This window comes from Electrona antarctica (genome assembly GCF_951216825.1).
Source record: "Electrona antarctica genome assembly, chromosome: 15".
Taxonomy (NCBI): domain Eukaryota; kingdom Metazoa; phylum Chordata; class Actinopteri; order Myctophiformes; family Myctophidae; genus Electrona; species Electrona antarctica.
The window spans coordinates 49,590,626-49,662,714 of NC_136796.1; the positions used below are offsets into that span (position 1 = coordinate 49,590,626).

A 72,089-nucleotide genomic window follows, 5' to 3' on the forward strand; every position below is an offset into this window, starting at 1 on the left:
GGCATATTAGGAGTCCAACAGTACAGGTTATCAAATGTTTTATTTGGGACCCCACATTTAAGGACCCCTTTAACTTTGAGGGTAAATTGGTTCCATTTGTAAAATCTCATTGTTAACATACCTATGGTCATCATCATCATCATCTTTATGATTCTGATTATAATGTATTGTCCACTCATTTTGTATTGCATGTCCGTGGCAAAAATTTTATTTTGACAAAATGTCCACCACAAGCCAGCCACTGCAGCCAGCATACCAGACCGCATATCAACAGTAGATAGATCTATACAATAGAACACGGCAACACGCTGTGCAGCGGTTTCGTATGTTATCAGACTATTTCTGATGAACATGCAATGAAACGTGCAGGTTGTGGATACCATGGTTTACTGGCTGTACTGTAGGAATGTTAGAAAAGCCCATACTGCTCCACTGCATGTTCTGATAAGAAACATATTCATTATAGTTTGGCAACATTTGAAGCGGGTGCTTTTATATTTATTTTATTTAAGTGTAAATAATAAAATGAACCACGTGCTACATACATAGGTCTAAAGCGGCCTGCACCCATCTTAACGCATGATGAAACAGCCGACAGCGTGCACACATCATGGAAGAAAACATTTCGGACAATGAAGCAAAAAGCACACAGGAGTGAAAGACACATTTACCTCCACACATCGTCACGCGTTGCAGTGGTGTTTAGCACCGGTCGGACAGGCGTCTGTCGCTGGGACTGGGTAGACTGGGAAGAACGGGCTCCCCACTCTTCCTGGTCGCTACGGTCTCTCCGGGCGCCCGCTGATGGAGGAGAAACGAGGCTGCTTCTTGAGCTCGACCGGCTGCGGCTCGTAGACCGACTCCGAGACCGATACTAGAGTTCTCATCGGGCCTGAAAATTAAGGCCCGGCCCTACCCTACCCTAACTGGGTCGGCCCGAGGCCCGGCCCGACCCTAACAATTACCATAATGTCAGGCCCGAAAACCCGAAAAAGCCAGAGTGAAAAAAAAGAGAAAAAAAGGAAAAATAAAAATGCCACTATATGGCCGCGGCGCCGTGGATTATTGAGACGACCGTGTCAGAGAACGCACTACTAGTCTAGTCGCCGAAATAAAGGATTTATGTAACTCACGTTAATTGGCTGATAATGTTCCATTTTCAACATTCTAATGCTTTCCAGCAATTTCCAGGGGTGAGTAAACATCTTCTGAATCAAAGTAGCAGCGATCCTCTGAAGTGACGCAGTTAAATGAGTTAATTATGTCCAATAGGCTACTGGCAATATTATGACAATTCAAGTCAACTTGGCTATAATCTACTAGGTTACTGTATAGCCTACATTAATCATTGCCTCTCAAACCCACATACATACCACGCGTAATGTGCGTTGCCTAACCAAAAGAACAGACATACAAACCATCAACATGCCGCTTGATGGCGTGTCGAGTCTGTCGACAGCTTGCAGATCTTTTATTTTGGGCAGTGGGCACACAACGAGGCGCGCTGCGCTACGATATTAAATAGCTGTAGGCTACAGCGCGCTGCGATACGATTTGTAAACCAAATAGCTGTAGCCTACAGTGTGACTGTAACATTGCTTGGTCATCATGTAACTATATTGCAGGCGCTTTCATAGTTATATGGAGCATTTACCGTTGATTAGGTAGCCTAATTTAGCTTATTCACCCAGCTGGGTTCAACGAGACAGCAGTGTCTCGTTAAGCCCCGACGTTTCCAAAACGAGTTATTGCGGATAAATCGATGGTCTTATAAAACATTTAAGCATATGGCAAGTTGACTTAAGTTATATAGTTGATGCTGAGCAGTAAGCAGCTCATTTGGTTGGCAAACCAGAGCAGAGGCCAGCCAGCGGTAGCAAGTTCAACAACCACCGTTCTATTCTGTCACTTTGGTGCGCTGCTGCCTGCTGCTGATCATCGCCTCCTCCTCCTTCAGTCACATATAGTATAATAGCCTAAACTGTAAAAGTTAATCGCCAACATTCACCAGCTCAGCCCTCTTCATATTAAATAAATACATTACACAAACAACAGAATTGTTATTTTTGTTATAATAAAATTATTAAAAAAAAAAAAAAAAATCCCGGAAAATCACAGAGCCCGAGGCTCGGCCCGGCCCGACTAATTATCGTGCATTTTGGGCCCGGCCCTACCCAAAAATGTCGGGCCGGGCCGGGTTCGGGCAGAGATTGAGAACTCTAGTTAGCGCTCTTGTATGCCACAATTGATTGATTCTCTCCCAGGCGTTGCCTTTTCTTTTGAAAGGAAAGTGCATGTGGTATCCGAGGCTACTCCATATGGTAGCCTACCACATCAATACAGCATGGAATTGTGCACAAAATCTTATCAAAATTAAATAAATTCTTTAGTTTTGGGTCTGAGAGGCTAAATGTCATCAAATGGTGGTCTGTGGCTCAAAAGCTGAATAAATTCTATAACTTTTTTCAACAACCCCCATAACTCTGAGAGTGCACAAATTGTACCAAATGGATCAGAGTTACAGACCTGTAAAGGTAATTTAAGGCTACAGCTCTTAAATGTGTTTCTGGTCATTGTCTGCTCATTTGTATGTCCATGGCAAAAACAAATATATATGAATGTCCAACACAAGCCAGCATGGCAAAGAACCCTGATAATTCATGCAAATAAGGCTCACAACACAAGCTATACATCCCGTGGACATATGACCCTAGCTAGTACGACACAAACTATCAAGGGCTACCTCTCCCGACCTGACCTTGAGAAATTCACACCTTTATCTCATCAAGGCTCGATTATTGTAATGCAATTTATGTAGGCATGGACCAGTCTGCCCTCAGACGTTTGCAGCTCGTGCAAAATGCCGCCGCTTGCCTCTGAGTCCTCACTGGTACGAGCCCTTTTAAAGCCCTAAATGGATTGCCCCCCCTGTATTTATCGGTCCTCATGGACCCATACACCCCAGCCAGGGCCCTGAGGTCAGCTGACCAGCTGCTCCTGACTGTGCCCAACACCAATTTCAGGTCCAGCCCCAACCTCCAGCCCCAACCTCTGGATCTGTCTGCCCCTACATAAAGTCTGCCTGCTCCTTAGAGGCCTTTACATATTTATTTAAAACTCATCTCTTCTCCCTGGCTTTCGATGTTGTTTGACCAAATTAACTTGTATAATATTTGTCTTGTTCTGATGTTGTTTTACAATGCTATTTGTGTTGCTTTTATCTTTGTATGCTTGGCTTTATGATATTGTACAGCATTTTGGTTGTGTCTTTGTAAATGCGCTAGAAATAAAGTTTGATTTGATTTTGATTTTATCAAAGCCCCTTTTCACTGTTTGGCAATGGGTGATTACCATGCAAGCTTTAGAAAAAAGGCTAAACATATGCATGTGCTTGCAAAGGTTGCCTGCTCTCCTAATCTATCGAAACACGCACGCACGCACGCACGCACGCACGCACGCACGCACGCACGCACACACACACACACACACACACACACACACACACACACACACACACAGTCAGACTTGCCTGATCAACAAAAGGTCCTAGGACTCTAAAAAATTGAGCAGCAGCTGCTTACTGTTCCAGTGGCTACAATAACACCAAGCATATCAGATTCAGCGTCAAAAAGTAAGTCAGAACAAGTGTCTTTTACCTGAAACAAAAAATAATTGAATCGACTGTCCGGATTTCGTGTCTATTCCTGGATCGTGGACACTTAGAAGTTTCGGAGAGACACGAGACCCATTTCATCGGATTTGGCATCCTTCAAATATGAAAAAGGTGTCCTGCCTGGAAAAAAAGGATTTTTTTTAAATATTGAAATGATTTATAATGCCCAAAGGTCGCTTCAAAGCCTGTTGACCTTTAGGAGTGTCCGTTTGGGAGGAGACCTATATGTTTTCTCGTTCGTCTCGGCGAGCCAAATTGCATGCGCATAGCCTACTGTCCAGATTAGGCAAGCAGGGCTCAGAGCATTATTGGTTCCCAGTCCCTGATGGTTGAAGTCAGTCAGAAGGAGATATTTTAAAATATGTCCTCTGCATGCTCATGAATGACTAAGACCCCTACACATTCTGTATCCGGCCGGTTGACAGGTCACTAAAGTCATGCCTGTGTGCCGTAAACCCCTTCAAACTGTTGAAGAGCTTCTACAGTTGGTGAAGAAGCCTGCATGTATGGGGGGCTGAGGTGGACTCGGGAAACCTTGATGTTTCAATCCTCAGGCCTCTGAGCATTATGGGCTCCCATGAGTCCCCGATTATATATTGCTCATTCAAGTCAGGCTTGATCTATTTTCTATTGTTTTCTATTTTCTATCCCTTCATGATTGTTGCAGGTCACGTACTGGCCTTATGCAGACTTTAAAACCCCAGCATAATGTAATTATCAAACAAATAGGTTCTATGTTGTCCCTTTCGCACTGTACAATGTTTCAGAGTGTGTGTGTGTGTGTGTGTGTGTGTGTGTGTGTGTGTGTGTGTGTGTGTGTGTGACTTCAGTTAATAATATCTCCATATGTAGGCTATAACCATTCTAGTCAATTACTGTTTAAACAAAGCTGGTGAGAAATGATGACCAAAAGCTGACTAGAGTTGCTATATAGACAAATTTCAGAAAGGTCAGCTGGTGCACTGCCACAAAGTGTGCAGCATTTAAGGGTTTCTATTAAAAATAATAAAGAATGGCAAGTGAAAGGGTATTAGGAGGACTGCAACAAGTACTGGTCAAATGACATGAACTGCACAGTTCCCTCGCCGTTTGTGGAGGGCAAAGCGGGAGGTCACTCATGACACCATGACCCAAATGTATCTATCTGTCTGTCTGTCTGTCTGTCTGTCTGTCTGTCTGTCTGTCTGTCTGTCTGTCTGTCTGTCTGAATCAAAGTTATCACCTCCTAAGATAAGCAAAATGCAAGAAAACTGAATGTAGGCATATGTATGTGTGTGTGTGTGTGTGTGTGGGGGGGGGGGGGATAGGATACAAGCTAACAGTAGAATAACAACATAATTTTGAGATAAAAGTGTAAATATAACTACAACTGCGTCAATGGTTATAGAGAGTATGCGCATGCTTAAAGTGAATGGCACATCGAGTGGCAAATCGAGTGGCAAAGCAACAGGAAAAGTGAGTTTAACATTGTTTAATGTTGTTTAATGCAATCAGATGGATGTATGGGCTGTCAAGGCCAGAAAGTAGTTTTTTGCCACTCATTAGGCATTCCTGCATAACTTCCGGGTTTGATGATGATGTCACGCGCAGGGAAATCTGCCGATCTACAAGCTCACAAAGCGTCGCAATGAAATAGGTTGAGAGTTTGTAAATCAACTGTTTCCGGTGGGCGTTACTTTACCAGGGGCCGCGCGCGGCGGCGCGCAACTCGCAAGTGCACTGACTGCACACACAGACACAAACAGCAAACACAGACACACATGGAGCCTTGAGCGTTTTACCGTTTATTTTACAAATTAGTATTAGCACTCTCTCTCGTCTCTCTCCGACGAACACTCCTTTCGTCCGTTTTACCCTACGTGGCACGTGCAGTATGGACCAAAGGAGGTGTAAAAGAATGCGGGGTTTGAGGTTTTGTCATCATTGTGACGAATCTGTCTCCAAATCTACATATTACCGCCATGGGAAATACCGACGAGAAATGGTAAGTGTTGTGATTTTTCGGGGACCTCTAGAAGTGCATTACACTGTGTGTACCATTAGGAGAGATAACCACTGCTATAGTGTACCAGTGTTGCGAGCGACGTCGAGCCGTACAGTAGTGGTTTTCCCCCGCCCAGCGATTGGCCAACGCCCTCCGCTCGGTCTCCGTTGTCCAGATTAGCATACGGGAGTGGCCAAGGTGTCCAGATTAGCATATGGGAGTGTCCAAGGTCGCCAGAGGTGCATACCTGTGTTCCAATTTACATCTCATTTAATCTGACATCCACGAGAGGTCCATGGTTCGCGCCTGGGATTGTGCAAAGCCTACTGTGAAAGAGAACGCCGTGAACCAAGTGTTACATGTTGCAATTACAATTAGTTTTGTCCATTCGGGTACTATTCTGACTTGTGATAACATTTCATGTAATAAACACACAAGCAGGACACATGTAAAACATTAAGCCTTCCATCACTGCAGGGACTTGAACCCCATTTCAGAAACCTGAAAGTACCTTCTACCGGTGATTGTTTAGGCCATGCTAACACGTCCTTACTTGCATGATAAAGTAAAACATCTGCTGATGCACAAACCTGGAATCATTGGATGTTTCTGCGTCTCGCAACAGACACCGTTCTCCAGGCGACCCGTCCAGGCGTCCACGGCCGATGAGACCCTTGCTTGTGTCCAAGTGGATGCTCCAGGCGCTGCGGGTGAAAAGGTATAAAATATGATAAGAATAGCGTGCTTTGATTAAGCACCAACACAGCTTTCCTTCATTGTTAACTGATTATTATTAATTAATAGCATATTGTAGATCTTATATTTCTGAATTCACATGCAAGTACAGACATGGTGTTGCAAAGCAAAATAAAGCGCTGGTAGTGTACTATCCGAGCTTCTGCCTGGATATAGGGTTCGAAGCCCTACAGTGCTGTAACCTGCTGACTGCCTCACCTTAGTCCTTAGTATGTTTGTTTACATTAAATATGAAATGCACTATTTCAACAGTGTTAAGATGCTGAGTTTAGATTACCCCACCTGAAACCCACTTTTAATGTTTTCCATCATATACACATGTCCATCTCATTTAAAAACTATCTCTGCCGTTTCTCTGAACATAGTTGGTTGGATGTAGCTTTTTCTGAATGGCTGTGTATTAATTGCAGCTTCAATGCAATACTTAACTGAGGGTAATGTTATATTAATGTCAATTTGAGTTGCTATACAAATACTCATTTAACCCATTCTGAACCCCTTTTGGTTTTTTTAAGCATTATGTTATACTTCAGCTATTGCAAAATAGCAGATCTACAAGCTCATAGCATGGCACCGAGTGCCACACTACGAGCTTGTAGATCTGCTATTTTTGAAAACTGGGGGGTGCCTGGAACAACATATTTTCAGATGGGGGTCCACGGCCAAATAGAGATAATTCTGGGGGTCCTGGACATAAAGGGTTTAGCACCACTGACATAGAAACATGGGTTTGATGATGATTTAGAAGAATTTTTTTTATAATCGGCCTCAGGTCTAAATGGGTAAAAAATGATATCAGCTGTTTGTGTCAGAGTTACAGAAATCAAATGAGTGATTGACTGTTTCAGAAACAAAAAACAGCTATTACTGTATCCGAGATGTGAATTAATACCTAGTCCTCTGGGTTCCTCGGGTGTTTAGTTGAGGTATTTAATTAGTTTTTTTATATATATTTATATAAAATATAAAAATATACGTAGTGAAAACAGCAGATCTACAAGCTCACATTTGCGAGGCGTTGTGAGCTTGTAGATCAGCTGTTTTCACTACTTCAGAGTTGAGGGGGTACAAAGAAAACATTTGAGAACCACTAGTACCAGGGACGGATTAACCCCCACAAGGGCCCCTGGGCCGGTACGTTTTGCAGGGCCCCCATAGCACGCGTTTTTGACCTAAATTTAACTAAATCAATGGCCAAGCAAGGGCCCCAGGAGCCCTTTTCAGGGCGTCAAATCTATTACCGCGCAGTCCAGTTTCTCTGAAGGGCCCCTGAGAGCGAAGGGCCCCTGGGTGGGGCCGTGTACTACTAGTAGACTAGTACTACTTGGACTCCTAATGAGCTTATTTCTTAGCTTTTTCTTTTATGTATTCATGAAGTTACTGCCAAAAAAAAATCACTGCATTTTGGTTTAATTCATTTTTTGGAAAATGTTTTGAAATAATAAAAGCTAATTTAGGAAACAACCATAACAGACGCAGTGTTTGGGAACCAGTGCTTTAGGGGATATGAGAATTATGTCATACAGTGCAGATCATCTCTTTTGGGATAACCCTAATGTTATATTAATGTCAATTTGTGTTGCTATACAAATGCTCATTTAACCCATTCTGGACCCCTTTTGGTGTTTTAAGCATTATATTATACTTTAGCTATTGAAAAATAGCAGATCTACAAGCTCATAGTCCCGCGCTACGAGCTTGTAGATCTGCTGTTTTTGAAAACTGGGGGGTGCCTGGAACAACATATTTTCAGATGGGGGCCCAAGGCCAAATAGAGGTAATTCTGGTCCTGGACATGAAAAGGGTTGAGCACCACTGACATAGAAACATGGGTGTAAAGCGACTACATGAAAAGATAACCTTGAAGTCGCTGAGAGGCGATGGGATGGGCCAGGTTGTCAGACGCGCTCCGCTCCACAAACATAAGGAATTCACTTGGTCCAAAACAATGCGTTTAAGGGGTTTTATTAAATAAATATAAACAACTCATAACGGTGCTCAAACGTAAAGCAAAATGACCACAGCTATAAAGTATATGAAATAAAGTAAAATAAAGCGGTCAACAAAAGGTATGGCGTCCCACACACCCCCTCTCTCTCACTGTGTCACCAAACACGTGAACAGGTGACGTTTATGAATTAATCAGGTCCGCCCCTATGCCCGTCAATCAATCATCCATAGCACCAGTGACAGCGCATTCATTTCATTGACCAAACATATAATCAACATAACCACACATTGCAACAATCCCATTCATGGCTCCTACAATGGTTTTTTCAGAAAACTGTCAGGATTTAGAAGACATTTTTTTAGAATCGGCCTCAGGTCTAAATGTGTCAAAAATGATATCAGCTGTTTGTGTCAGAGTTACAGAAATGTTGACCCCCAGAAATCAAATGAGTGATTGACTGTTTCAAAAAACAGCTATTAATGTATCTGAGATGTTAATTAATACCTAGTCCTCTGGGTTCCTCAGGCATTGACACTAAGGGGTGCCCACCTGCCCCTGGCAGCTAAATAAAACACCAAGGGGTGCCCACTTGCCCCTGGCAGCTAAATAACACTTTGGGGCAGGTGGAGTCTGCTTTCAGGTTGCCTGACCGGGCGAGTGCTCTTTTGAGAGGGGACGCAACCATATATGAACAACACAAAATATAAAACACCTGAATGTGGGAGAAATTGAGGTACATTTTTTTATCGTACAGCCTAGTGCAGTGGTTCTCAACCTTTTCAGGCTTGGACCCCCAAAATAATCACATTTAAACTTGGGACGGTGGGGACCCCCACCCTGAGAAGCACTTGGAATTGTAGGAGTTAAGTTGAGGTATTTCATTTAGTTTTTTATATATATTTACATAGTGAAAACAGCAGATCTACAAGCTCACATTTGCGAGGCGTTGTGAGCTTGTAGATCGGCCATCTTATATTATGGTCACTTCAGTCACCATCACCTGGGCCCCCCCCAAAATATGTTCAAATGTGACCTATCATTTTACAATGGACATTTTATTTTTTTATTTTACTTTGTTTGCAAGTGCCCCTGAGACCTTAGTAGGACAGTGGTTCCCAAAAGTTTTAGCTTGTGACCCAAAATATAAATTAGACATTCTCCTGGGACCAGGGGTCATCAACATGTTGGCTTGTGGTGGACATTGTTTCAATTTTTGCCACAGGCACACACACACACACACACACACACACACACACACACACACACACACACACACACACACACACACACACACACACACACACACACACACACACACACACACAATGAGTGGACAACAACAATAACAATATTAGCTGAGGGTGTTCAAATGAAACTAAATGGACCCATAAGCGTCCATGTGGTTCCATGTGTAAACATTTGAGAACCACTAGTACTAGCTTGGACTCCTATGAGCTTATTTCTTAGCTTTTTCTTTCAGTGTATTCAAGTTATTGCAAAAAAAAGCACTGCATTTTGGTTTAATTCATGAAAGGTTTAGCTATTTTTTGAAAAACGTTTTTCAGCATAAAGAATATAAAATCCATGTTACACTGAGCACTTTACACAACTCAGACACCCAGATGGACCCAACATGTATTGACAGCATCAAATGTTTTGCCACATTAAAGCCTTCCTTCTTCATCTGGTCAGAAAAAGGCAACCTACAAGCTTGCAGATCGGCTATTTTCAACAAATCAAACCCTTTCATGTTTAACAACTGTAGTTATGATGATGATGTTGATAAAGTTGACAAAAACGGAGCTAACAGCTCATGCCCTCCCTCAATCTGCTACATAATAAACCAAGCTAAATATATTTAAAATAATGTCGAGTCATTTGGGGGTTCTAATGAGTATAATGATCAGTGATCTCATCTATGGAACATTATATTTGGCTTGACATACTGTTGTATTAGTCCAGCTGCTTAGCTCCAATATATAAAGGAATCGTTCAGTTTGTGATAAAAGCATGACATTTGGTACACATATAGCCAAAGGCATCCCAAACATAATTGGATGTGGAGGCATCCTGGATTTTCAACATGGCACCCATGGCAGCCATTTTTCAAAATGCCACCATTGACATCCTATTATAAGGCAATATTTTCTAAATTTCCTTATGCTTTAAGTAGCATGTGACATATCAAACTAGGGGGTTTTCATGATGCTGAATCTATTCCAAGCATTAGTTTTGCATAAAAACACTCATTGGGCTAAACTTGGCGATAGCAACTTGCCCAACTGTGCTGATGTCAGCACATTTGGGCAAGTTGCTATGGCCAAATCTAGCCCAATTTGGCCAATTCGCCCAAACTAATGCTTGGAATGGATTTAGCATCATGAAAACCCCCTAGTTTGATATGTCACATGCTACTTAAAGCATAAGGAAATTTAGAAAATATTGCCTTATAATAGGATGTCAATGGTGGCATTTTGAAAAATGGCTGCCATGGGTGCCATGTTGAAAATTCAGGATGCCTCCACATCCAATTATGTTTGGGATGCCTTTGGCTATATGTGTACCAAATTTCATGCTTTTATCACAAACTGAACGATTGTTATGGACCATGCTGCACTATATGGTCTACTCTGTCTGTGTTGTTGTGACCATGCTAAAGCGCTAATTCCGTTAGCATCAGTCCCTTGGTCAAAGATAAGCAAATAAAAAAATATGGCAGTTTAAACACGCAATGTTACATGTTTTTAGAGGCGTTTTGTTGCTTTTCTGTGGTCATTAAATACCTGTTGTTGTTACTGTCCGGACCGACGGTAGACAGACTCCACACTGGTGTGTTGTGACAAGGGGTTAAGCACCGCCATTCCGAACCACCGCCATTCCGAAGGTTCACTTCCATATATCGGAATGGCGATGTTTCCCCATGGAAGAATTCGCCCCGCCATTCCGAAAGTTAAATCTCCGGAGCGCACAGAGCTCACCTGGTGAGCCTCACCATGTGCATGTGCGCAAGTTAAATCTCTCTCTCTCGCTCGCGCGCGCTCTCTCTCTCTCTCTCTCTCTCTCTCTCATATTCCCCTGAGTGACCTACTGCCGCCACCGCGCAATCAATCAATCAATCACTCCGCACCGATTTCAGTAACAACCCCCTCTCACGCCTCTCTCTCCCCCTCCCTCCGTATCTCTCTCTCTCTCCCTCCGTGTATCTCTCTCTCTCTCTCTCTCCCTCTAATAATAATAATAATAATAATAATAATAATAATAATAATAATAATAATAATAATAATAATAATAATAATAATAATAATAATAATATAGTCCTCACCTTGGACATTGGCCTATAGCAGCCGTGCGTCATTTCTTGAAAGCGAACAGCACTGCTTTCTTTTTTGTCTCCAATTAATTCTGGGCCTTTGGAGAGAGCTATAGTTTTAACCCAGAATTTACCCAAATCTCAAGCGCAATAGTTCAAAGTTCTCTCTAATTTCACAACGCATCACAGCACGACAATTTGTGAACTAGGAGATTAGATATATTCGAAGAAACTAGCATTTAGGAACCACTGGAAAAAATAACAAGCATCCGTGCGCAACTTGGAGCTCTCCAAATAGCCACATTCAGAAGGCTGTCTGTGATTCTAATTACTCCGTAACCACCAGAAGTATGATGAAACTTTCATCTCATTAATCATTGGCATGCAGGAATTGACATAGCGTTATTTAGGCTATAATGATCAACTTGTGCATGATAATTTTATGTATCAAATATTATATTAACTCAAGGAAAAGGTAATGTTACAGCTTTGAATAGAAATGTCGGAACTGGTGTAGAATGGAAAATAAGAGTGTGCCTGTTGCTCACTGCGCAATTGGAAAGAAAACCAGCATGAGCATGGGGTGTTTATGCTAATCTGTCCATAATAGTCCACATATGCCCATAATTGAAGTCTTCAGAAGGAATCCATGAGATGAGATCGCACAGCTGTCCAGTCTGGTCTGGACTAATATCAAACCAAAACGAGGCTATGTGCGTAAATACTGCACTTAATAATAACAGCGCAGCAGCAATAAATAAATGATTAACGTGCATGAGAACGCACTATATGCCATTGGTAGCACAATGCAAATCCTCAAAGAAAATGCGTCTTCCTAATGGATACATTTGGAATGGATATTTCACAATATGATAACGGAAGCAATATGCGGGGGTTTCGCCGTTCACCGAGGAACAAGAGGCGTGCATAAGAGGGTGCTTTAAACATAGTCATGGCAGATGCAGCCAAACCAGAGTCTGTGCGCTTCTTTGGGGCGCTACAGCTACACAATAGCCTATTCAGCTCTTAAGTTCAGTACAAAAGTAGCCTACTCTCAGTCCCATTCAAAGGGTGGACACATATCCAAATTAACCCATGGCCTATACCTTCAGAACGATTTGCACAGTGGTGGAAAAGTTTTGCTTATGTTAAAGTATCAATATTGCAATGAATAAATAAGTCCGGTAATCAACATTTGAGAAAGGCCTTTACTGTTCCTTGCATGTTCCTTGCAATGACATGACATCAGCAGTTACACATCGGTATAAAAAAACAAAACAAAAACAGTTTGCAAATGTAAAAAATGCAAAATAGGCATTAAATAGGCCTAAATGTACTGCAGTAAAGTGGACATGTAGTGGAGTAGAAATAAAAGTAGGCCCATATTAAAACAGAAAATTATCCACTAGAGAAAAAAAAACTCAAAATCAAAGCACGTGAGGTCGGCGGAAAAAAGCTGGGGCGAGATGGAATTAGCTTACAGTAGGTTATGACTAGTTATGAATTAAATAAAACCTGAGTGAGTGAGTGAGTGAGTGTTGCGGGACTGTGCGCTCCGGCCAGGTGGAGCTCTACGGATTGGGCATACAGCCAGCTGGTGATGCTGTGCGTCTCTCGTCGTTCTGCTGGTTCGTTCTATACTATAGGGTTATTTGTTCAAGGCCCATTCCCGAGTCAATGGGCGCTCATCAGACACGTTGGGTTTATGGACCCACGCGTATTGGGCTCCGAATGAGCGGCCATTGATAGGGCTCATTAAATAACAGCTCCGTGGGGCCGAATGAGCGGCCATTGATTGACATGAAAATAGACAATTCACCGTGGGGCAGAATGAGCGGCCATTCACAGACTAGCGTATACCACCCTTTCGGAATGGCGGTGTTTCGGAATGGCGGGGTTTATGCCCCCCTTTCGGAATGGCGGTGTTTCGGAATGGCGGTGTTTCGGAATGGGGGGCTGTCCCCCCTTAGATGACGGTATAGAAATTAGTTGATGTTGAGGGCATACATAGAAATACATGCCTTAATGCAGCTATTGCTCGCCTTGCATGTTGTCAACCAATAGGAGAACCGAAACCACAGCATAGATGGTGAATCTGAAGACAATGTACAGGTAACTGAAGTGTTGGAATTGTTGACTACTATATCACTATTAGCCCACAGTGGTGTGATTGAGATCACATTATTGCGACCGAAGGTTGCATATAACTATGAAACCTTGCGTTGTTGTCCCGTCACTCTATCTGTCACTGACAATCGTTACTCACTATTGTGCCCAGGTCTAGTGACATCACTATGACATCATCAGGGATATTAAGGCCATATACGGGAATGTGATCCTTCCCCATCCATCCTTCATCTTCGATGTCTCCCTTTCGACTGAGGTCTGTCCATTTAAACTCTAGACGGGCCTGTTGACTGATACCTGTCCATTTAAACTCTAGACTGGCCTGTTGACTGATACCTGTCCATTTAAACTCTAGACGGGCCTGTTGACTGATACCTGTTCATTTAAACTCTAGACGGGCCTGCCCCAAAGTTATTAGTGCAGCCGCGCCTGGCAGCCAGCGAAAACTAGAGTTCTCAACAGGCCCGAAAATTAAGGCCCAGCCCTACCTGGGCCCTCATCAAACCCTGTACATCAAGACACTTCCCCCGCTGCCACCCTTAGATCTCCATATATGGAGCTGACCTGTTCTGACATTCCATATGTTGATCTGACCTCATCACACCCTGTACACTCAAGACATGCTCCATATATGGCCAGTGCACGCTTCTCACCCTCAGGTGTCTTACTGGTATTTTGCATGTGTATGTGTAAACTGTTTTTGAGTGGTGCAAACCACTCCAACAACCAGCTTTGTCTGTATGTATGTGTGTACCTGTACGTGGGGCCATGAGCACGGTTACTATGGTTAGTGTGTGACGTCACTGACATAGATCGATCAGACTATATAAGACCTTGCACCACTCAGTTCACACGGGTGTGATTTTTTTTGTCCTAATGACTAAATAATATTGGATATTTTCTTTGTATTTTGACCTCCAGAATATGAGAAGATTACACCACATTGAAGATTCTTCAGAAGATGAGCAGCAGCAGCAGGTAATTGAAGTGATGACCTTAGAGGACGGTATAGAAATGAGTTGATGTTGAGGGCATACATAGGAATACATGCCTTAATGCAGCTATTGCTCTCCTTGCATGTTGTCAACCAATAGGAGAACCGAAACCACAGCACAGATGGTGAATCTGAAGACAATGTACAGGTAACTGAAGTGTTGGAATTAATTGACTACTATATCACTATTAGCCCACAGTGGTGTGAGATGACATGTGTAAACTGGATTTTGTAATTTATGTAGGTTGTTGTTGTTGCACTTAAAATTGATTCATGTTGCTTAGCTTTCATCCAATAGTTAGGATGGGAAAATGCAGGGAAAATGTCCAGTTATGTACTTGGTATAAATGCTGCACAACCCTGTTATTAATCCAGTTATTGTCTTAATAATTTGTGCTCCAGATGACCAGAAGCCTCTCTTCAAGCAACACTGAAAAATCCTCAGACGATGAGCAGGTACAGGACTGAAATATTAAATATGCATTAACTTTTGAGCAGTTTACAACATTGGTGGGGAGAATTGGGTTATGCGTTTTTAAAGGTTTGATACGGTTTCATATGATCTTTACCGTCTCGTCGGCTAAACCGGCCAAACCGTTTCACCTGATGTGTGTTGGGTGCCTGTGATTATTGTTTGCGGAAGCAGTAGAGAGAATAAGCTGGCAGCATCAAATAAGCTAGTTATCCTAGCCGTGTCTGATGTGTGTGTGTGCTGTGAACTGTGTGCTGTGTGTGTGCTTTACGTCAAGTCACAATATCACATGTTGCCATGGAAACCCAGCGGTTTACACTACGTCACAAAAATCATTGCTGTGGATCGCATGTATGTATGGACCAGAGCTATGATGTGGAAACAGTCACAGATTGGTTACAGTTCGACATTGCCAAAATATTCAGCCACTGGCTCACTGTCTGTCAACCGTAAACGAAACTCATGCTGAAATAATGTGATTTGAGAGAACGGTGCCCAATCTGGAGTTAATTATACCTCGCCGTACAGCGGAGTGTGTGCAGAAAATAGCCGATCTACAAGCTTACAGTGCATCGTCGCCCATTGTTTATGGATGGTTCATTTTAGGTTTGTTCATGACTCGTTTCTGTCACACCATAAGATACTTATGTAATGGGTAAAATCACAGATCTATGAGTAGACCTAGCAGACGTGTCTGCTATAACAACAATATGGTAGGCAGGCGAACATGACAATACATTACAATAGGGAAAGGGGGGCATTTTGTGACGATGGACTGTAATAGCAGTCTGATTAATAAAATGTAATGATGCAAACGCATGGCCACGTTCAAATGAATAACCATATCATCCTAAAACCGAGAACCGGGGTGTTTAGGGTGATAGTAAAATGGGGTGAAAATATTTGCAAACCACCCAACCTTTTTGTCCATGAAAATTACTGTAAAAAAGTTAACTTGGATGGTTCAAATTTTACTGTGGTAGGCTACTCTCTGCTTCAACTTCAATTAATCACCTAGCTTGTGATATAGCTTAGTCCTGAAAAGAATATCCTATGTAGTGATATGTTTCAAGGGACACACTGTAGTGCTGTAGTACACATGTGATACAGTCAAATGTATACGTTGCCGTAGGACGGGGCTGTGCGCCGAAAATAGCAGAAATACAAGCTTACAGCAGGTACACAGGTGAGACACATTGTAAGCTTGTAGATCTGCTATTTTCTACAGGCAGTCTGCTGTACAGCGAGGTAGGACAATCATTGTGTTTATTGCATGTCCATTTACTCTTGAATAGTATGTAGGTTTAGTTGTTTCACTTAAAATCGATTCATGTTGCTTTGAGAAAGTACTTGATATAAATACCCCACAATACAGTTATTAATCCAGTCCTAATATTTTGTGCTTCAGATGACCAGACGCCTCTCTTCAAGCACCACTGAAAATTATTCAGAAGAGGAGCAGGTACATAGACTGAAATATTAAATATGCATTAACACTGTTCATTAACGTTGGGCTGTTTCCACATTTTCAAGCACAGTTGCTGTCCCCCCAAAAACTATTACACATAAGGTTGTAGATCTGTTATTTTCTACAGGCAGTCTGCACGTGGAGGCATAAAGGCCTCGCCTGTACAAGCAACTGTACGCAGAGGCATAACTCCAGCTGGGGAGTGGAGCTGTTCTCACATCATTTCATTTTCTAGCGTGCACAAACCACACAACCTTATTGTTCATGATAACTGATCACAACCAGCCATCAGAGGGTTCTTGACCAGAGATGCAAATTTCACGACATGCTTGCTATAATTGACATGAATATACTTGGAAGTTATGCCTTGACTTCAGATAGATGCTCAAAATACATTATGCTGTATACAGATAATATATGTTATTCTTAGTACTGGGTGATGAAGCGATTTGGTGTAAAAATAATAATAATGGAGATTCACTTGAACCAAGTATGGATTGATCTGTTTTAGAGGGAATCACACTGTAAGAATCTTTGACTCTATCTTATTAACACTTTGATTGCTACAAGATCTCGACAGGCCTATTTGGATGTTGCTACCGTTTAACATTGCACAAAGGCCTTGTTCGGGGGCCCACAGCAAAATGTTCTCTTATAGCGAGAATCACACGCATACATCAAAAGAAAGCTGAACTTGTCCACTTCAATTTAAAAAATACATTTTGATTTTACCATGTTCCATTCTGGAGATATTGACCTTTTTGCAACACCTGCATTTGCCTGGAAGTGGTTATCTTGAACAGCGAGCAGAGTTATGGATGGTTTAAAGTCAGAAATGAAATGAAATGAAATCTATATTTACCCAGGGTATCTGGGCTAAGCTCAAGAACTTGTTTCCAGCCAGGCCCTGCTCATAGAACACATTTCATCGTAGTGGTTGATGCCTTGTTCAAGGGCATTTCAGCGGTGGTAATTTTAACGTGTCGGACGGCTGGTTCGAACTGGGAACCTTCCGGTATCTAGACCGCGCCGCTATCCGTTCGGCCACAGAGACATTGACAGGCAGATATAAAATTGAACCCAATAAATATCCTATACATCCTATACACCGAATGAAAGCCCTGAATGTGTACTTTTACGAGGAAAAGAGTAAACATTGATCCCATGTACAGTTAGACAGTAATTGGTTATTGAATGCAGCTTGTGCCCACCAGATAACTTCAGAGAAGACATGGACGTGAACTCCTCAATATTCACAAAATAAGGCCTATAGCGACATATAAATACTATATACCGTATGAAACAGAAGACTCTCTGCTTTCATAAGAAAAAAACTTCTACTGTAGTAATAATAAAAATCACACCCATGTGAAGTGAGTGGTGCAACTCTGTCCCATATTCTGTTCTCTGCTTATTCAATACAGCTCGCTATATACGGACTGAGGCAGAAAGTCATGTAAACCTTTTATTTACAGTTTGGTCTGTAAACTTCTACTGTAATAATAAAAATCACACCCCTGTGAAGTGAGCGTTGCAACTGTTCTGTACTTATTCACTACAGCTCGCTATATACGGACTGAGACAGAAAGTCATGTAAACCTTTTATTTACAGTTTGGTCTGTAAACTTCTACTGTAATAATAAAAATCACACCCCTGTGAAGTGAGCGGTGCAACTGTTCTCTACAGTTGCACCGCGCAACTGTAGAGAATAAAAATCTAATAAAAATCACACCCCTGTGAAGTGAGCGGTGCAACTGTTCTCTACAGTTGCACCGCGCAACTGTAGAGAACAGTTGCACCGCTCACTTCACAGGGGTGTGATTTTTATTATTACAGTAGAAGTTTACAGACCAAACTGTAAATAAAAGGTTTACATGACTTTCTGCCTCAGTCCGTATATAGCGAGCTGTAGTGAATAAGTACAGAACAGTTGCAACGCTCACTTCACAGGGGTGTGATTTTTATTATTACAGTAGAAGTTTACAGACCAAACTGTAAATAAAAGGTTTACATGACTTTCTGCCTCAGTCCGTATATAGCGAGCTGTATTGAATAAGCAGAGAACAGAATATGGGACAGAGTTGCACCACTCACTTCACATGGGTGTGATTTTTATTATTACTACAGTAGAAGTTTTTTTCTTATGAAAGCAGAGAGTCTTCTGTTTCATACGGTATATAGTATTTATATGTCGCTATAGGCCTTATTTTGTGAATATTGAGTACGGGTCCATGTCTTCTCTGCAGTTATATCTGGTGGGCACAATGTGCATCCACCCAGTAACCAATTTATGACAGACTGTACATGGGATCAATGTTTACTCTTTTCCTCGTAAAAGTACACATTCAGGGCTTTCATTCGGTGTATAGGATGTATAGCATATTTATTGTGTTTATTGTTATATCTGCCTGTCAATGTCTGACTATAAACCTTCATAACTCTGCATCCTTTAGATGATGATGATGATTCACTGCTTTCATTGTTTTGATCGCAGTAACATTGGGGGGGGGTCATGGGCACATTGGGCAGCAAAAGTCTTGATCGTACGGCTATAAAAAGTCCCATTCCACCGTTCGGTTCAGAACTATAGTATAACGGTGAGACGCGTTGTCATCATGAGCTGATTTTGTTTTTCAAGCTAGTATAGGGAACATGCCTGGGCATGCACGGTTTAGGACGCGGAAAAGTTCGTTATACATTACACCCGGGTCGATTACGTCCCCGACGCGTTCATTGCGGTCTTATCACTACAATTATAATGAATAAAAAAGCGTTACAATCACACGTCTGAGCGATCTCCGATTATGACGGCTCTGCATGGCGATACGTGATCCACCAACGGTAGACTGTCTGTTGTCATGGCGGCCCCTCTCGATACTGTAGTTCGTTTGTTAGTTCGTAGTATTGTAGGCTCGGGGATCGTTTGGTCGCTACAGTATGAAGAAGTAAACATGCATCTGTCCATGTGTGTTGCCGATCTGGTGCAGAATCTGCAGATCATGTGTTAGGCAGCGTAACAGCGTTCCGTATGTTTTTTTCCGAGACATGAGCCCCCATCTCGCAAGGCCCTCCTCCTGCAGGAGAAACAGGAGGGGAGGGGGGAATCGAGTATAAAAGCCAATAGGTGGAGGAAAGCCTGGTGAGGCGAGGTTAGGTGAAATTTGATTCTTTTCACACACGGGCTACATCGGCATGGGCGCATCCATTCTACACTGGTTTATACACGTAAAGCGGCCCGCCCTCCTGTTTTCAGGAGGGGAGGGTTTTTTTTTGTTTTAGTTTTTTTTTCTGATCACGTGAGCGGGACTAAGCAGCAATGATAGGGCGATGGTTCTTCATTGTCCGGGTGGGTAAAAAGATGAATGAAAGTATGCTATAAAAAAGTGATTGAAACGTATTGATACGTGATCCGCACCCGACGTTTGATTAATTGATAACGTATTGATACGCGATTCGCGTCGGCTGTGTTAAGATTACCACTGTTTTCGTCTTGCTGTTGAAGGTGCAGCTGTACCTACAGCATAGCCTGGTTAACCATCCTGGTTGCAGAATTCACATTTCATTTTCCTTCTGCTGATCCGATTGTTTTGTGTTTGTTTCTTTCTCATTTTAGTCGCATTCTGAGGACCAGGACGTTTGGAGTGAGAATGAAGAGTCACTGAACAATGAGCAAGACGGTGGTGGTATAAAGTAGACCTTTAAGCAGTACCATTAATTAACAGAGTGTGCACCCTAGCTGCATGTGCTCAAGCAAGGTCACAGAGCGACAGAAAGATTTCTATATAGGGTCTGAGAAAGTAGAGACACGTCAGAATTCTCCATGACAGAACAAGCCTTCTGTCCTGCTTCCAGGGGCCCCGACCGTCGAGCTGATATGGAGCGAATATGATTCGCGAAATAACAGGTCGTATATATGTTACTCATATTCAAATGCTGTTCTTATTCATCTTAGGGGAGTGCCCCCATGTAACCAATAAATATATGCCAGTGTGGGGCTAATTGGTAACACTGAGTTCTGCCTTTCATTGTACGGTGGAATGATTTAGAAGATCAAAGCTTTGGGTAGTGGGCAATCTCTGTGTGTGTATTATGCCCCCGGACCTCAGGATAAACAGAGCACTCTCACACCGTGAGGCCAAGAACATCCAGAGGAAACTGGATGTGAGAAACATGGCATAATCACATTCTTACTTTTGTTACTATGAAAGTGGAAGTCATTCTTCACAGTCTCTGACCGGGAATTTGAGTCAATCTTAAACATTTTCAGAATACTGTTTAATGTACTGAGTAGTGCATTTTGTTTAACGCCTTTAGAAGATATCGCAGAGCATTTCCTTGCAACTTTATACATGTTCAGGAAGGCTATATCTGTAAATGGAAATGATGTTACAACATTTATTGTATGTCCAAAGTGCCATTCTGTATATACCTTTGAAGAAGCTGTAATGTTAACATATGATGCAAATGGGAAGGTCATCAAGAAGAAGTCAAACAAATGTTGCTATGTGTCATATCCCAGACATTCACAAAAAAGTTTTGTGAGAAATGTGTTAATGAGATCTGTTATCGGGAAAGATGGAAAAGAGTTTCTTTACCCTAAAAGAAAGTTCTGTTATCGGAGTTTGATCAAATCTATTAGTGATATGATGAAGCGACCTGGATTCAAAGAGTCCTGTGAAAAGTGGAGGCAGCGTAATATATATATACAGTTTTACATTGACATTTCACTTCAATGTCAAGTCTAATCATTTCAAGAGCAAGTATAGTCTTCAGTGCATTTGTGTAAACTGGACGTTTTTATGTGTGTGTGTCGAATTGTCGATGCCCAAGTTCTCACTGAAGTGCATTCAGCGCATGAGAAGCTGGAACGGTTCCGCACTGAAGGGAATTGACTGTAGCTGCCAGTCACTCCATCCTTCATCACAGCTTCTTCTCACGGCTCTGACTGTAGCGACGTCCACCATGCTTGTCACCATCTGTGAAGTGTCGGAAAATGTTACCACTCAAATATATATATATATATAATGTTAGGTAGGGACTAGTGGAGAATAAATAGAACAAATCTAACTAAAAGAAATATCATTTTATGCTTGGTTGCATGCTGAAAATAGTCACTGTGACGCGTTGCGAGCTTGTAGAATAGTTGATCGTTTGACTGACTGTACTGTTACTGCTATTTATTTCTAATAAAATATTCAATCAATAAAAACACATCACACATATGCTCACACACTGTTTTTGTGAAAATATGTAGAACAGTGGTTCCCAAACCTTTTCATGTCAAGGACCCCCAAATTGACACTGAAGATAATATTTCTCCTCTCTCGTGTTATACTCTGAGAGCAGACCCATAAGGGTCCATTTGGTCCCAAACTATCATTTATCATTTAGCTCTGAGGCTCAGAGCCTTAGGGACCCCCAGGGGTCCTTGAGGGAGTTCCAAGGGGTCCCCAGCTAAATGAGGGAGTCACTCCCAAAACAGAAGCTTTTCACAACTTCCTTAAGATCCAAGGCTTCAGTCAGATCATCATGGATGTGCAAAAAAAGCACATTACACATTAACCTATTCAAAAGACAGTGTTTGTCAATTACATCTGTTTTACAGAAGCTAAGAACATAACAGTGGAATATATCTATATAATGAAACTATATGTATAAACTATGCATATACTGTATACCATGAAGTGCTATGACTACATCATGTGTGGGGTCAAACTAGGGGTTTTTCATGACTCTGAATCCATTAAAAGCATTACTTTTGCACAAAAAGCACTCAGGGTGACACTACAGCTCTTGTCATGATTTCTGGATAAAAATTGCAATCATATTCACCACAATTGCCCAAGAGATGGCTTATTGACATTACATTCCTCCTGGATAGATGGTTGTGTATGGCCCATTGACATCCCACAATCAAATCATGAAGTACAATCAAAGCTATGCTAAGATCATTGTGTATGGCCTATTGACATCCCATTCCTCCTGGATAGATGGTTGTGTTATGGCCTATTGACATCCCACAATCAAAATAGGAATGTCAATTGGCCTGCTTGATTGGTCTTGAAGTTGTTTTCACAACTGGTTGCTTATTTCTCTCGCAGAAACTGGCAACGTCCTTTGTTGTGGTAGCTCTGTAGGCTAGACCAAGACACTTTTTACAAAAATAGCATTGCTAATATTTCCTTCTGTTATTTCTGTTAGCCAGTTAGTACCATACTAGTATTATCTTAAAAAATAGCAGATCTACAAGCTCATAGATCAATTTCTATGTACCAAGATCACGGGATGCAGGTATAGTGCAGGAATATACACAATGATTAGTCTTTAGGGTGGTTGTGTTCCGTTTGATATCCTTCTCCTATCACAGCAACTCACGAATCTTGCTGCTGTGTTTGCACATTGTTGTACTTCGCCCAGCAGATATGGGAGTTTTTTGTCATTGGTCATGTTTTCAAAATCTCCGTGTGTGGTTGTAATCTGTGGGAAGTATGCGTCTCTGATGTCTTGGTACAATGGACAGATGGTTAGGAAGTGTAGCTCGGTTTCCACTTCATTTTGTGTACACACACACAAAATAGTTTAAAACCACTTCGTCACTATACGAGGAGAACTTTAGTCAGAAAATATCAGATCTACACATTTTCAGCAAAGAGGTTTGGTGTATAAGGGGCAAAAAGCAGACCAGATACTGTCAAACAAGTGTAGGAGTCTATGAATCTATGGAAAAGTAATATGTACTGGAGGGGTCCCTGCTGCATCTCCCTCTCAGCTAAGGGGTCCATGAAGTCCTGTTTATCAATGCATGGGGATGCACAAGGGGGTTTATTGATGTTGTTACTGTGTGTGTGTGTGTGTGTGTGTGTGTGTGTGTGTGTGTGAGCATCATACCACTACGGTGTCATGTGACAGAAGAAAGAGGAATTAGATTTCACCAAACCACAACGAGCTGCGCACACAAACTGTAAGAAAACCACGCCACAACAAGTGGCTGTTGTTGCAAGAAAATCATGTGCAGAGTGCCGTGCATGTGTGTGTGTGCGCGCGTCTGTGTCAGTGCGTGCATACAACATTGGTTCTCAAAGTAGGGTCCTGTTGCACATCTGCTATTTTTTTAAAGTTTAAAAAAATATTGTTTAACTTGTATTACATAAATCTTCTCTTTTGGGGCTCTCCCTGGCACAAACCCTTTTCTGATGGGGGGTCCACGGCCAAATACTTTTGGGGGTCCTTGACATGAAAAGGTTTGAGAGTTGATTTGGAGAGAGAGAGAGACACAGACAGACAGACAGACAGACAGACAGACAGACAGACAGACAGGCAGTGTGGGGCTGCATGGGCAAGAGAGACCACATAACTCCCGTCCTGGCCTCCCTCCACTGGTTGCCGGTGCGATTTAGAATTGATTTTAAGACTCTATTTGTTTACAAAGCCCTGAACGGACTACATCTCTGACCTGGTAAAGTACCCCCCCCCACCACTAGGCACCTCAGATCAACAGACCTGGAGCTATTGGAGGTTCCACTGACCAGATTGAGGCTTAGGGGAGACCGTGCATTCTCTGTTGCAGCCCCTAGGCTATGGAACACCATCCCCTACTCCATTAGAACCTCCCCCTCCGTTGATCCATTATTATGATCTTTCCTATGATAACCAGGGTTGCCAGATCTGAATGACAGATTCCAGCCCAAGCACAACTTAAAACCCGCCCAATTAAATAAAAACCAGCCCAAATCGGCCAACCCCATCTATCGGCACAAAACCATTACATATGCAACAGAAAACACTGTGCATATAGTGTGTATGCATACAAAGCTTCATTAGTCATATCTCCACCAAATAACCAAAGATAACATAGATAAACTAACCATAGTGTGCAGAAAAAGTCAGTCAGTCAGTCAGCCAACCCAAAATAGCAACATGCACTGGTGTTGTGTAGCCACAATGAAATACTGCCATGAAATGTGAGATACAAATTTACAATAAAACATATCTCTCTCTCTCGGCACAGCGGCTCGAGCGCTCCTCTCTCTCTCTCTCTCTCTCTCTCTCTCTCTCTCTCTCTCTCTCTCTCTCTCTCTCTCTCGGCACAGCGGCTCGAGCGCTGAGTCAACACACACACACACACACACACACACACACACACACACACACACACACACACACAGTATAGTTACATCGAAATTATCTTACCTTTATGCAGAATGCAAATCAATGTCGATTATGTCGTTGAAGTTGAAGATTTCTTTTTGTTTCTGTTTTCTTTTTTTTTTACTTTGTTATTTTGTTGTTGTTTTAAACCACCCAAACGTGGGGAACGTATAACTATTACACAAACTTAGAACTATTTACAGTCACTGCAAGCCAGGTCAGCTGGCTAATACTAGTACATGGATGAATCAAATCTCCCCAACAGCCGCCGGGGAGGTTTGAAATTACCGGACGTCAGTCCAGTCCTGCTCAGTCCAGTGCGCACAAGCATGATGCTGTTTAGGAGCGGTAGTCCCATGCGATTTCTTGTGTCATCTTTTATCAGTGCCACCAGGGAAAATGCTCTCTCAACATGAGCATTAGATATGGGCAGACTCAGCATTTTGATGACACCCAGCGCCATTTCTTTGAAACACTGGTTTCCTCCTGCATCTTTGAATGCTTCAATGTCCAGCCAAAACTTGTCAACGGATTGATCACTTGAGAAACCTGCTGATGCCACGTTTCTCCACTGGCGCTCTAATGTGTCGATATGACATGAAAATAACTCTGTGGGCAAGTCTTTAACTCTGGGTCTGTCTAGTGTGGACATCACGGTTTTGGGGCAAAACAACTCCAGTTTCCGCAGCATTTCCATTGATCCTGGCAGGCGCATTTGATACTGTACCAGGAGTTCCTTTAGGAAATCAAAACACTGCGAGAGGATTATGTCCTTCACATTACCGGGCAGTTTGCTTCTTTCCATCATCTGTGTGAATGTTGTACCCATGTCTGCATCCTGGGGTGAGAGGTAGAGGGCGGATGATTGCAGGTCGAGTTCCAGGAGACGCTTTTCATTCATGCGTAACGCACTGGGCTTTACCACTCTCCTCAGTGTAGACATATACAGCCTGTCAAGATCCCTAAACACACCCAGTGAGTCTCCTGTTTCCAACTGGAAGATTTTATTCACCGTTCTTATTTCTACCAACACAGGGCGGAGAAAGTGCATGTACAGAATGTTTTTGGGGTCACTGTACATTTCATTCAACAGCCTGGCTGTATAGCAGTGTTCAGCGGTGGATACCAGGCTGAAGTGCAGCTTCAGTGCATCTTCTTGCGCTACGATGCGGTCAATGCAATCTGAAACAACTAACCAACGTGTCTTGCTGGGTGAAATAAACTTCAGTGGAGTCTCTCCGTCATACAGTGTCTCGTACACGTTTCTGTAATCACACTGGCGCTTCGATGAGTGTGCAAACCAGTTATAGGTCTCTTTTATCATATAGTCAAGGTTGCTTGGAAGAAGTTGCATGGCTTTGTTTGCAACTATGTCCAATGAGTGGCATATGCAGCGAATCAGCTGCAGACTGGGCTGCTTTTGTTTCAGTAAAGTGAACACAGAGTGATTTTTTCCGACCATGACACTTGCTCCATCAGTAGCAATCCCGACCATGTTTTTTATGTCAAGGCCAGATTCTATCAGAAACTTGATGACTGCATCTGATATTCCTACCGCATTAGCGTCGATAATTTCAACAAGTCCCAGGTATGTGCTGATGAATTTGGCCTGTGTCAGCGACCTGTACTTGACACATATACACAGGAGTTTCGTCACGGATACGTCTGTAGTTTCATCCAGATAGAGAGAGTATGTGGACTCACCAATGTTAGCAATCAACTCTTCTCTGAAGTGTGGTGCCAGGACAGACCTAATTACTGCTGTGCACTTGGTTCTGTGCATTTTGAATTCTCCCGTTTCATCATGCCAGATATCTGACAGGTCGTCCACAGCATTAATGGATGTGTGGCATGCAACGTATGTCGCAATCCTAAGCTCACGCCGTTTCTGGTCATCTTTGATGGTGCCTGATGGACCAGCATTGACTGGTACAGTGTATGATAGGACACTGGGTGCACACCGGGCCTGGTGCTTCTTTGTCTGGCCATGCTCTTTCAGGTCATTATAATGCGCTCTTATAATGGCATTGCAATATTTACATCGTGCTTTGGCGGGATCATCCTTGACAGGGGCAATCCACGTCTTTAGCTCTGGGTCCGACTCCCATTCCTTCCTGTACAACTTTTTGTACTTTCCCCACTTCGGCATTGCTACTTTGACACGTTATATACAGTACTCAGCTTATACTGTAAAGGTAGGTACAACGTTGAAATTAAAACGAGCAAAAACAACACCTGCTGTCCTCCTCCTCCTGACTATACCTCCCGCGTTGATTTTATTGATAAGGAAATAGGTGACTCATCCCAATACGGCCACGCCGGGCGCACCCGTAATTGGACGGGAGAGGCCACCCCCCACCCATCCTACTATGCCAGAGTTGTTATTGGGTGAAATAAACCGGGGCCCCGGTTTCTTGAGCGGATACAGAAATGTTGCATGGTTGGTGTGTGTGATACGGTAGGCGGGTTTTATTTAGACAGGATCCGAGCTCTGTGCAGTAGATAGAAACCCAGCCTCGGTCCCAGCATTGAAGGAAACTACTCATACCAGGCTTAATATATTGTGCACCCGCCCCAGACAAAATAACCCGCCGACATGTTAAAAACCAGCCCAAATTTGATGTGCACGCCCAATATGGCAACACTGATGATAACTTCAGTTTGCTCATAAATGTGTTTCTTTAATTGTCTGTATTTTGTTGCGCAGCTATTGTCTGTGCCTATGATATTGATGAGATGTTCTGTACAGCACTTTGGTACAATGAGAATTGTTTTTAAATGTGCTTTATAAATAAATGTGATTTGATTTGGGCATGCAGTGTTTAGCATACTGTAGCTCTCATATCCCCAAGAGAAAGCTAGAGGAAATTATCCAGCTATATTCAAGCTGATAAGGCTGTGCTCTTAAATCAATTCCATGCCATGCAGTGTGCCAGCAGAGCCAGTTGATCTTTGTTTAAAGCACAGACGGCCCTAGCTCTGCTTCTCCTCAAACATGGCAGTTGCATTAGTAAAGCAATGCCATACTGTAATGCCACGGCAATGCCATACTCTGAGATGTAGTGCAGTAGTAGAAGGGATAACAGCCAGGACAGTTAAACCAAGATCAAAAGATCACATGTCAGTCATTTCTTGTACTAGCACCTGAATAAAAGGCTTAGGCTGTCCGAGCCGCTCCAGAGTCTATCCCTACTGCTCCTGTGATGAGGCGCGCTGGCTGACTCCCTTTGTTTTCATGTAGTAATGGAGTACGAGTAGTATAAAGGTATAAGTACTTAGTTCATTTCCACCACTTGTTAGGAAGAATGTTTATCTCCGAGTCTCTTTGAAAAGGCCTCATTCATTGTGTTGTGCTGCATATCTAAGACAATGAACCTCACTAATAAACTCCTCTGATTTCATATTCATGTCGTTAACAGCAGCTCCCTTTAGTCCCTTATAATCTGTGTTCCAGCAAACACAAAGCAAAAGGAGCAGAGGATGGAACAACAACAACAACAACAACAACAACAGCAGGCTGATCAAGGCCTTTCAAATCAATCCAAAGGGAGGATGTTATGATTACAAACACCATCTCCGTCTGCTTTGGACGCTACTCAAGACTGTCTCTCTGCGCATGTGTATGTGTATGTGTATGCGTGTGTGTGTGCGCGTGCGTGCGTGTGTGTTTGTGTGTGTGTGCACTGTATATCATTGCGGGCATGGACAAACCTCATATCTCCATGTTATAAAATGTTATGTTTTCTTCCCCATAAGATGATGCGCTCTTCTTCATTATACAAATAATGAAATCACACCCGGGTGAACAGGGTTTCTTTTCTGTGCAGAAAAAATGCATGGTTGCTATGTTCACCCTGTTCACCCGGGTGTGATTTCATTGGACAGGGTGAACAGGGTGAACATAGCAATCATGCTCATTTTTTCTGCACTAACAAAGCCAGTTGTAGGAGTGGTTTACACCACTCAAAAACGATAGAGCCCCCCCCCCCCCCACACCAAACAGACACATTAGCTGCCTGTACACAACACAAATAGTATTGTTGTTACTTGTTGTTGCATTAGATTAGCCTACTTAATTTACAAATCTACACAATTAGAGAATATAGAACCATTGTTATTTGGATCGTTTGCCTGTTATCTCTCCTTTAAAAAAAATACGCTACTGTATTTATTTGGCATTTTGTATGAAAAAACAAACCAAAATCAAAATAACAGTGACAGATGCATTAGGCCTATGTAAATGTTCCAGATGAGTACAAATAAAAACACTATATAAATGCACTATATAAATACGATTTGTGTTGTTAAATGCTTGCTATTTTCGCTTATTTTGGTCTTGAAGTTGTTTTCACAACTGGTTGCTTATTTCTCTCGCAGAAACTGGCAACGTCCTTTGTTGTGGTAGCTCTGTAGGCTAGACCAATACACTTAGCAAATGACTTTACTAGCATCATGGAAGCTGTAGTTAGCATTGGTAGCAGAGGTAGCAAATTACTTTTACTTACTCTGTAAGTGAAGGTCCCCCCATGCCCTAGCGGGGGGGGGGACCCACTCCAAGCGGGGGGGGGCCTGCGTGTAGCGTGTTTACAGTCTAAGGGCGCCTGAGACTGTCTGAATACAAAGCGACGGTCTGCGCATGCGCGACCAGACTCAATCGGGGGGGGACCCTGTGTCATTTCAATAAACAGGGCCAGGCGCCCCTGACAGAGTTGCACCACTCACTTCACAGGGGTTTTATTATTACAGTAGAAGTTTACAGACCAAACTGTAAATAAAAGGTTTACATGACTTTCTGCCTCAGTCCGTATATAGCGAGCTGTAGTGAATAAGTAGAGAACAGAGTTGCACCGCTCACTTCACAGGGGTGTGATTTTTATTATTACAGTAGAAGTTTACAGACCAAACTGTAAATAAAAGGTTTACATGACTTTCTGTCTCAGTCCGTATATAGCGAGCTGTAGTGAATAAGTAGAGAAGTAGAGTTGCACCGCTCACTTTACAGGGGTGTGATTTTTATTATTATTACAGTAGCATTTTTGAGTGGTGTAAACCACTCCTACAACTGGCTTTTTTGTTGAGTGGTGTAAACCACTCCTACAACTGGCTTTTTTGTGCAGAAAAAATGAGCATGGTTGCTATGTTCACCCTGTTGTAATGACGTAATGAAATCACACCCGGGTGAACAGGGTGAACATAGCAACCATGCTCATTGTTTCTGCACAAACAAAGCCAGGTAATGAAACCACACCCGGGTGTGATTTAATTACGTCAGACATGATTTCATTACGTCAGACAGACCTTACACCACTCAGTTCACACGGGTGTGATTTTTTTCATTATGAAAGCAGAGAAGCTTCTGTTTCATTTGGTATATAGTATTTATATGTCGCTATAGGCCTTATTTTGTGAATATTGAGGAGTTCACGTCCATGTCTTCTCTGAAGTTATCTGGTGGGCACAAGCTGCATTCAATAACCAATTACTGTCTAACTGTAGATGGGATCAATGTGTACTGTTTTCCTCGTGAAAGTACACATTCAGGGCTTTCATTCGGTGTATAGGATGTATAGGATATTTATTGTGTTCATTTTTATATCTGCCTTTCAATGTCTCTGACTTTAAACCATCCATAACTCTGCTCGCTGTTCAAGATAACCACTTCCAGGCAAAAGCAGGTGTTGCAAAAAGGTCAATATCTCCAGAATGGAACATGGTAAAATCAAAATGTATTTTTTAAAATTGAAGTGGACAAGTTCAGCTTTCTGTTGATGTATGCGTGTGATTTTCGCTATAAGAGAACATTTTGCTGTGGGCCCCCGAACAAGGCCTTCGTGCAATGTTAAACGGTAGCAACATCAAAATAGGCCTGGGGAGATTATGTAGCAATCAAAGTGTTAATAATGAATAAATATGTCACGATCTCTTTAACCACTGCCCTTTTGGGCATGGCAAAAACGATCAAAATGTTGTCAATTAAATATTATATCGACACGTACATGTGTTCTGAGCTTGTTGATTGGTTATTTTCACCGTCAACAGTACCATCATATTCTGCTGAAGTAATTTATCATTTATACAAAACAACAATGATTGAGTCAAGTTATGGACAGCTTCAGAGTTGAATTGTAGAGATAACCTTCCTGGACTGTACTGAACGGACAGGAGCAGAGACGGCTTCTGCTTAAGGAGATGTGCAGTAGCGATGGCTTGGTGTACCCTGGGAAGAACCGCTCCGTTGATGACATCCCTTACAAGGAACTGGAGAACCTTATTGTGGATGACGTACACGGCATCATCTACTGCTATGTTCCTAAGGTACGGTACATGTACAGTAGCCCTTAATTAACCCAGGGGTTTTCAACAGGTGGCCCGTGGCCCACTGGTGTATGTGCATGCAGTAATGTATTTGTTTTGATTGGATTTTTTGAGAAACAGAGACACAGTGAACTGAATGACCTGGTGACGTATGATGAAATTCAACAGAAAAGGGGAGTTATAGAATCTCAAGAGGGGGCAGTGCACCGGATTGTCTAGCATTGGTTGAGAAACAATGGTATGCATACACATGGGATAGTTTAGCAAACTTGTGTTACAAAAGCACTAATCTTAGCCCATATCCCCACGCAAAACAACAGTGGCCGCAGGTACTTGATTCTAAGTCAGGGTGGTGGTCCCTCGTTCACAATCAGTTGAAAACCCCTGAATTAACCCATTCAGGACGGGAACTCCAAATTATATTATGTATCACAAATGCAGGTTATGGAAACTTGCAATGTCATTGTCATCAGGACAGGGGAAACGATACACAAGCTTACAGAGTTGCAGAAATGACAAGTACACTCTCACTGAGTCAGGATGTCTTTTCCCGTGAATACTTGCTGCTAATCCTAAAAAGAATCACACCCGTGTGAAGTGAGGGGTGCTAATATATTAAAGTCTAACTCATGTTGATTAGGTCATGTAATGGTGATGTAAAACAAACGGTGCCAACACAATTAAATGTCATTAACAATAAAGAGACAATATGACGTAATGAGGGACAATATACGTATTTTTTCCGTCATTGTCAATGGTGTTTTTAAGACAAACATTGAACTAAAAACAAACATTAAACCTGTAAATAGCACCCCTCAAAAATAATCGAAACGTGTACTCCTTGCGTCTACGTGGCATGCAGTAACTGGAAGCGGTTCATGATGGTGTTGAGTGGGATTGGACTGCAGGAGGGTGTCCCCTACAAGGATGCACTGGCTAAGGTCCACAACCAAAGCATGCATTTCACCTTCAACAAGTTCTCGATGAACCTCAGTTCATCGAGGTAAGTCTATGACAAAAACCTTTCAGAAAGCTTGACCATTGTATGGGAACACAACGCAGTTCCACATATGGGTAGCTGGTCTAATGAATAAATACAGAAATAAATATGAATAAATCATAAATCACTTATTTGAAAGAAGAATATCCTTCCAGAGCTTAATTTCATAACTAAAAAAATCAGTGCAGTTGTCACTGTTGTCACATCAGTCCTTGTTTAAAAAATAATAGGTAAACTATAGAATTTCAGGTGTGTGGCATTTTTACAAATCCTATCACCTTCGCAATAATTTTCTGTGATGTTTATTTCTCAAAGCTGAAGCTAAAAAAGTACACAAAGTTCCTGTTTGTGCGGGATCCCTTTGTGCGCCTCGTCTCTGCCTACCGCGACAAGTTTGAGAAACGCAACGAGGACTTCTACCACCGCATCGCTCAGGACATGCTGCGGCGCTACGCTAAGAAGACGCCCCTGCCTCCGTGGATGTTGCGTTTGCCATGGGGCTTCGCCCATCGTTTGCCCACTTCATCCAGTATCTCCTGGACCCCCAGACAGAGAAGGACTTCCCGTTCGATGAGCACTGGTGGCAGATGTACCGGCTTTGCCACCCCTGCCAGATCCAGTATGACTTTGTGGGCCATATGGAGTCGGTCGAGGAGGATGCTGAGCAGCTTCTGAGTCAGCTGAGGGTAGATGATGTGGTGGAGTTCCCCATGTCGCATCACAAACAGGGACATCACAAACAGCAACTGGTTGGCTGACTGGTTCAGCACTGTGCCTCTAGCGGCCCGGAGGGAACTCTACAAGCTGTATGAGACTGATTTCAGGCTCTTTGGTTACGACAGACCAGACTCCATCCTTAATGAATGACAAGCACTCCTGGAGAAATTACGTCGCCTCCATGCTCAGATGAAGTGTGACAAACTACTTTGTATGTGATTTGAAAAAGAAGAAAAAAAAGATGGCATGAAGTCCAAATGTTACACCTGAAAATTTCAAGTGCGATGAAATAAATACAAGCTCATATTTTGTCATTTACGGATTATTGTTAACTTTAAACCAACTCTGATAGTGACATCTGTCAAAATAAATTTCAGAAGAGTTTAGATTTTCTGCATTTTTTCACATCAGTCAACAAGATTGTTAGTGGCTCAGTATCCTTGGATAACGGATATGACAAAACGCATATATGAACATTTCAGACTTGGTGTTCAATGACCTTTACAGAGAGTGACTTGTAAAAACACTTCTGTAACTAAATCCCTGTGGTTGGGTTATATGTCTGGGTTATTTTCCAGAGCCATAACCATTTCCTGGGTTATAGGGACCCAATTCATGGGTTGTTAAATTGTTGTATCAGATAGGTCACACCCCCCAAGTTGGCCCAAATGCATTCTAAGCATATTGCCAGTAAATATATGTGTAGATTTTATTTTTAATACATTATAAATACAATAAAAGTATGAACTGCTTTCAGTATATTAAGTTTAAGTATATTAAGTACTAATGTGCTATAAATGCTGCCAGGTGAAATGGGAGTGGCTAGAGGAAGCCCATTTCCCAGCATACACTGGGGTGCCAAGGACTGTGTGTTATTTACAATTTACAATTTAGGCATTTAGCAGACGCTCTTAATCCAGAGCGACTTACATTAAGCAATAACAAAAAGCATGGCATACATCACATGTATAAAAAGTAGTTATCATGAATCATGCGTAAACTAAGAACGTAACAGTGGAGTATCTATGTAAACTATACATACTATACTATATAATATATTATACATGTGTACTATAAAGTGCTATGACTACATAAAGTGCAATTCTAGAGCTGTCTACATAACAAGCTATAAGTCTGTTTAAAATACTATCTAAGTCTACATAATGTGCTATCTAAGGGGCTAGGCTAGGGCAAGTGCTACGGGCCATGGTGGAGTCTGAAGAGGTGGGTTTTCAGACTACGGCGGAAGATTGGGAGTGAGGCTGCAGTTCTGACTGCAATGGGAAGTGCATTCCATAGTTTTGGAGCCAGAAGGGAGAAGAGTTTGGGACGTGTGGAGCGTTGTCCCGGCGTTTTTAGTGAAGGTACCTCCAGCTTCCCTGCGTTGGCTGATCTGAGTGAGCGGGAGGGTTTGTAGGGTACGATCATACTTGTGAGATATGGGGGGGCCATGCCTTTGGTTGCTTTGAATGCCAGCATCAGAGTTTTGTATTCTGTGCGGGCAGCGACCGGGAGCCAATGGAGCGAGCGGAGAAGGGGGGAGACGTGTGAGAATTTTGGTTGGTTGAAGACCAAGCGTGCTGCGGCATTTTGGATCAGTTGGAGGGGCTTAAGTGCACATGCCGGTAGGCCAGTAAGGAGGGAGTTGCAATAGTCAAGTTTTGACTATTGCAACTATTGCTTATGTGTTATTATTTGAATATTAGAATGTGTACTGGGGTTATGTTATGGGTCATTGTGTTTAGTGTTTTGTTATGGTATTATTTGGTGATTTATTATGAGATTTGTTAGTAAAACCATGAATTTGTTGTTGATGATTGCTCCAACAAAGAGTTGTCATGGCTATTGCAGGCATCTATACCTCAATCCTTTGCAATATGACACTTTTTGGCATATTCTTTTTTATGAATATGCACATTTGCAAATGTATGAATATGCAAATGTATACTTATTATATAATAAGTATATGTGTATTTAAAATACTCATTTGACCTAAAAATATATAGAATATATAGCAATCATGCTTAAAATATATTCGGAGTATAAAACAAATTAATTTGAAGTATACTTGTATTAGTTTCAATTATACTATAAAATACTTCAAATGCATTGATTGATTGAATATTTTATTAGGCTATAACGGTTGCAACAATAACAATTAAGGAACCAATTATAGCAAAAATGAGGGAGGTGGTGGGTCAGTTCAGAATAAGAATAACTAAAGAAAACAGTAAATAAGTTTAACTGTAATTTATTAAATCAAAACAAAATAATGTTTAATAACAAAATGTCCACTTAATGAAATCAAAATAAAATAAAACGGCCTCAAAAGGTATGAGTCCAAGTGTCCTGGCACTGTCCAAAACTAAACTTAAATGTCCAAAAAAGAAATCCAAATAGAACCCAGTCAGTGCTGTGTGTATGGTAAGTCTCCTCTTACCACCCTGTACACGGTTCCGCAAAGTCCGTCCTTAATCAAAATGTATTGGTATAAAATAATAAAGTACATCAAAATGGAGCATAGTAAACAAAAAATACACAGAAACAATGTGACTCTGGGCACAGATGTTACAAGGCAACATATAAATGCAAACAGCACAATGTGCAGTCAGGCATTTTTGTCCAAAAAGGATTTCACCGAAGAAAGACCTTGCAGCCTTGTTTCCATTCGGGTCCCATCCACTCACACATGACATGAATAATAATTGAACACAGTAACAACAATTGACATAACAATAATAATTTAAAACAACATATGAATTCCCTCTAAACATGAAATATACAGTATGCACAGGTTGGGGCCGAAGTTAATCGGAAGGGGATTATTAGCATAAAGAGGCTGGGGCGATCACCTCCTCTCCCTTTGACCTGCTGACAGGTGCATTTCTAGGCCTGTCTTGAAGGAAGCCAGTGATTGAACGATTTGTTTGTTTTGAGGGATGGGGGGAGGGCATTCCACACCTGGGTAGCAGTGCTTTGGAAGGTGAATTTGCCCATATTTGTTTTATAAATGGGTGGCAACAGATCGTTGTTCACGCTCCCTCTAGTATTATGGCTGTGGGTGTCACTTTTTTAAAGTAATTAGTCAAGTAAGTGGGTACTGAGCAGAAGCAGTGAGTGCATTCTCCGGCAGCGGCAGCAGCCACGGCGACGCCGACAACAGCCGTGGCAGTGTTTCCTATGCCGTGGCAGTGTTTCCTCTGCCACCGGCAAAGCCTCCTAATCCGCCACAGACCGGCGGATGCCGGCACCTGCCGCTTTCCACCGGCACATGCCGCCACCCGCCGGAACATGCCGGCACATGCCGCTTGCCGCCGGAACATGCCGATTGCCGCGGCACCTGCCGCCGGCACATGCCGGCACATGCCGCCGTCACATGCCTTATTGGCCCCCCCACACAAGCCCTTATTGCCCCTCCACACAAGCCCTTATTGGCCCCCCACACAAGCCCTTATTTCCCCCCACACAAGCCCTTATTTGCCCCCCACACAAGCCCTTATTTGCCCCCCACACAAGCCCTTATTAGCCCCCCACATAAGCCCTTATTTGCCCCCACACATAAGCCCTTATTGGCCCCCCACATAAGCTTTTTTTGCCCCCCCCACATAAGCCCTTATTTGCCCCCCACACAAGCCCTTATTTTCCCCCCACAAGCCCTTATTTGCACCCCAAATAAGCCCTTGTTTCCCCCCACACAAGCCCTTATTGGTCCCCCACACAAGCCCTTATTGGCCCCCACATAAGCCCTTATTGCCTCCCCACACAAGCCCTTATTTGCCCCCCACACAAGCCCTTATTTGCACCCAACACAAGCCCTTATTGGCCCCCCACATAAGCTGTTTTTGCCCCCCCCACACACACAAGCCCTTATTTGCAGGCCCTTATTTGCACCCCAAATAAGCCCTTGTTTTCCCCCCACACAAGCCCTTATTGGCCCCCCACAAGCCCTTATTGGCCCCCACATAAGCTCGTATCGGTAGAGAACTTGCAGGGCCATGTGATCAGTGACATCACAAAGGTGTACTCATTGGCCTGCAAAGTACATCTTTGTGATGTCACTGATCACATGACGCCGCACATTCTAGACCTCCAGTTGTAGGCTAAACAGAAGCTCCACAACAACTCTAAGGTAGTATATTAATGACATAGTTCAATGTTGAAAATGAGTGGTATTCCCCTTTAAATGATTGCAGGCATGGTGATCTGACATATTCTAAGGCTGATTTAACTGACGAAGAAATCATGGTATTTATACAAATCATTTGTTCTACAATAATATTTCATTAACAAAGATAATTTACTATGTTTTTTAAAAGACATGTGTTGAGTGAACTTTGGTTTTTAATCGCAGCTATTTGAGAAAAAGATGGTCGAGGGAAGGATGTCAATCAGATTCCATCTTTTTAAAAACAAAAACCTCAAGCCCAACATTCGAGCTGACTACAATGCACTGACACCACTGCGCGTAATCAGCGCCTCAAACTGTGACTCCGCCCACCCCTTGGGGAAGTTGTGATTTGCACTCGTTCACTGCAATGCAATTTGCGGCATTTTCAAAACAATATTGAGCAGAGTAGCGATTATCAAACGTATTTGCAATGCCATACGTTGAAAGATCTGTTGCCCGTGGACAAGGCACGCTACTCCGCAAGTTAGATAGCATCGGCATAGATGTTTGTCCGTATGTGATTAAGGATTGGACCAAGTTGCATTGGCAGCCATAGAAAATTCGTACCGCAGGCTAAAACCGGATGTGACGTTTTTGGGCGTTCCTGTCTTATGTGGTAAGGTAAGTAATTAGTGTGGCAAATGCTAAAAAAATGACACATTTTATGGTCAATTAAATTAATTACCTATTATAAAAATAAAAAAAAATGCATTACAAATTACACAATGGATGAAATATCATGAACATTACTGTTATCAAAATTTCAGACAAGGACATTGAAAAACAGAATCAGAAAACTGTCACAAGCTGGAAAAGGGCTTTCAAAATCAAAACCAAAGATCCAAGCTGCTGAGATGGAGGAATATCTTGACACGGTGCTTTTGCCAGAGGTAAGTGCACTACAGGCTTTATTTTCATTTCAGAAAAGGTAAGAACATGGGTCTGTCAGTATAAGTTTGAGGTGCTTTGTTATCAACAAATCAGAAGAGCACCTGATGAATTTAAAGTGCATTTTAGGCCAACCTTTTTGTGTCATTATTTTAAATTACTATGTATACAGTAGCCTGCATTATTTAGACATGGGAGGCCCCTGTTATTAAAATAAAGACTGCTAACAGATACTTTATTACACAGCCCCAATCTGTGATTACCCACCGGGTGTGATGAGGTGATTAGCGGTGATGTTGTGCACCTGCACCATGTCACCACTCCTTTAAAAGGAACCTACATTCAGTCACACTCCACACTGATGAAGGCTGGATAGCCGAAACGTTTGTCCATTTGTTTCAAATATGAAATAAACTATTTGAACTGCAGTCTTGGTGTGTGCAACCCACTACCCTTTATTTTGATATGTTTTGAACGGGTGGCGCACCTATAGTCAGCGCGGTGGTCATATGAAGAGGCCCCTGTTATTGAAATAACTTTGAATAGGAATGACAATATGACTGTATGTATTACGTTTTTCTCAGTTTTACATGTAGACAATCGGAAAAATACATGACAAGATAAATTATATTTTGTTCCAGGTTACAATCCTGTGGATGAGAAAGAAGTTTAAGATAAACTGATATCAGGCAGAATGTCATATCATGCAACGTGAAAGGTAAGACCATAGGGTAAAATCAGCATCAGAAGTTTGGATGACTATTTGGATTACATCAGTTAAAATATGTATTCAATACAATATTTAAAATTTAAATACCTTATTTTCATTAGGCAAACTGTAGAAATGCCATCTGACATGGAAGTCAATGCAACACATACCCAGGGGGCAAACCACCCTTTTTTTAGGAAACCTGCATTTGTCATAACATACAAAGTTGTCCACCAGAAATAATATCTATGACCCCATAGGATCACAACCTATATGGACAACTCGGTCAATTTTGTTGCGAAAGTCCAATATGGCCGCCCCCAATATTAGCCCCTATTAGTTATAATGGGGGGTGAATAGGGCAAAAATTTAAACTGCGAGATATTTCCACAAAACTTCTCATGTTTATCAATGATATGATTACGAACATTTTTTGTATTGTAAGTTTCCATGAAATCCAATATGGCCACCACAATATGGCCGCCACATTATTAGCACCAAAAAATAGTTTTTTGCTCTAACTTCTGAACCAGATAAGCTAGAATTGCAAACTTGGTGTCTATTTCATGGTTTCTGACCATGAGAGACTCAATGGAATACCTATTTCCATTATTGGGTGTATCTGGACCCTTATTGTTCATATTTACAAGATGGTGGCTACCCGAAATAGTGCTTTACCATGATTTCTACCATGATTGTTGACTGTTTTGGCAAACACAAGCAATATTAATCCATTGGCTAAGATTCATGGCACAGAAGGAACATATTTTCTTGAGCTTGCATATTGTCAAAATGGCTGCAAACATGAAAAAGAAAATACATTATATTTCCTGTCAGATCCTATTACCCAGGGGGGCAAACCACTCCTTTTTTGGATACCTGCATTTGCCATAAAATCAAAGGTTGTCCACCAGAAATATCTATGACCCAATAGAATCACAACCTATGTGGACACACCGGTCAATTTATTTGCTGGAAATCCAATATGGCCACCACAATATTAGCCCCCATTAGCCTATAATGCGGGTGAATAGGGCAACATTTTTAACTGAGGGATATTTCCACAAAACTTCACAGGTTGATCAATGATATGAATACCATCATTTTTTGTATTGGAAGTTTCCATGATATCCAATATGGCCACCACAATACTAGCACCCAGAAAATAGGTTTGGCTCTAAATTCTGAACCAGATGAGCTAGAAATACAAACTCATGGTTTCTAACCACAAAATATATTATTGTTCTGGGGTGTTTCTTTGCAGAAAGACATCCCTCTGGCTGTATTTTGGTTTTGTTCTACTGTTTGTTGGCATTTCCTCTGTTTATGTTGACAATCATCCCTGGCAGGGACGTGCATCGCCAAGCCGGACATCCCTTCCTTCACTGAGTCTGGATGGTCTCTCAGTGACGGGAATGCAGTCCCCTGTCCATCTACAGAGCCAGCCTGGCCTATGTCAATGAACAAGACAATATCATGTAGCTGTATCAAAGGCTGTGCCAGGGACTGGAGACAAGATGCAGCAGGAGCTTCACTCCATTCCTGACTGGGAATGTCTCAGATGCATGCATCATTCTGCGCTCCTATCTCACAAACAGGAGCTTTTCGGTGGTGATTGGAGAGGCGTCCTCTTCTAAGGTCCCCCTGTCCTGTGGTGTCCCTCAGGGTTCAATTCTGGGTCCACTGCTCTTTTCAATTTATATGCTCCCACTCGGCCAGATTATTCGCAACCACAACATACATTTTCACTGTTATGCAGACGATTCCCAACTATACATCCCACTCAAACAAAATGATGCAGACAATATACCCCCAACATTTTCTCCAGTTAAACGAGGCAAAATCTGAAGTCCTCCTATTCGGCCCCCCAAACTCCACCACCCTCATCCAGACACAGCTAGGCAGCCTAGGAAATAATGTCAAAACCTCAGCCCGAAATCTGGGTGTGTTATTCGATTCTAACCTCACTTTTGATGCCCAAATAACAAAGGTTGTACAGACATGCTTTTTTCAGTTAAGAAATATCGCCAGAATAAAACCATTCCTCACTTCTACAGATCTTGAGAAAGTAATCCACGCATTCATCTCTTCACGTTTAGACTACTGCAACGCCCTGTACTCCGGACTCCACAAAAAAGCCATAGCCCGCCTGCAACTAGTGCAAAATTCTGCAGCAAGACTATTGACCAACACCAGGAGGTGTGAACACATTACGCCAGTACTGGCCTCCCTGCATTGGTTGCCAGTACATTTCAGAATTGATTTTAAGATTTTATTGACTACTTTTAAAGCTGTGCGAGGGCTGGCCCCAAACTACATTTTAGCTATGTTACAGCCCTACGACCCCACACGTACCCTCAGATCAGCAGGCAGGGGTCTACTGACTCCTTTTAAAACAAAACATATTACCACGGGTGATAGGGCCTTCGCAGCCCGGGCGCCGAAACTATGGAATGCCCTACCCCAGAACCTGAGGGATGCACCCTCAGTGGCTGTTTTTAAAAAACTTTTAAAAGATAGCCTGTTTATTGTTTATTATGTGGTGTTATGTTATTTTATTTATTGTCCGTTCAATGATTTAAACAATGTTTTTTTGTTGTTGTTGATTTATCCTACAAATGACCTCTATTGTACTGTATTTTATATGCAATGTAAAGCACTTTGTGAATTTTGTTTTGAAAAGCGCTCTATAAATAAAGTTTATTATTATTATTATTATTCTGTGTGCTCTTTATGGGCCCAAAACCACTGGCTCAACTCCAGTCCGCAGACATCTACAAGAATGGAGGCATGGCACCTGTACCAGGTAATCTGGAAGAGGGGGAAGTCCCTCAAGACTTCAAGGACGCATCCATAGTGCATGTTTACAAGAGGAAAGGGGACAGGGCATACTGCGATAACCATCATGGTATATCCCTCCTGAGTCCTGAACATCACAGGAAAGGTCTTAGCAAGAATCGTCCTCAACCGGCTAATCAGCCATGCTGAGAATGTTGTCCCTGGATCCCAATGTGGTTTCCAATGAGGCAGAGGTACCTGTAACATGATCTTTTCCATTTGCCAGCTGCAAGAAAAGTGCAGAGAGCAGAAGGGTCTCTATATGGTGTTTGTCGACCTCACCAAGGCCTTTCACACAGTCAATCGTGAGGGCCTGTGGCAGATCCCTGGCAAGTTTGGCTGTCCAGGGACATTGATCTCTCTCTCATCGCCAGCCAGAGTCCAAGATAATGGTGATGCATCCCCAGTCAGGAATGGAGTGAAGCTCCTGTTGCATCTTGTCTCCAGTCCCTGGCACATGAACAGATTTTCTGGCATAGGCCAGGCTGGCTCTAGATGGACAGGGCACCATCACTGAGAGACCATCCATACTCAGTGAAGGGATGTCCGGCTTGGCGATGCACGTCCCTGCCAGGGATGATTGTCAACATAGGAAATGCCAACAGAAACAGTAGAACAAAACCAAAATACAGCCAGAGGGATGTCTTTCTGCAAAGAAACACCCCAGAACAATAATACTTAATAGAGGGAAATTATGGCTAAAATATTTATATATCTCTCGTGGTTAGAAACCATGAGTTTGTATTTATAGCTCATCTGGTTCAGAATTTAGAGCCAAACCTATTTTCTGGGTGCTAGTATTGTGGTGGCCATATTGGAGTTTCGTGGAAATATCCCTCAGTTAAAAATGTTGCCCTATTCACCCGCATTATAGGCTAATGGGGGCTAATATTGTGGTGGCCATATTGGATTTCCAGCAAAGAAATTGACCGGTGTGTCCATATAGGTTGTGATTCTATTGGGTCATAGATATTTCTGGTGGACAACCTTTGATGTTATGGCAAATGCAGGTATCCAAAAAGGGGTGGTTTGCCCCCCTGGGTAATAGGATCTGACAGGAAATGTAATGTCTCTTTTCTTTTTCTTGTTTGCAGCCATTTTGACAATATGCAAGCTCAAGAAAATATGTTCCTTCTGTGCCATGAATCTTAGCCAATGGATTAATATTGCTTGTGTTTGCCAAAACAGTCAACAATCATGGTAGAAATCATGGTAAAGCACTATTTCGGGTAGCCACCATCTTGTAAATATGCACAATAAGGGTCCTGGGTCCAGACACACCCAATAATAAAAATAGGTATTCCATTGAGTCTCTCAGTCAGAAACCATGAAATAGACACCAAGTTTGCATTTCTAGCTCATCTGGTTCAGAAGTTAGAGCCAACATCTATTTTATTGGTGCTAATATTGTGGCGGCCATATTGGATTTCATGGAAACTTGCAATACAAAAAATTTTCGTATTCATATCATTGATCAACCTGAGAAGTTTCGTGGAAATATCTCTCAGTTAAAAATGTTGCCCTATTCACCCCCCATTATAACTAATAGGGGCTAATATTGGGGGCGGCCATATTGGACTTTCGCAACAAAATTGACCAAGTTGTCCATATAGGTTGTGATCCTATGGGGTCATAGATATTATTTCTGGTGGACAACTTTGTATGTTATGACAAATGCAGGTCAACCCCCTTTGCCCCCTGGGTAACAGGTATGTTCTGATTGATATTTGTTCTCCACAGGCAGAAAATAATTTGCCTGGCCCCTACACACCATTTTCAATGCAATAGATAGTGGCAGGATGCAAATCCAATTGCTTTAACCTTGAGAGTAACTATGTTTCATTTAATTCAAACAGAAGGACCTATCTGGACCAACTTAGGTAGGCTGTTATCTACTTTTGGAAATACAATGTTCAAATTGCGTACTTTGACTATTGTACCTTTTTATGGCAACATCATACTGTAAAACATAGTAATGCATTATTTATTCATCCTTTTTCTTTTCGCAGGTAGAATAATAATTTGAGAATGCTGTGACTTCAGCTCTTAGGCCCAGGCTACACGTATATGGATCTTTTGCAAAACGCACATTTCTTTGTGCGTTTGGGTCTTTCAGCCACACGCAAACGGCGTTTTCGGCCACTCAAACGGAGGTTTTTGGAAACGGATAAATAAGTGAAGATTTTCGAAAATATCCGGATCAGTGGAGCTGTGTAGTCATGCGAAACGGAGCTTTTGAGAAACGATGATGTCACCGCTTATTAGCGCATATCATTTTTACTATAATTAGATGTGAAATGCAGCTTGTGCCTGCATGGAAACTACACAGATATCTATTCAATTGTTCATGTTTATATATCACTGTTAACAACTTCAAAACGTATCATATGTTGCATGATTGATCAACTGCAGCGAGCAAAGGCTCTGCTCTGCTGCATCCAATAATAAATATATCAGCCTAGTCCAGTGCAGACTGGTGATTTAATTTGTATTGGTGCCGAGTGGGAAGCACAACCGATTGTTTTAATTCAAAGTGGTATATATTCTGTGAAATGTTTATCGTCATTCCGTGTATCTACAAGCTCCAAGTGTTGCGTCCACATGCAGTGCGTTGTGAGCTTGCAGATCGTCAGTGCCCCACTCACCATGAATCCAAGCAGAGGTCCTCACAAGTATAGGTAAAACACTGCCAGTCCTCAGCGCAATGGCCCGTTGCGCAAAGAAGTTGAGATTTTACTCGTGCTATATTCAGATAATCTTCAACCGATTGTTATAATTCGAAGTGGTATATATTCCGTGAAGTTCATATTTTCATTGGGGGTACAAGTCATGTTTTTAATATGCCTTTATCAAATGATATAGAGAGATGGTATAGGGTAGTGCCCAAGCCCTTATAGCCATGCAGCCTATATGATCTGTGGTGCGCTTGCTAGGCCTACACTCTCAATTAGGGATTTGTATTGGTGCCGAGTGCAAAGCCAATAGGTTAATTGCGGACCGCTACAGATAAACTGTGGATATTAACCTACCAATAAGGACCCAGGCCAAATGCCATTGCGCAGTAGCCTACACCAACAAGTCTATGTGAAACTATATCGTGCTGTATTTTGCTCTCCATTTCATGGGCATGGTCATGCGAGGAGAGAGAGAGAGGGTGCACAGAGAGAGAGAGAGAGAGGTGTGAATGGGATCGCATCGTGCGTGCGCATATATGGCACATCTCTCTCATGTTTAGGTAATTAAGGGCGCACCATTGACTGCATGTCACTGTGCCTACATGCTGACAATGTGCGAGTGAACTTGTATTAGCCTACATTATAACGTGACATTTATTATACAGCTCGAAAATATAGCCACTCTACAAGCTCACAACTGGTTGTGGACACTTCTATAGGTCTGACTCCGCTATTAATTTCTGTGCAGGACTTGCCAAGTCGCCAGAGCAATGGTAAAGTGTCTATCATTTTTAAATTATATGTAGAGAAAAGTCGAGAGTCGGGATCTGGAGATTTAAGCACATAGTGTGACATGCTGACAGACAATGAAAGAAACATATACTTCCACTCACAATTTAGGTGGCTTTTAAAATGCGGTATTTAAAAAAACGTATAAAATCTAGCCTATACAATTGAAACCTGCTACTGCAGTGATTTTATCCTGTGTTCAATGCGTTTGTGTGTGGACATAGATATCTCTGTCGTATGGGCAGGGATTTTTTCTAAAACGGAGGACGAAAATATCCGTTTTGCAAAAGATCCAGATTAGTGTGGCCTGGGCCTTAATGTTGTTCTACAAATCCTTCAAAGCATTCTTTGGCCATCTGAGATGCAATGTCAATAAAATACATGAACACAGTCAATTGTATTTTGCTTATTTCAATTCTAAAATCCTACGAACTGAAAATGTTCTACACACAATTGGATCATTGATTACAATTTGGTTAACTATTTAAAAATCACGTTAATGTTCTATACAAGTGGTCATTGGAGTTCAATTAGACATGTTCATTGTGGTATGATTATTGAATTGTGGGTAGCATGCCTTTTAGAGATGAAAGCCTTAACCCCCAGCGTTGCAATAATACAACATATTCAAAAAAAATGTAATGTTTTTTTCACCTAAACATCATCATTGATGTTCATAGCAATGCCATTGGTAATGATATTTGCATATAAATACCCCCCACAGAGGCTGAAATTCACACAAATAAAAAATATCTGGACTCTTGAACAATTTTTAACCTATGACCTTTGACCTTGTATCAGGGTTAACCCTGATAAAAGTAATTAAAATAACTTTGTGATCATCAGAATGTCTAGAATATGTTTTATTTTTTATTTATTTTTATTGTGAAAGATATCCCCCAAATGTAAATGTATTTTAATTATTATTATAAATGTGCATACAATTTGCAAAACCTTTTTTTTATCTTTTTTGCAAGTAGAAATATATCCGGGTGTTACAGGGTTAAGAAAATGTGTTATTATTCAATTTTATAATTTTTTTTTATTACAGCTTTAATGTTTGTCTTTCAACGATGCTTGTTTAAGAAATGCCATAGACCATGGGTTCTCAACCCGTGGGTCGCAACCCCTAGGGGGTCGCCAAATTATTTTGGGGGTCCCCAAATTATAAAATATATTAAACAAACAACAAACTTATTATTTTGCCGGCATGTGCCGGCGGCATGTGCCGGCACATGCCGGCAAAATAATAAGCAGGCAAGTGGCATGTGCCGGCGGGTGCCGGCGGCATGTGCCGGCGGCAAGCGGCAGGTGCCAGCATGTGCCGGCGGGTGCCGGCGCCAAGCGGCAGGTGCCAGCATGTGCCCGCAGGCGCCGGCGGGTTTATTGTCAGGCGCCGGCATGTGCCGATAGACGCCGGCATGTATGGTTTCAGTATTTATTTATGGTGTATTGACTCTATTATTAAGGTTATTGTAGCAGTCAATTTATATTGGGGGTCGGGAGGGGGCGGGGTGGGGTTCCCGAGACATTGCCAAAGCATTTCCGGGGGTCCCCGGCCAAAAACGTTGAGAACCCCTGATCTAGGCTACAATTAAGCTTGCATCGCGTCACAGCTGTGATGCAAAAAATAAAAGGAAAGAAAATGATTATTTCACTGAAGTCGCTCTTAGAGCCGACTTGCTATCATATTGATAGATTTCGCCAGTCTGGCTTGTTTTTTGCTTTACCAGCATGTGTAATTTTAAAGTTGCCAAACTCTTAATTATCTTCCTTGTTATATTGTGACATGGAGGGAGCCAGGTGGTGGTTGTGTCCATCGACCTCATGATATCCAAAGGCTTCTCCATATTGTGACTGTGAGGAGTGCCTGGTGTGGGGGAAGTGGCTCAGGGGTAGAGTGGCTGGATGGTAACCGCAAGGTTGCCACTTGCCAGTTTGAACCCGGGCTCCCCCAGAGTTAGTGTCGAAGTGTCCTTGAGCAAGACACTGAACCCCTAATTGCTCCTGATGCGCTGGTTGGTGCCTTGCATGGCTTCCGCTGCCATCAGTGTATGAATGTGTGTGGGTGAATGTAATGCACAATCTATGTAAAGCGCCTTGGATAAAGGCACTATATAAATGCACCATTTACCATTTTTCATCCATAATAGTTGGTGGTGGTCTCATGCAGGTGATGCACAGCAGCTGTGGATGGGTGGTAACCATGCTCACTAAGGGCACTGCTTGAGAGGCAGTACTCACTACAGGCTTCACATGCAGTCTTGCAGAGTTCAGTGAACACTGCCCATCCTGACAGGTAATAAAGAACCTGCCCTTGTATCAAGCCCTAAACAAGGTTGTTTAGGGCTGATACCTGTCCTGTCAGCTGCACTATCCAGTCCCTGTTTGCTGGCAGGAAGGAAGGGGGGACTGATTCTGTTCCTCTGGGAAGAGTGCAGCACCTGCCATTACCAGCATATGGTGGTGTTTGCCATGCTCACCCCAGTCTGATGGCTTCCAGACTGTGAATAAAATGGATTAATTTAGTATTGTAAGTCTGCTGGCATTAATTCTGCTTTTGATTGTTTGTCTCAGAGTCACTTACGCTGATGTTCCCTTCTTTTTTTTTGTTGAGCGAAACACTTCAATATTCGCATAAACTCCTGCAGCCTCTCCAATTTCCAGGTCGCCTGGTGGTGGTGTTAGGTGGATATAGCGCTGCGTAAATCAAACATATTTCATTAGTGTCAAACAGAAGGCGCATGCACTGCCTGGGTTCTTAAACAGGTGCTCTTCAGTGAAACAGGTAGGTATATTTATAAATCCCCCAAAGTTCTGCTTGTGGTGCAGACTGTCTAGGGAGAAGAATCCTCCCAGCTGGCACAAGACGTCTACATGACGTTAGGATAACGTTGTACTCCATTGGATGACCATTGTTTTTTGTTTGGATATGAAAGTTTGATTGACGTCATAACCTAATGTTGGTCTGACATAAAAACCTAACGTTGGTCTGACATCATAAACTAACGTTGGTTTGACGTCAATCTCTGAGGTTATGTAGATGTTGATTATAGGTCCGACTCTTAACGTTGGATATTAGTTGTATTTTAGTTGAAAATGAATTTGATTGATGTCATAAACCAACATTGGTTTGACGTCAACATCTGATGTTATCTATAAGTTGGATATAAGTAAGAATTGTATTGCTGTCAAAACCCAATTAGGTTGACATCAATGCCCAAATTTGGACAGATGTTGCATGTTGGTTGTAAAACATCAGATGGCCGTCAAAACCCAAAGCTAGCCTTACATCAACTGCCAACATTAGACAGCCATGAGAAAAGAATAAAGTTAAGACAATTCACAATATAAATCAAGACAGTGATTTATTAAACCACTTAATGGTTCTCAAAAATAGCAAATATGCTCTTTGAAATACAATTCACAGGCACCATTTCAAAACAAATTTCACAGCCTCCTGGGAAAAACACAGCCTGTCTGTCAATGCCAGACCTAAATGGGTTAACCATTATTTTAACCCATTCTGGGCGGGAACCCCTTTGCGTTTTAAGCGTACGAAAAATAGCAGGTGCAAATCTTTGAACATAATTCAGAGCGAACATTTTTAACTAAAATATTTGCATCTGGGGGGTCCCTGGAATAACATATTTTGAGATGGGGGTCCGTGGCCCAATAGAGATAATTCTGGGGGTGCTTGACATGAAAAAGGTTGAGCACAACTGACATAGAAACATGGGTTTTTCAGAAAACTATTAGGATTTAGAAGCCTTTTTTTTAAATCGACAGTCCAAAATGGGTTAAACTGTAGCTGTTGAAAAATAGGAGTCCCTTGAACAACATATTTTCAGGCGGCCAAATATGCCTATATATGTTTTGGGTCCTTGACATGAAAAGGATGGAGCACCACTGACAGAAACGCACAAAAAACTGTCAAGACATAGAAGACATTTGTAGAATCACCTTCAGGCATCAATGGGTTAAATTCAAAAACTACTTTGGAAAACAAAAAATATATATATACACAGATATATAATATATAGCAACATAAGTTTTTCGCAACGTTGTTGCGAGACCTGGGACCCGCGAAACACATCCCAGGCTTCATACACACATAAAGAACAACTGTTGTGTGCTCTGCCTGTGTTTCATGGCCGCCTCAATGCTTTTCCAATGGAAGTCACGTGGTTTGACCAAACACTTGTTTGATGCGGGGGAGGGGGGAAATCAAACACAAGTGTTTGGTCAAATCACATGACTTCCATTGGAAAAGCATTGAGGCGGCCATGAAACACAGTGTGGGAGCCAAGTTTGAATAATATGATTATTTGAATAATTACTGCTTTATTGTTGTGATTTGTATTTTGGTTCAGTTCATGTATATGTTACATTAGCTATGTTAAAAGGTTTAAATAAGTGAATTTGTTTAATTCATGGTGATGTGCTTTAGGTTAAACACAATGATGTTACTGTAGCTTTAAGAAGAGAGCTCTGGCTGTAACTGAGATCTTAATTGCAATTGCTAACACTTGAGTGTGTGCAGGGCAGTTGAGAGGCATAAGCCAAATTCCAATACCGCAACTTTCACACTCGCTCACTCCCCTCGCGTCCTCCACTCGCTCCTCGGCTCCGCCCCCAGCGAGGAGGAGTGGAGGAGGAGAGGATTCGATGCGAGGACAGAGTGGTGGAGTGGATTTGCCTCTAGAATCGGAATGTACTCCGCTGTCATTTCAAAGCGACGGCACATTCCGCGATCACTTATGACGTGAATCAATTCAATTCAATTCAAAGGGCTTTATTGGCATGGGAAAACATACGTTTACATTGCCAAAGCAAAAGTGGTGGAACAATACAGTGTCACACAGATGGATCACTGGAACTCTGAACCCAGAGCCGTACAGTCTACAGAATAGACAATTCATTTTTGTGCATGTAACCGAGGCCAATGTGTATGTATTCGTAACATGTGCAACAAGTCTATTTATCCCTGAAATAGTGAATAAGCGCCAGGATGCGCACACTTTTATATTATATGATTGTGAATGTGAAGGGAATTCCTGACCTGCCCGCAGCCCGCGTTCCTTTTTGCTCGTATAAATAACCCCCCTCCTCGGACAGTCCCTCCTCCGACGGTCTTTGCAAATAACGGACACTATAACAGGAATTATAGGTAGTCTCTCTGACTTACATATTCAGTTCAGTTCAGTCCACATATAAATAAATACATTTTGTCACCGTCATTCATAGCAGTCTGTGCATTCAGGCATGCACAGGGATAAATTAACTATAGCTTTTGAGGTGCGCACAATATAGCCTACTTTTATTATGCTTATATCACACAACGCAATAAAGCCAGTGGCTTGTTGTGGTCCTTTCACTTTCACATAGGCTATAGGCTACTGTATCATTCTGAAGCTCTATTAATTCAGCGAAAATGTGTCTCTTCAACAAACAGCAAAGCTTTTTAGTTTAATGTGTGTGCGTGTGTGTGTGTGCATGTGTGTGTTGGGTCAGCGACAGCGTCTCATCAGCCGCAGCGGCCGGCAGCTAGAGCTAGTGGATGGGGGGTGGGGGGGTGCATAGTATCGGGTTTCAAGCAGTGTTTTCTGTGCCACATGTGGAGGAGGCGGACTTATGTCACTGGAGAAGGAAAAAAACATGTACACGTGATGCGGAAATCCGCAGCGAGGAGACAACATACCCCACCGAGCCTGCACCTGATGTACACTCGCTCTATGCGGTCTCGGAGAGCCCACTCGGCTCCTCCACTCGACTCCACTCTCCTCCTCGATGGAGCACTTTAACAATCGGAACGTTAACCATTTCCGGGTCAAGCTGGAATGACCCCGAGTGATCGAGTGGGAGTGAGCGAGTGGCCGAGATTTTGGGTATTGAAATTTGGCTAGGCATAGGGTGTGCAGAGCAGTACAGTCAGTTTGTGCACAAGACAACGTCAGAGCGACACCGTAGTATATTTTTGAGTTTGAGAACTTGTTTTTGATTACTTAAACACAATGATGTTACTGTAGCTTTAAGAAGAGAGCTCTGGCTGTGTAACTGAGATCTTAATTGCAATTGCTAACACCTGAGTATGTGCAGTTCAGGGCAGATTCAGCTAATTATGACTTGAGTGTGTGCAGGGCAGTTGAGAGGCAGAGTGTGTGCAGAGCAGTACAGTCAGTTTGTGCACAAGACAACGTCAGAGCGACACGGTTTTTTGACCGTAGTATATTTTTGAGTTTGAGAACTTGTTTTTGATTACTTCTGTATTAAGGAACATATTTTTTGGAATAAATCTTTTTGTGCAATTTTTACATCGGAGTCCTGTGAAGTCTTTCTACTCAAGGGAATATACACGAGTATGGACACTCACATTTGTCAAAAAACCCGCTCCACTTGGATAAAACGGACATTCTTTAAGGATTGGAAACCGCAAGGAAAGAAGAGTTCCAAATCTTCCAAGTTAAAGTGGTCGTGAGTAAAGTGTTATGTTCAACTCTCTGCCAGGTGTTGTATCACCTAACGAGCCAGCTTACTAGCCTCTTTCTACTTACCTGTACAGACTGTACTGTGTAAGCCAGTTTGCTCAAACAATGGAGGAACACGAAGATTCAGCCACGGTTGTGAAAGCAAGGGCTGTTAAATTGACACCCAAAGCATTGGATGATAAATGTCAACGCGTCATTAAAGCACGAAAAGCTAAGCTAGCTAAACTAACTGGTAAAATTAACCAGATACGCCAGCTAATGGATGAAGGTGATGATAAATGCTTAACAGAAATCCAAACCGTATTGATGGTGGAATACAACAGTCTGTTTGGCGAGTTTTGTGAATTGCATAACAGTGTTAAAGGGATACTGCAACAGATTTCTGAAGAAGAAATGAACAAAGATGACACTACATGGTTTGAACCCAAGGCTGTAGCTTTTCATGGTTTCGTAGACAGTGCTAACACTTGGATGGAAGAGGCCTATCTACGTATTGCAGAAGCAGAAAATGTAACAATGAGGTGCAGCCATCAGATAGTGTGTCCATCACAGCTGGCAAGAGCAAGGTAGCTTCTGGTTCTCGTTCATCCTCACGTACATCATCGTCTGCTATGTCTGCTCGATTAAAGGCAGAATTGGAGAGCTGCGTTGTTTGCCCAAGCATCTGCTCTAAAAGAGAAACAGCAGTTGGAAGAACAGGAAGCTAAGCTGAAAAGAGAAAGAGAAGAACAGGAAGTTAAACTGAAAAGAGAAAGAGAAGAACAGGAAGTTAAACTGAAAAGACAAAATGACGAGCTGGAAGCTCAACTAAAAAGACAAAATGAGGAGCTGGAAGCTCAACTAAGAAGAAATAGTGAGGAGCTGGAAGCTAAAATAAGAAGAGAAAGGCAGGCACTGGATATGCAAACTGCTTTAGCAGCATCTGATGCAAAAATGAAGATCTTAAATGAGTATGATGCATTTCGAGCCTCATCCAGAGCATCAAGGGCATCCAGAGCTGCAGGTCACGATGGAATGAACTCCTATTTCGAGTCTAAAAAGGCTATACACTTGTTAGCTAACCAGCAATCAAAGCATCCCTCAGTCACAGCACCAAATAATGACACTCGGCTGAATGTCAACAATGCTGCACCTACTCCACAACAGGGAACAACACCAGAGTCTTTACAAGGTGAAATGTTAGCTAAGCAACAAAGATTAACCTCTCTGCCTCCTGAGACCATACCTGTGTTCAAGGGAGACCCTCTGGAGTATCGGCTGTTCATAAGAGCGTTCGAACATGGAGTAGAGGACAAGACAGAGAGTAGCAAAGACCGGCTCTATTTCATGGAGCAGTACACCAGCGGACAGCCCAGGGAGCTGATAAGGAGCTGTCTCCATATGGAACCCCAGCGTGGCTATAGAGAAGCCAGGAGACTGCTGGAAGAACATTTTGGAAATGCCTACAAGATCGCAGTGGCATACATCAAGTCTGATGACGGAGAAGCTCTCCAATCATTTGGTCTCTATCTCACAGGATGTCGTAACGCCATGACTGATGTTGAGTACATGGAAGAGTTAGATAATGCGGCTAACATGCGTGCCATTATTGCCAAACTCCCGTACAAGCTGAGGGAAAGGTGGAGAAGCTTAGTCTGTGGTATTCAGGACAGAGAAGATCGGAGAGCCAAGTTCAACAATCTCGTGAACTTCCTCAACAAGCAAGCTAAGGAATTATTGCACCCGCTCTTTGGTGACAAAGGATGTTACCTCGAAGACTCAAGCTAAAGTTCAAGTGGATGAGAGGTTGTACAAGAGTAGTGGAAGGAAGACAGGCTTCACCACAGCCGCAACTATCACCAGTAACCAAGCAGTGAGTCCAAAACCTAAGGGTGAAGTTGTTGGCAAAGTCTCTGCTTTTTCCAAACCATGTCAGGGTGGAGAACATACTATGGAGCAATGTAAGAAGCTTAAGAGGTTGCTTCATAAGGAGAAGATTGACTTTATACGAACAAAGGGTCTGTGTTTCAGCTGTCTAAAACAAGGCCACATGAGTAATTCATGTAAAGAGAAGCTGAGCTGCCAAGTCTGTACACAGTCACACCCTACAGTGTTGCACATTAAGGCCAAATATAATGTTGCAAACAAGGAGCCAGGAACTGAAGGCGAGACAAACAAAGAAGAAAGACTGTCAGTTATAAGTGGGTATGTGGGTACTGATGTAACGACGTGTGGGGCTACAGGTGCTGAGAACTCAGAAGGTGTCTTAGCTATAGTTCCAGTACAGGTCAAGAGCAACAAAGGCCAAAAGGTTACAACCACTTACGCTTTCCTTGATCCTGGCAGTACTGCCTGCTTCTGTACCGAGGAACTAATGAAAGAGCTCAATATGACAGGCAGAAAGACACGCATCTTGCTGAAGACCATGGGAGACAAAAGAGTTGTTCACAGCCACATGGTTTCAGGCTTAGAAGTGAGCAGTTTGGGCTGTAATGATTTTCTGGAGCTCCCTGATACCTACTCCCAGAAGACCATTCCTGCAACTAAAGACAACATTCCCCGGCAAGAGGACGTCAATAGGTGGCCTCACCTTCAGCAGGTGTTACTCCCAAAGGTTGATGCAGAGATAGGACTGCTTATCGGGACTAATGCACCCATGGCTATTGAACCCTGGCAGGTCATTGCCAGTGTGGATGACGGCCCATATGCTGTAAGAACACGGCTTGGATGGACCATCAACGGACCTCTCAGAGAATACACAGGACACAGAACAACAAGTGGACTGATACAGGTTTCAGCCAACCGTATATCAGTTGCCAGACTGGATGAACTCTGGAGTCAGCAGTTCAAGAATGACTTCCCAGAGTGGATAAACAACAACAGAGCTGTGCTATATTCCATCCCAGAAGAGGAGAGGGCTACGGAAGTGAAGGAGCTTGACCTGGATCGTGACGCACTTCCTATAGAAAGAGCTTTGGGAGTGCACTGGTGTACCCAGTCAGACAGCTTCATGTTCAAGGTCGTCATACCAGACAAAGTACCCACCAGGAGAAACCTCCTATCCATCGTTAGTTCTGTTTATGACCCATTGGGTATCCTGGCACCAGTCGTGTTGCCAGCCAAGGGAATCCTGCAAGAACTTTGCAGACTGAAGTTAGGCTGGGATGATCTGATACCTGATGACTTGGCTTGTGAATGGTCAGCTATTAAGGAACAAATTTTTTGGAATAAATCTTTTTGTGCAATTTTTACATCGGAGTCCTGTGAAGTCTTTCTACTCAAGGGAATATACACGAGTATGGAAAAGGTGTCGCTGAGCATCTAACACTCACACACAGGCAGAGCACAGAACAGTTCTTTATGTGTGTACGAAGCCCCAGAGACCCGAAACACGTGCATCAATGAGGTTTTCTTTGTATTTGTGCAAAATAAAACAGCTTCCTTGTGCAAAACAGCTTCCTTGTGCAAAATAAAATAATATACTGTAGTCTCCAGTCTAGTCCTTGTGCAAAATAAAATACTGTCGTCTCCAGTCTAGTCCTTGTGCAAAATAAAATAAAATAAAATACTGTTGTCTCCAGCCTAGTCCGTCTTGGTCCTGCCACCTCCACCCAGCCTGTAGCAACTCATAATGTAATAACTGCTCATAATGTAATAAGGGCTCATAAGGGCTCATAATGTAATAATTTAAATGTAATAAAAACTCATAATGTAATAATCAGCTCATAATGTAATAAAAATATGAGCGCATAACGTAATAACAGATATTTCTATAATGTAATAATGTAATAATGTGTTACGTTATGAACGAACACATGGCAGTTCATAATGTAATAAAAGTTCATAATGTAATAATGGCCCATATTGGTGAGAAAAGTCTTACACTGTCATATTTATTACTTCTGTTGACAAATGTAGACTTTCTTATGGCCCATATAGTCTTACTGTCATATGTATTACTTATGTTGACAAATGTAGACTTTCTTATGGCCCATATAGTGTTACTGTCATATGTATTACTTCTGTTGACAAATGTAGACTTTCTTATGGCCCATATAGTCTTACACTGTCATATTTATTACTTCTGTTGACAAATGTCGACTTTCTTATGGCCCATATAGTCTTACTGTCATATTTATTATTTCTGTTGACAAATGTAGACTTTCTTATGGCCCTTATAGTCTTACACTGTCATATTTATTACCTCTGTTGATCTTATGGTCCATATTGTTGAGAAAAGTCTTACACTGTCATATTTATTACTTCTGTTATCATGTCAGTAACATGGCCAGTGATCAGTATCTTCGGGTTACTTCAGTAACCTCAGTTAGATAAGAGAGAGAGAGAGAGAGAGAGAGAGAGAGAGAGAGATAGTCATATGGGGTCCAAGCCAATAGATGGTGCAGGCACACAGCCTAACATACACTCACAGAACAATTCTATTGGGTTTTGAACTGTCGCTCAAGGCGCGGTTGTATACCCCACCCACCTGGTATATAACCTGAGGTCCGCCCTCAGCGCGTCATTCCTATCAACCTGCTTTCTGACAGAAGGGCGACTTAATGACTCTCTCTCTCTCTCTCTCTCTCTCTCTCTCTCTCTCTCTCGTCACTTATCTAACTGTGGTTACTGAAGTAACCCGAAGTTAGCTTAAGTCCCTCTCGGAGAGAGTCGTATGGGGAACATAACGCTCCCGTATGATCGCCCTTGGCTGATAGAAAGATCGACCCTAGGATCATCTCTTCTAGAGAGAGACTAACGCAAGCGGTGGCTCATAGAGTACCATCCCTGCACGTTCACCTAAAGAGACATACACTATGATGATGTCCTTGACCCAGGGGCTGACAGCTCTGCCGTTCCAGCTGCCCTGGTCAAGAAACATGGTCATCCATACCCACGGTCAGAGGCCAGAAGGGACCTATTGACCAAAACCAGTCAGACTGTCTGACTCAAGGAGCGGCAACCTCCAGGACTGCATGTCCCAGGTTTGCTGGGGGCCAGGTTATAATACGTGGCGAAAGTCGATGGAGGCGACCAACTCGCCGCGGCGCAGACATCTTGAATCGGGACTCCCTTGGCCAAGGCCCAGGATGTGGACAAACCTCTCGTAGAGTGTGCACATAGACCCTCAGGGGGCTCAGTACCACTTGAGGTATAGGCTAATCTTATAGCCTCCACAATCCATTGCGAAAGTCTCACCTTCAAAATGGGTTTAGCCTTCCATTGAGAACCCCAGGCTACAAAGAGCTGCTCACCCAGCCTGAAGGGGGCAGTCCTTGACCTGTACACTTTCAGGGCCCTCACGGGACAGAGACAGTGTAGTCTCCTGTCCTCCACCGATGAGAAGGGAGGGGGATGGAAGGACGTGAGGTCCACAGGCGCGCAGCCTGAGGGGAAGGTCTTAGGTAGAAACGAAAGGTTCGGTCTAAGTGTGACCCTGGTGTCATTACCGCTGAATCTCAGGCAACTGGTCTGAGGTGCGTAACTCCTTTCATGAACTGACGGATCAGCAGGTGTTCACTGACTGGTCTATTGTTCATACCAACATGATAGGCCGCTATGGCCGCTAGGTTGACTTTGACTGAGGAGAGGCCCAGACCCCTGTCCAGGAACTCCTGCAGGAAAATCAAAATGTTCCTCACAGATGCTTGAAAGAGGAAGACCTCTTCCTGTCTGTTCGAGCACCAACGTTCAAACACATGCCATGCTGTGTTATAACGTCGTCTGGTGGAGGCAGCCCTGGCTCCGAGCATCGTTTCTACAACATTCGGAGGCAGGCCAGTCGCTTCCAGCGACACCCTTGGGCCAAACCCAGAGATCTAGGTCCTGAGGACGTGGGTGAAAGATCTCTCCTCCTACTAGCAGTAGCTCTGATCCCTGAGTCCGGCAATCCGTAGGCAGGTCTCCAGTGGAAGTTTGCAGCCTGTCTTGAACATGGCTACGCACTTCAGGAGGTCGTTGACTCTGTCCCGGCTCAGTTGTGCCTTGTAGGAGACAGAGTCCATGCCTATGAAATCCGTGGATTGGGTAGGTTCGCTTGGTTTATCCTGAAACCCAGTGAGGTCACATGGGACACAACCCGAGTTGTGTTCCTGGTTGCCTCCTCTGCTGAGTCCGTACATAGAAGCCAAGCGTCGATGTAGCTGGCCACCCTCAGACCTAGACGTCTCAAGGCAGGGCGGCCTCCGTGCAGCGGACGAACACTCTGGGACTGAGAAACATCCCGAATGAGAGGACCGTGTTCTCGTAAGCCTTTCCCTGGAACCCAAACCGTCAGCATCTTGAACTGGAAAGACTTGAGATGCTTGTTGAGTATCCGTAGGTCCAGTATAGGACGGAGGCCTCCCCCCCTTTTCTTGACCAGGAAGTAGCAGGAGTAGAACCCGCTGCGACTCTGGGCCAAGGGTACCTCTATGTCTGGGGGCGGTGTTCCCTGGTGGACCAGAGAAAAATTGGGATGACCGTCTCCCCAGTGGCGTTCTACTACACCACTGACCTCATGCCGTGCCGCACTGCGTCGGGGAGCCCATGGGGCTCCCGTGGCAGTGGGCTCATGTCCCCCCCTGTGTTATTGTTTTGTTGTTTTTTTTGTTTTGTGGCAAGGCCTTTAATACAGAAAATACAGAAAAAGCTGTATTTATGTAAACAATATCCAGGGACCTGGCTACAGGCCCTCCTGTGCCATGGTCCGTAAGCACTTTGCGGGCGGACCGGACGTGCAGTCCGAGACTGCTACGTCGGGTGATGGGCCCGGTGCGTGGGGGGAGGGTCGGGTGCGTGTCACTTAGACTGCTGGTCCTTGTTGGGCTTGGCGGTGCCCTTCCTACGACCGGTCTGGGGGTGTGTGTCGTGACGGCGCTGGACTCCGGGGCGTCGTTGTCGTCCATCTTTATCACCGGGTGGGGCTGGCCTGGAGGGGTCCCGGGCCCCATCAAACCTGTCAAGACGGGGACGCGGGCCCTGGCGAGCGTTCCTGTTGCCTACAGGATGCTGTTGGCATTGAGGAGGACGAGGAGGCTGGCGAGGAGGTTGTCCCTGCGCACGACCCTGAGCGCGGGGACGCACGGCACGGGGGACGAAGGCCGCAAGGGCCTCGCAGCCTGGTCGCTGTACTTCCACGGACCACGTTGAGGGCCATCCTCTCTCTGAAGAGGCCTCCGGGGATGATGGCACCCTCCGAAAGCTCTCCCCGGGCATCGGGATCCAGTTCGGGTGAAGCTTTTGGCCACCTGATACGCTCGGAGTTGATGGATGGACTTCTGCCAGTTGTTCAGGGGTAGGGGTGTCGCCCATCTCCTGAAGTAGAGCGCTCTGGGAACCCTGGAGTAGGGCCGAAGCATTGAGATGCTTGCCGGACGCTACTACGAGGGCGTAGTGTTTGGCGTTTGCCGCTGCGGCCTCTCTCTCACGCCTGTCAGAAAGGACGGGGTCGCGCGTCAATGGCGGGGGGAGGTGGGGTTGAGGAGAAAGGCTCCTACTATGCGGTCAATGGCTGGCAGCTTGTCGAAGCCTTGGGAGGGCATCTCGACCGTGTCCAGAGGGACATGAGAGCGACACGGAGTAACCGGAGGAGCCATGGGCTACTTCCAGCTAGCCGTGTAGTGTGCTCTAAAACCTTGGGCCAGGGGAAGCAGGATCCTGCGGACCGGCTTCTTGGCCAGAGGCCTGGCGGAAAAGATCCAATAGCTCTCTGTCGTCAGCTGGTAGGGGAGGGTCGGCGGCGGGGGTCGCTTGGGCCGGGGCATCCTCGGGTCGCGGTCCACTATGACCTCCTCTGGAGGGTCATCTCCATCCGGGCGTCGGCCTCATCAGCTACGTCGGCAGTGTGGTCACAGTCGTCGTAGCCTACTTCGTCCAAGGCCCTGTAGTTGTCCAACGGTTCCTGGAATGGTGGCAGCTCATCCATAGGCTGCTCCTCATCCAGTAGGTCACCCATTCCTGGTCGTCGGCCAGGAAGAGAGGGTGGAGGTCGTCAAAGGACTGAGAGCGGGGCCCAGTGGGCCAGGCGGCGTCATAGAAGTCCCATTGGGGAAAAAGGTGCGTTGGGGAAAAGGTGCGTTGGGGAAAAAGGTGCGTTGGGAAAAAGGTGCGTTGGGGAAAAAGGTGCGTTGGGGAAAAAGGTGGGTTGGGGAAAAAGGTGCGTTGGGAAAAAGGTGCGTTGGGGAAAAAGGTGTGTTGGGAAAAAAGGTGCGTTGGGAAAAAGGTGCGTTGGGGAAAAAGATGCGTTGGGGAAAAGGTGCTTTGGGGAAAAAGGTGCGTTGGGGAAAAAGGTGCGTTGGGGAAAATGGTGCGTTGGGGAAAAAGGTTTGTTGGGGAAAAAGGTGCGTTGGGAAAAAGGTGCGGTGGGGAAAAAGGTGCGTTGGGAAAAAGTCCCATTGGGGAAAAAGGTGCGTTGGGGAAAAAGGTGCTTTGGGAAAAAAGTCCCGTTGGGGAAAAAGGTGCGTTGGGGAAAAAGGTGCGTTGGGGAAAAAGGTGCTTTGGGAAAAAAGGTGCGTTCGGAAAAAGGTGCGTTGGGAAAAAGATGCGTTGGGAAAAAGATGCGTTGGGGAAAAGGTGCGTTGGGGAAAAAGGTGCGTTGGGAAAAAGGTGCGTTGGGAAAAAGGTGTGTAACGAAGACTCTGACTAGGACGTTGGGCTATATGACATATGACATGTTTAGTATGACAATCCCTATATTTGGGCCCAAGCCGACCTAGTGCTGATATCAGATAGATATGGTAGAACCATATATGGATAGATCTAACTGGCTTAGTCATCGTGACAAGCCTGGTCGGAGAATATATAGAGGGTCGGCTTCAGGGAGAAGGCAGAAGTTGAAGCATCCTGGTTTAAGTTCTAACCGGACACCACTGCGGGGGTCCTAACCAAAGTAATCACCAATAGAGCCTTGAGCTATTTTATAGGTGCGTTGGGGAAAAAGGTGCGTTGGGAAAAAGGTGCGTTGGGGAAAAAGGTGCGTTGGGAAAAAGGTGCGTTGGGGAAAAGGTGCGTTGGGGAAAAAGGTGCGTTGGGGAAAAAGGTGCGTTGGGGAAAAAGGTGCGTTGGGGAAAAAGGTGCGTTGGGAAAAAGGTGCGTTGGGGAAAAAGGTGCGTTGGGGAAAAAGGTGCGTTGGGGAAAAAGGTGCGTTGGGAAAAAAGTGCGTTGGGGAAAAGGTGCGTTGGGGAAAAGGTGCGTTGGGGAAAAAGGTGCGTTGGGAAAAAGGTGCGTTGGGGAAAAAGGTGCGTTGGGGAAAAAGGTGCGTTGGGAAAAAGGTGCGTTGGGAAAAAGGTGCGTTGGGGAAAAAGGTGCGTTGGAAAAAGGTGCGTTGGGGAAAAAGGTGCGTTGGGGAAAAAGGTGCGTTGGGGAAAAAGGTGCGTTGGGAAAAAGGTGCGTTGGGGAAAAAGGTGCGTTGGAAAAAGGTGCGTTGGGGAAAAAGGTGCGTTGGGGAAAAAGGTGCATTGGGAAAAAGGTGCGTTGGGGAAAAAGGTGCGTTGGGGAAAAAGTCCCATTGGGGAAAAAGGTACGTTGGGGAAAAATGTGCGTTGGGAAAAAGGTGCGTTGGGAAAAAAGTCCCATTGGGGAAAAAGGTGCGTTGGGTCATAAATATGACAGTGTAAGACCATATGGGCCATAAGAAAGTCTACATTTGTCAACAGAAGTAATAAATATGACAGTGTAAGACTTTTCTCACCAATTTGGGCCATTATTACATTATGAACTTTTATTACATTATGAACTGCCATGTGGTCGTTCATAACGTAACACATTATTACATTATTACATTATAGAAAAATCTGTTATTACGTTATGCGCTCATACTTTTATTACATTATGAGCTGATTATTACATTATGAGTTTTTATTACATTTAAATTATTACATTATGAGCCCTTATGAGCCCTTATTACATTATGAGCAGTTATTACATTATGAGTTGCTACACAGCCTGTCTGGAGCATATTTCAAGCAGTAAGCAATTTGCTCAGATATGTTTCTTTGGTGCTCCTCTGGACACTCTCTGCAAGACAGACAAGATGGGCTACAGTAAGCAGTAAAACCATTAAGCGGCAGAAATTCTAAGGGGTCAAACATTTAATCTAATGCTCAAAGTTAAAGGGATTTCAAGTTTGGACACTGGCTACATCATTAAAAAATGAAAGCCAGAAGAGATATCAGTTTTAAAGGTGTCAAAGAACATAAGACAACCATCCAGAATGTATATACTTGAAAACATTGTGGGTAGTTGCCTGGTTATTCACAAGTGGCCACTGTGTCAAAACATGGGTACTGGATATATGCCGTTTACCTATGACCACAGAGTAGAGGTGGAGCTTGATGAAAGACAGCTTTCTTTCTTTGGTTCCCAGCTTTCTCTTCATATTGAATTTCGCCATGAGGTCATTTGACATCAACCTGTGGATACATGCAGTAGAAGTTAACACTCAGACTGCCAACACAAATGATATCACTCCATTTCTAAAGTGAAAAACGGATTGAACAGTAACAGAGTACCGTCAAACGGGTGCAGTACTTAGTTTATGTGGCCAAGTGGAATATAGCATGTTCCAGAAGAAATCACTAGATGGCACTAAACCCCTATGGGTCTTCCCAGGGCCAGGTGTACCAGAGAGGAAGTTGTAGTAGAGGAAGCAGGAAGTGAATCATCTTCCATTTTACTGCCACTGTCCATGATTGTGGAGAATTGTTTATATTCTAAAACATGGTAAATATATATTATCTGTTCTTTCTGTGCAAAATTACCAACAGATATGCATTAACATGATTATATGGAAAGTGTAACATGTAATGTTTGTCAAGGATGGTCATTGTATGCATTGGATGTTTACAGATTGTGTTCACATGCAACAGTAGCGGGCAGAGGAGTGTTGTACAGCTTCATGCTGCAAGCATTGCAAGTTTCTTTCTAGAGATACAACTGGTTCTTTTATTTGTATTGTTTGAGAATGTTTCATTTGTGCATGTTACTGAAAGTACTATTTGTTTGTATTGTATAGTGCTGAAGGAGGTTGATGAAACCTGTGTTTCATGTGCTGTGAGAGCACCAAAGAGTTCATGTAGTGAGTACTGTTCTTAGATATATTAACAGAAGAGGTATCACTACAGTTATTTGTGCACCTTAAATAGGACAGAGTATTGTTGTTAGCAAAGACAAGCTGCTCTTTTTGTTTTGTTTTTTTACCTTTGTTGTCTTTTATCAACACCAACCTTAAATTGGAAACTCTAAAAAATAACTTAAAACTGTTCGCATTTGCTGAAGGACAGTCTGATAATAAACAACCCCAAATGCAGTATTGTGTCCGGTGTCATCCATATCACCAGGTCACATTTAGACTAGTCATTTGGTTAGACCAGTCATTAGTCCTACAACAAATCTCAAACCCTCACCCCCCACAGGGCAGCACACCTAAACCTAACCTTAACCCATGTCTAATCAATGACTAGTCTAAACCAAGTATGAACCCCCCGTCAAACAATTAGTCTAAAAAGAATAGCACAGAAAAAAGTTAAATGCAAGTCTACCATAATATTAATGCCCAATTAATACCTATAAAATAACATACTTTTCCATGACTCTCTTGACGTTATCCCTCAGTGTTGTTTCTTAATCTGAATATCACCACGACTGTTGGAAGTGAAACACTCCACATTCAAGAACACTTTGTTGATTGAATAGGCTACTTGACAGAAATGTAAACAGCACCGTGGTACAGTAAGACATTAAACAATTCTGGGTGGGAACCACTTGGTGTTTTTTTATTAGGTTATAAAAAAATAGCACATCTTCAAGCTCATAGCGCGGCACAAGTGCCACACTATGAGCTTGTAGCTTGATCTGCTATTTTTGACAATATCATCCCTTAATTTATAAGACTGCATAGGCCTATGGATCTGATCATGACCAGACAGACTGCTGCAGTGACACATGTATATAGAACAACTCTGTAGGCAACTTTAGGAGGATGAAAGACATAAGAATGAAAGTATTACAAGTTACAACTTGTCATTTTGGGTCCCAATTTATTTTCGCACACTGCACTCACACTCAAGTTCAACACACAACACATAAAATAAAAGGTGGAGATTCTGCTCGGCGGCAGCATGGCATCTTTCTTATAACTTTTTGTTATACCGTGAGGTGAGCGTGAGCAGCTCTGCGGCTGCGGGTCGAGTTCAATAATCCAATCGAAATGTCACAATCCAAGCAGACACAAACCAAGCCGGTTGAAAAGAACGCTTGTGTGTTTCTGTCCCAAAATGCCGGCCGGCCTGCGAAATTGAAGTCTGCTAGCTGGAACGGGTCTTCATCCTCAAATGGAATTATAGTCTGGTGGCATTTTGCTCCACCACAGCAGGTATGGCTGGCGGTGGTTCTGGTGGATCCACATCGTTGGTGGTTCGGTGGCGGGACCATCATTAGTCTCTGCGGGGGCAGAGCTGCTGTTGCGGGGGGCAGCGGTGGCACTGATACTGGAGGGGCCGGGGGTCCGAGAAGATCATCATCTTCAGAAGAATCATCCAATATAACAGCGGTGCTGGTGCTGCTGCTACTAGTAGCTTCTCCTTCTCTTCTCTTAGCTTTGGAGCCGGTTTTCGAAACCAATTTGAAATCCGTTTTTGAGATATGATACTAACTCGTACTACTAGTGCCGACGTGCACGCATTTGATTATTGCCCCCAACTTATATCTACAATGATGCCGGATGTAAACAGGAAATACACCTGTCCAGCGTGCACCACGGTGGCCCGTGATGACGTGAATTCATTGTGTATATTTTGTAAATATTGCACTAAATCCCCCACAAATAACCAACAACAATATACACTTTATGCAAAAATTGTTTTTAATTATTTGAGTTAAAATGGTTATGGTATATATTTTTTTATATTAAAATATAAAAAAAGGAAAGAAATGGAAAAATTCCCCTCCAGATCACTGGGGGTGCTACAGCACCCGCAGCACCCGTACTTCCCACGGCTATGCACTAAACAGATACTATATGTCAGAATACCTGAGCATCGTGAACAACCCAAAACTTAAGTCTTTACTAGGTACAGAGTCAGTGGACACAGCCTTGCAATAGAGAAAGGCCGCCACAGAAAGACCCCGCTCCCAAGGGATGACTATGCACCATTGCACCCACCCACTGCACACAATGTGGTGGAAACGGAGCAATACTTTTTAAGCACCTGCCCACTATACAAAGACAGACATACTTCCCACAGATTACATACACCCTATGTGAGTTTGAAAACTACCATACCACAGCAGCAAGATGTGTGACCTGTTGTGATAAAAGAAGGTTAGCTAATGGAATACAACCAAACTAAGGTCTACTAACCATTGAGTGTACCACACTGTCTGTACCGAGTAGACCTCTCGACCTACTGCACATATAAACAGCTGCTACCTTTATGCATTTTAAATCAGATGCATTTGTTGTATACCATTTAAATATTTTTGAGGACAATTGCTGCCATTTGTCCAAAGCTTTAATACACTGTACGGAAATCACTGGACTCAATCATTAATCCAATAATTTTAGCCCTCCGTCGAGGCAATCATCTGTCTGGGACAATGTAAACTACTCGGCTTCAAATAGCTCTACACAGCATGCTAACAGGCAATACCACCGAGGCAACTCAGATACTAGTTTTGTTAAATTTATTTTCACACACACATTCACAACATAAACACACATGGACTAAAACTAAACTAAACTTTGTAAAGTATTGAGAAGCATAAGCCAAACCCGTAAGCAGCAGTATAAAAAGCAGCAACTTAGCAGTTAGCAGTTAATTAAAACAAAATGCATCCAGATCAGACGAAACACACTCGGAGACTGACCACTGGCGCTCATTCCACTCAGTTTGCGCATGCGCATTGGAGCCTAGCTGTAAACAATCCTCTTAAAATCACTTAAAAGTCATGTCCATAAGGGAATACAAAACACATGCACTCACGCTAATATAGAAAATAATCACTAAATATAAACATTATAGAGCACCGGAAAAGGGTTGCAATATTTAGAATAGACACACACGCAGTAATACGTTTTCTATAAAGTGCGCAACAGGCGTGAGTGCCTCCCTCAACCTAAGCCTGTACACGCAGTAAATAACATGACATACACTGTATACTGCAAAGCATGTATAATGACGCAATGTGATACAACTGTTTGCACAATGCCGTACCCCCTCCAACTGTATACTTCATTTCATTACATTTTGACACATGATTTGATACAGTGTCAAAATGCTACAGTTTTGAAACAGTTATGCTACAGTTGCGAAACCTACCAGTTGCTGTCTTTCAGTAGCCGAGGTGAGGGTCTTGTCAAGGACGGTTAGTCCCTCCACTGTGATCACCTTGGCCGGAAGGGGAGCACTCTCATCTTGACTGCTTGACAGCTTCAAGTCCTGCAACCCGTCCCGGATAGCAACGAGCAGCTCCAGAACCTCTGAAATTCTAAAGCATAGAAACGAATGATCACCACAAATAGAAAGAGCACAACCATACCAACAGCACAACGTAAGTGTGCGTGTGTGTCGCTTACTTGCTTGTTGCATTGGGTACGGTGATGCTTGTTGTAGTCTGGGGGTGGAGGTGGGGTTGCGTGACTTTTTTCCTGTTTGATGAGACAGGCATCCATAAGGTTATTTATTTGCCACTTTTCTTTAGTATAAACTTCCATTGCATTAAGTACAAGTTCAAATCCTACAAATGTAACCTCGTAGTGGCAGCTAGTGTTCTTCCGAAATGAAGAACAGCAGCCCCCCCTCTCCACACAGTAATTCATAAATTGTAAGTATTGTAAGACTAGCATATACCGGTATAGGTCAAATGTTCATTAAAAAATTCTGACTTCATACGAACTTTTCGTAGGGGTAACTGGTGGGATCCCATGCTGTCATCACTCTGAGAATCTTGCAGTTCTGGCTCTGAACTGAAGTGCCCTAAAGAAAACAGTGATTAACACCAATTCTAATGCATAGAAACAAATTACCACAATTAGAGTGCACAACCATACCACAACAACTTAAGTGTGCGTGCGTCGCTTACTTGGTTGCATTGGCTCAGGCAATTGAGTGGAGCTGGGTCCAGGCGACTTGTTTTTTTCTGTTTGATGAGACAGGCATCCATGAGAAGGTGATCTACTTTACTTTTATTCAATATGAACTACCATTGCATTTAATATATCCTCCAAATATGACCGAGTGGCAGCTCCAAAATGAAATAAATGCAAACAATGATGACTTTAACAAACCAACAATCTAAAGTTGAAAAATGTTTTTAATAATAATACTGGATTTTATTTATAACATACTTTATATTCGTCAGAATCTCAAAGTGCTACAGCAAATAATAATAAAAGCGAAATAAAAGCAAAAGAAACAACACACCATTAAAAACATCTAATAGAACAGGAACATTTAAAACATAAGGGCAAGGCTATAAAAATGCTTTGGTAAAAAGGAAAGTTTTTAGTCCTAAAAGTGTCGACCGATTGTGGGGATCTCAGGTGGGCGGGGAGAGCGTTCCACAGTTCGGGGGCGACGGAGCAGAAGGCCCGGTCACCCATGGTGCGTTTTAAGGATGCACAAAATAGTATGGGGATTCATTGTGCGCGCATGTGTGTGTGTGTCGCTTACTTCCTTGTATTGGGTCAGACGATGGAGTGGAGCTGGGCCCAGGTGACTTGTTTTTTTCTGTTTGATGAGACATAGTTTTGGGATTCAGTGTGTGTGTGTGTGTCTATTACATTGTTGTGTATGACTAGCACCATACTACTACGAGTATGGGGCAAATGCTAATAAAAAACTTCAGACTTCATACTAACCTTTTGGTCGAACACTTTGCGGCGCCACCTTCTGTGGCACAAGGGTGCCATGTCATTATTCCGACCTCCCAATATTCCGACCTCCCATAATTCCGAAAAAAGCAAATAATTAAGAACTACCATAGGTCCGACATCGCGTTTTCTCGACCCTATTAAACCCATAATCCCGAAATCCCATTGTTCCGACCCTGCCCATATTAAACCCATAATCCCGAAATCCCATTGTTTCGACTGTGCCCAACTAAACGCTCACGCACGGACCGCCGTGCCCAACTATGAGCCTCGCGCACGAGGCCACCGTGGGCAAACGTTCACGCACCACGCTCAATGCCGTTTGGATAAGTGTTTGATTCTGCTGCTGTTTAACATTTATGTCCAATAAATAAATGCTATTCCTAGACTAAGTGTTTGACTTTATTATGCTGCATGTTTTTACATTTCTGTCCAGCAATCATGCGTTGGTGCCATAGACTGAGAGCGATGAGACGCACGGGGGCTGCTGCAGAGCAGAAATGCGCACGGAGCGCACAGAATGCTATCCCTTAAAATAAATGTTTCACTGTATTCTATGCTGTTTTTACATTTCTGCAACAAACTATTAATTTGTGCGTTGGTGCATGATTGCACGCCACTAGGCACTTTCTTTTTCAATATGGGTTATATAGCTTAAACATCATAACCTGTAGCCTATTAATTTAAACATGATTAGCAAATATAGGCCTACGTAGGCCTATACTAAATGCTATCCTCGCATGGAGGGCACCATTCATGCTATCCTTTTTAGATTAAATATTTCACTGCAGTGAGCATTTCTATTTTAACCAATTATCTTGTTAAAATAAAGAGAAGACGGGGCCATGACTCAGTGGGGAGCAAACATATCGTGCGCGGACATTCCCTTTTTTTCCTGATGATTTTTGGGTCCAGCACCATATCTAAAAACTATTCCTTTATTCCCAATGGAAACCATTATTGGGTTTTAAATCCTCTTAGCAGACCTTGTATTCAACACGTACTTTTTTCGGCAAAATGTTAAAGTATTCAACAATCAATATAGGCCTGTCAACTCCGTTGGACATTACAGGTCTTCCTCCAACAGCGCCAGTACATTTTGTAACCTTTAGTTTTGTTTTTTTGGTAGCGGTATCCATTATGTACGCACGTAAGTTGAGGATTGTAGCTGGTTCAGCACTTCGGACAGTTCCCAATGGCAATTCGGCATCCTTCAATTAAGGGAGGGTGCCGATTAAAGCTGATTGCAGTAAGCATTGTTCAATTAATGGGGACCGGCTTGGTTCAATAATAATAATTACAGTTATGAGGGTATAAAACACATTGGATGCCCTGATGGCAGTTGATGAGAGTTACAACAAGGGTGCACAACTCACATGCGTAAAGTGTCGCTATCCACGCTGCGTAATGGCAAGTCTACAGCCAGGCAAAAGAAGAGGCAAGATTCTGGTACATAATGGATACCGCTACCAAAAAAACAAAACTAAAGGTGCCAAAATTTACTGGCGCTGTTGGAGGAAGACCTGTAATGTCTTCATGCAAACCTCGGCATTCAACATGGATGAAGCTAATCCAAATATCATCATTTTGAACGCTCCAGTCCACAATCACCGAGACGATGGTGATGTTATTTCAACTACTGCCATTGTACAGAGGATGATTCAGGCGATTGAAGCTGACCCAACAAAGCCGGTTAAGATAATCTATGACGAGGTCGTCAGACAGGCTTCAGATGATGAGAACATCCCCGTATTCGACCGTGTGCGTTCCCAACTGAACAGGAAGCGTGCTGCTCTTATGCCTCCAATCCCACACAGTGTTCATGAGGTTCATGTTGTTGATGAGTGGGCCAGAACATGGGATAGAACTGACTTTCTGTCTCACCAAGACAATGACTGGGGCATTCTGATCTTTGGCACAGACAGAAATTGTGAAAAGCTGCAAAGGTGTTCCGATGTATACATGGATGGCACATGTGGTGCCACTTGTCGTGTGCCTGATGAATGGTAAAGAGGTTGGCCAGTACAGGGAGGTCCTATCGCACATCAAAGCAAAGGTCCGGCGCGTAACGGGACACCACTGGAGACCGCAGCGGACAATAACAGATTTTGAGAGCTCTTTGCTCCTGGCCATTCAGACAGAAATGCCAAATAGCCAGTCATGCGGCTGCTATTTCCATTTCTGTCAAAGTTTATGGAGGCGAATTCAAAGTCTGGGGCTAGCAGGGGCATACCAACAGTCACAGCGCTTGAAAGAATGCATCCAAAAATGTATGGCAATTGGATATCTGCCCTTGGCTGTGGTGGGGCAGAACTTCGACCTCCTCGCAACCGACCGAGCGACACGACAGCTGGCGCGGCGCTTCCGTGGTCTGAGAAACTTCATACAATACATGGAGCGCAACTACATCCAAGCTGGCGCGCAGTTTCCTCCATTATTGTGGAACGTCTACGAACGAACGTCGGACAACCGCACGAACAACTTCGTAGAAGGTAAGAAGTATATTTAAAGCAGCAGTTATATATATATACACAGTATATATATATATATATAACGTTGGTTTGTGTGGATGTGTGTGTGTGTGTGTGTGTTTTATTTAACAAAGACGTGAATTATTAATTTAATTTATTAATTTAGAGCTCTGGACAGGCGCCATCCATCACTCTGGATCTTTCTGCGGCGCCTTAAAGACGAGCAGCGGCTGGTGGAGATCAGAGCAGGTGCAGCAGAACGGGGAGAGCCTCGCCCTCGACAAAATAAGAAATGGAGACGCCTTGAAAGAAGAATCTCCCGTTTGAAGAGGGAGTACCATCGCGGGGACCTCGAAGTGCCCGATTATTGGGATGCGATAAGGCATTGTGTGCACAAGTTTGTGTGAGAGACATTTATAGGGCAGTTGAGATATTGTGTTGTATAGGCCTATAGGCTATGCAACATACCAGGGGTCTGCACCCTTTTTGAAACAAAGTGCCATGTTTTTATTTTCTAGCTGGGCAGTGTGCCATCTCAATGTCAACCTTCATTTTAATGACACGCAAACCGGGCTTATACTGTTCTGGCCTGAGGTATAGGCCATACCTGTGTTTCTGTTACTGTATGTAAGTACATATAATAAATGTGGGATATTATTTTGCAAATGATGATTGCTACTTGTTTTCTAATTGCTTGGACATTGGTGTGCAAATACACTACTACTACTACTACTACTACTAATAATAATAGTATAATAATAATAATAATAATAATATTTGCATGAACTATACAAACAATAATGCTATAAATTAAGATAACAATAAACAGTAAAGCGTATCTGCTAGGCTATTTGTTCCAACGGAGTTGACAGGCCTATAATTGGCCTATATTGATTGATTGAATACTTTAACATTTTGCCGAAAAAAGTATGTGTTGAATACAAGGTCTGGAGGATTTAAAACCCAATAATTGTTTCCATTGGGAATAAAGGAATAGTTTTTAGATATGGTGCTGGACCCAAAAATCATCAGGAAAAAAAGGGAATGTCCGCACACGATATGTTTGCTCCCCACTGAGTCATGGCCCCGTCTTCTCTTTATTTTAACAAGATAATTGGTTAAAATAGAAATGCTCACTGCAGTGAAATATTTAATCTAAAAAGGATAGCATGAATGGTGCCCTCCATGCGAGGATAGCATTTAGTATAGGCCTACGTAGGCTATATTTGCTAATCATGTTTAAATTAATAGGCTACAGGTTATGATGTTTAAGCTATATGACCCATATTGAAAAAGAAAGTGCCTAGTGGCGTGCGATCATGCACCAACGCACAAATGAATAGTTTTTGCAGAAATGTAAAAACAGCATAGAATACAGTGAAACATTTATTTTAAGGGATAGCATTCTGTGTGCTCCGTGCTCATTTCTGCTCTGCAGCAGCCCCTGTGCGTCTCATCGTTCTCAGTTGCAGCATAATAAAGTCAAACACTTAGTCTAGGAATAGCATTTATTTAATGGACATAAATGTTAAACAGCAGCAGAATAAAATCAAACACTTATGGCTCATAGTTGGGCACGGCGGTCCGTGCGTGAGCGTTTGCCCACGGTGGCCTTGTGCGCGAGGCTCATAGTTGGGCACGACGGTCCGTGCGTGAGCGTTTGCCCATGGTGGCCTCGTGCGCGAGGCTCATATTGGGCACGGTCGAAACAATGGGATTTCGGAATTATTTCGGGATTATTATTTTTGTTTCAAAAAGGGTGCAGACCCCTGGTATGTTGCATAGCTTATAGGCCTATTATTTCGGGACAGAAATGTTGGCAAAAAATTCAGTTGCAAATTGTTTTGTTGAATTATTATTCTGTTGGCGTACAGACGTTATAGTAGCCCTGTCGCAATTATTGCCTGATTGCAGTTTTGTGGGTGAAATGCCTTACTCGTTTCCACGTAAGAAAAATATTCAAAATGTTCCCAAAAAAAAGGAAGAGCTGCCAAAACAGCTCTACAAGCCCACAGTCATCAAGAGCTTGTAGATCAGCCATTTTGTATATGAAACTTAAAGCAATGTTTCATTTTTAAAGGGATAGCATTCTGTGCGCTCCGTGCGCATTTCTGCTCTGCAGCAGCCCCCGTGCGTCTCATCGTTCTCAGTTGCAGCATAATAAAGTCAAACACTTAGTCTAGGAATAGCATTTATTTATTGGACATAAATGTTAAACAGCAGCAGAGCTGGGTCTGAATTCGTCCAAAATCAACAAGATCGTGCACTTGGTGACAAGTTTTTGATTTTTGGTATGATGGTAGGTATGGTTATAAGGT

General features: G+C 43.0%; 1 protein-coding gene and 1 pseudogene across 2 annotated transcripts; both read left to right on the forward strand.

Annotated features, from left to right (window-relative positions):
• Nucleotides 1-5,634: 5,634 nt before the first annotated feature.
• Nucleotides 5,635-21,000, forward strand: LOC306938675 (uncharacterized protein; the record flags this gene model as incomplete). Its single annotated transcript, XM_079522942.1, has 8 exons — nucleotides 5,635-5,657; nucleotides 6,297-6,375; nucleotides 14,723-14,779; nucleotides 14,896-14,943; nucleotides 15,198-15,251; nucleotides 16,676-16,729; nucleotides 20,350-20,416; nucleotides 20,877-21,000. The coding sequence occupies 8 exons, from the start codon at nucleotides 5,635-5,637 to the stop codon at nucleotides 20,939-20,941; spliced, it is 447 nt and encodes a 148-aa protein (XP_079379068.1). The 3' UTR covers nucleotides 20,942-21,000.
• An 11,210-nt stretch (nucleotides 21,001-32,210) lies between these two features.
• Nucleotides 32,211-33,150, forward strand: LOC306938676 (carbohydrate sulfotransferase 12-like; annotated as a pseudogene). Its single transcript has 2 exons — nucleotides 32,211-32,231; nucleotides 32,515-33,150. The product of its transcript is annotated as a carbohydrate sulfotransferase 12-like (transcript).
• The last annotated feature ends 38,939 nt before the right edge of the window (nucleotides 33,151-72,089 follow it).